The sequence below is a fragment of the Triticum aestivum genome, chromosome 1B, assembly GCF_018294505.1.
Source record: "Triticum aestivum cultivar Chinese Spring chromosome 1B, IWGSC CS RefSeq v2.1, whole genome shotgun sequence".
NCBI lineage: Eukaryota > Viridiplantae > Streptophyta > Magnoliopsida > Poales > Poaceae > Triticum > Triticum aestivum.
In genome coordinates this window covers 407,563,928-407,636,016 of record NC_057795.1, presented here as the reverse complement: position 1 = coordinate 407,636,016, position 72,089 = coordinate 407,563,928, and the positions used below count along the sequence as shown (strand labels likewise).

General features: G+C 45.1%; 2 protein-coding genes, 1 non-coding gene and 1 pseudogene across 3 annotated transcripts; 2 read left to right on the top strand and 2 right to left on the bottom strand.

The window, feature by feature from the left end:
- Window positions 1–20,643: 20,643 nt before the first annotated feature.
- LOC123150716 (U5 spliceosomal RNA) lies at window positions 20,644–20,762 on the bottom strand. The gene has a single exon (XR_006475315.1). It is a non-coding gene; the product is annotated as a U5 spliceosomal RNA (small nuclear RNA).
- An 11,162-nt stretch (window positions 20,763–31,924) lies between these two features.
- On the top strand, window positions 31,925–32,625 carry LOC123127690 (14 kDa proline-rich protein DC2.15-like). Its single transcript, XM_044547480.1, has one exon. It carries the CDS (start codon window positions 31,964–31,966, stop codon window positions 32,405–32,407), a length of 444 nt encoding a protein of 147 aa, XP_044403415.1. The 5' UTR covers window positions 31,925–31,963; the 3' UTR covers window positions 32,408–32,625.
- An 80-nt stretch (window positions 32,626–32,705) lies between these two features.
- LOC123127699 (NADH dehydrogenase [ubiquinone] 1 beta subcomplex subunit 8, mitochondrial) lies at window positions 32,706–38,634 on the bottom strand. The gene is made up of 4 exons (XM_044547492.1): window positions 38,334–38,634; window positions 38,141–38,227; window positions 37,914–38,009; window positions 32,706–33,019 (listed from the first exon to the last, which is right to left on the bottom strand). The coding sequence occupies exons 1-4, from the start codon at window positions 38,469–38,471 to the stop codon at window positions 32,963–32,965; spliced, it is 378 nt and encodes a 125-aa protein (XP_044403427.1). The 5' UTR covers window positions 38,472–38,634; the 3' UTR covers window positions 32,706–32,962.
- A 729-nt stretch (window positions 38,635–39,363) lies between these two features.
- On the top strand, window positions 39,364–50,364 carry LOC123078770 (protein HEAT INTOLERANT 4-like; annotated as a pseudogene).
- The last annotated feature ends 21,725 nt before the right edge of the window (window positions 50,365–72,089 follow it).

Here is a 72,089-nt window from a genome sequence, read left to right as displayed (position 1 = left end):
GGAGCTGCGTCGACGGCGAGCTCGGCGACGGCGGAGGTTCGGCCGTGGTGGGGAGGAGGCTACGGTGGGGGGAACGAGGGGGAGGAGAGGGGGAAACGGTGGCGTAGCTCACCGCGGTTGCAGTGGGCGTCGAAGCGGGCTCGGGGACGCGCTGGAGACGGCGAATCGACGGCGACGGTGGTCGGAGCCCGAGGAGGGGAACGGCGACGTGGCGGCGATGCAGGGCTTCTGGAGGCCCGTGGAGCGGTGGGGAGGAAGAGGGGGTTGTGGCGGAGCTTCTGAGCTAGTCGGGGGAGCGAGGGGCGGCCGGAGACGGCTGCTATGGCGAACGGCGGCGACGGGGGTGTTCGGCCGTGTGAGAGAGAGAGCGAGGGGAGGAGGGAGGAACTGAGGGAGAGTGAGAGAGAGCAGGGGGAGAGGCGTGGCGTCGTCCGGGGCATCGAGCGAGGAGGGGAGGGCAGGCAAGCAGGGAGAGAGGTGGCGTGGCGCGGTGGCGCGCGCGCGCGCCGGCCACACTCCCCTCCCTCTGTCGGGACGAAGACGACAGAGGAGGGAGGTGGGCTGGGCCGGCTGCTGGCTGGGCCAGCCAGCTGGCTGGGCCGCACAGTGGAGGAGCCCAGGTAAGCTCCTCCTGTTATTTATTTCTGTTTTTCTAATTTCTGACATTTGTTTTGATTTAAAAAAAATATTAAATCATTTATTTAACTTATGCCAATTTTTGCAGGGGCTAGATATATTATTTCAGAGCTCCTTTATAAATGGCATAATATTTGGACATATATTAATATATATAATTAATATATTTCCAAAGCAAATATTTATGCATTAATTCCAAATGCCCAAAATAAATACCTATGAGCTCTTAAAAATATTGGTTTGATTATTATCTCTGTCCAATATTTTCAGAGAGCAACATGAGCATTTTCTTGGACCCTTTTGGAGAAATTTTTATTTGGGTCATTTTCAAAAAGATTCTGAGGGTTTCACAAATCCCCATTTCAAATTAAATGGAATTTTAAACATGATGCACACACTCTGATGCATGACTAGCTAGGGTGTGACAACTCACCCCCACTCAAAAGAATCTCGTCCCGAGATTTGGGTTCCTCCGGGAAGAAGGCGGGGTACTCGAGTCGAAGACGATCCTCCCTTTCCCAAGTTGCTTCATCCTCAGAATGGTGCGACCATTGTACTTTGAGGAACTTGATGTTCTGACGTCGGGTGATACGTTCGGCCTGATCGAGGATACGAACGGGGTACTCTCGATATGTAAGATTATCTTGGAGATCAAGCGTTTCGTGGTCCACTTCACGGATAGGATCCGAGAAGCAACGCCTGAGTTGAGAAACGTGGAAGACATCGTGGACTCTGGAGAGATGCGGAGGTAGTTCCAGCTGGTAGGCAACTTCTCCTCGTTTGGCGAGAATGCGAAAAGGTCCAATGTAACGAGGAGCCAATTTGCCTTTGATACCGAAACGATGGGTTCCCTTCAGAGGGGTGACCCGAAGATAAGCCTTCTCGTCAACCTCGAAAGTCATAGCCTTATGCTTTCGGTCATATTGACTCTTTTGACGGGATTGGGCTGTTTTCAACTTTTCACGAACGATACGAACTTGTTCTTCTGCTTCCTGAATCATATCCGGGCCAAAGAATTGTCTTTCCCCGGTCTCTGACCAGTTAAGGGGTGTTCGACACCGTCGTCCATAGAGAACTTCAAAAGGGGCTTTACCCAAGCTAGATTGATAGCTGTTGTTGTAAGCGAATTCGGCAAATGGAAGGCACTTCTCCCAGTCCATTCCAAATGAGATAACAGAGGCTCGAAGCATGTCTTCTAGAATTTGGTTGACGCGTTCCACTTGACCACTCGACTGAGGGTGGAAAGCGGTGCTAAAGGAGAGACGAGTTCCCATAGCATTTTGGAAACTTTCCCAAAATCGAGAGGTGAAAAGACTTCCTCGATCCGAGTTAATTTCCAAAGGAACACCATGGAGGGACACTATTCGGGAGATGTATAAGTCTGCCAGCTGACTAGCGGTTATACTCTCACGAACAGGTAAGAAATGGGCTACTTTGGAAAGACGATCGACCACGACGAAAATAGCATTATTCCCTCTCTTGGTCCTGGGAAAACCGGTAATGAAATCCATACCAATTTTATCCCATTTCCATTCAGGAATAGCTAAGGGTTGAAGGGTGCCAGCAGGCCGTTGGTGCTCTGCTTTTACACGACGACAGACGTCGCAATTAGCAATAAACTGAGCAATTTCTCTCTTCATCCTAGTCCACCAGAACCTCTGGCGTAGGTCCTGATACATCTTAGTACTACCGGGATGAATGGTGAGAGGAGATTCATGAGCTTCCTTAAGGATTAATCGCCTTAGGTTGCGCACTTTGGGAACCACTAGTCGATTCCCGAAGTATACGACTCCTTGATCATTAATGGAGAAACAATTCGCAATTCCTTTCTGAATGTTCCTCTTGATGCGGGAGATTCCCGGATCTACCTTCTGTGCTTTGATAATTTGATCCGTAAGGGTAGGTTTTGCCACCAAGGTGGAAAGAAAACCTTGAGGTACAATGTGAAGGTTAAGCTTCCGAAATTCCTCATGGAGAAGCGGTTGACTTTGTTGTAACATCAGGTTGTTACAATAAGATTTACGACTTAGCGCATCAGCCATGACGTTGGCTTTCCCTGGGGTGTAGGTTATTCCTAAGTCGAAGTCTGTGATCAATTCAACCCAACGTCTCTGCCTGAGATTCAAATCCGGTTGGGTGAAAATGTACTTCAGACTTTGGTGATCAGTGAATATTTCGCAACGATTACCGAGGAGGTAATGTCGCCAGGTCTTAAGTGCATAGACTACGGCTGCAAGCTCTAGATCATGAGTAGGATAATTCTCCTCATGTGGGTGCAATTGCCGTGAAGCGTAAGCAATTACGTGTCGATCTTGCATGAGAATGCAACCTAGTCCTTGTCGCGAGGCGTCGCAGTAGATAACAAAGTCCTTGGAGAAGTCTGGCGGTACCAGCACGGGAGCAGAGGTCAGGCGTCTTTTCAGTTCCTGAAAGCTGTGCTCACATTGTGGAGTCCATTCGAACTTTTTATCTTTCTTGAGGAGTTCGGTTAGAGGTTTAGCAACCTTGGAGAAGTTCTCGACAAAGCGACGACAATAGCTCGCTAAGCCCAGAAAACTCCGAACTTGCTTGACCGATTCAGGTGGAGTCCAATTAAGGACGGCTTGAACTCGCTCAGGGTTAACAGCAATACCTTTACCAGATATTACATGACCCAGATAGGTCACTTCTGACAACCAGAATTCACATTTCGAAAATTTGGCATAAAGGCGATGCTCTCGAAGTTTCTTCAACACTAGCCTTAAATGTTCGGCATGTTCTTCCTCGTTCTTGGAGTAGATGAGTATATCATCGAGATAAACTACGACGAATTTATCCAAATACTCCATGAAGATTGAGTTCATTAACCGAGAAAAGGTGGCTGGAGCGTTGGTTAAACCGAAGGACATGACGGTGTACTCGTATTGGCCATAACGAGTAACAAAGGCCGTTTTAGGAATGTCCCCGTTTCTGATTTTTATTTGATGGTAGCCCAACCTCAAATCCATCTTGGAGAAGACTGAGGATCCAGCGAGCTGATCGTACAGGTCGTTGATCCTGGGAAGTGGATATTTGTTCTTGATTGTGACCAAATTGACAGGTCGGTAATCTACAACCATCCGGTCCGTACCATCCTTCTTCTTGACGAATAGGACGGGGCAAGCCCACGGAGATGAGCTAGGTCGGATGAAACCCTTTTTCAAGGACTCATCGAGTTGTTTCTTAAGCTCGGCTAGTTCTAGGGGTGCCATCTTATACGGTCTTCTAGCAATCGGAACGGTTCCTGGAATGAGATCTATTACGAACTCAACATCCCTGTCAGGTGGAACACCTGGCAATTCCTCTGGGAAGACATCCGGGAAGTCACAGACTACCGGCACGTCCTCAAGGTCTGGCAAAGGGCTGGCGTTAAGAGAATATAATTGTCGCTTGGCTATTCGGGTCAAGACATTGACTATCTTCCCCGAAGGATGGGTGAGTTGAACAGTCCTAGAGAAGCAATCAATTTTGGCTTGATGAGCTGACATCCAGTCCATACCCAAAATGATATTAATATCTGAAGATTTAAGGGCTATCAAAGATGCGAGGAAAACAAGTCTGTCGACTTGGATTTCATTTCCATGGCTTACTCTAGAAGTTTGCCATTTGGACCCGGAGTTTGAATTACCATAGAGGTTGGCATATCACCGAATGCGACGTTATGCAAGCGAGCATAGTTTTCAGATATAAAAGAATGAGAGGCTCCTGTATCGAAAAGAACAGATGCCGGGTGGCAATTAACAAGAAGCGTACCGAGAACGACGTTGGGATCCTCTTGAGCTTCTTCGGCAGAGATACAGTTGACATGGCCACGTGAAGCGGTGACCGGCTTGGCGTGGAACACTTTCCCTGTCGGCTTGCCACGGCCAACAGCTTTAGCAGATTGATTGGGGTTGGTCTGGGGACACTCACGCATATAGTGGCCAGATTCCCCACACTTGAAACAAGTCACGGAACTGGTACGTGGAGGAGCATTGTTGGTTGGACCCCCATAGGGCTTGGTCGGTGCAGACTGTTGAACAGGGCGAGGCGCCTGGAAAGATGGCCTCGGTGTGAACCTGGGTGGCAGGGCGGTGTTGGGCACCCACACGCGGCGCTTCTGAGGACCAGCACCGGATGAGGAACCCATATCACGGCCATGCTTGCGTGTTGCGTCATAGTCAGTCTGACCAGTTTCAGCACTGATGGCTTTGTTGACAAGTTTCTGAAAAGATGTGCACTCATGCAGACGGAGGTCGCGGCGAAGCTCAGGACTAAGGCCCTTACGGAACCTTGCTTGCTTCTTGGCGTCAGTAGACACTTCCTCAGTTGCATATCGGGCGAGATTACCAAACTCCCTGCTATAGGCATCCACAGAAAGTCGGCCTTGGGTGAAACTGCAAAATTCTTCACGTTTACGGTCCATGAGACCCTCCGGAATGTGATGTTCACGGAAAGCCTTGCTGAACTCAGCCCAAGTAGTGACATGGCCCGCTGGGCGCATAGCTCCATAATTCTCCCACCATAGACTGGCGGGGCCTTCAAGATGATATGCAGCAAAGGTGACCTTGTCAGCCTCCGCTACCAGCGCGGAACGCAGTTTGTGAGAGATACTGCGAAGCCAGTCATCAGTGTCGAGAGGCTCGACTGAGTGGTGGAACGTGGGTGGATGTAATTTGATAAAATCACTGAGTGACACCACGTTAGTCCTCTGATGGTGTGCTGTATTCTGTCCAATACGCTCCAACAAACGGTTGGTCTCCCGCTTGTTTCTCTCAGCTTCCATCATAACCTCGGCTAGTGAAGGAGGATGAGGCAGATTTGCATCCCTGACTTCACTGCCTTCGGCCTGCTCTTGAGAAGCAGGGTTAGCGCGCGTGTTGACCATCCTAGGTAAACAAGACAATGATTTAGTCAGGATGATAAAATTCCAACATAGAATACAAAATGTAAGGAATAACTCGGAATGCAAGATGATCATCCGTATGACATGGTAGATACAGAAACTGCTTCTTTTATTCCATCGTCATACACACCATACAGGGTTTAGTACAAGACCAAACAAAGTACTATTACGGTGAAAAGAGGATTACATCTCATCGGAGGCATTCCAAGCTCCTATACATTATTTTTCTACCCCTCCGGAAAGAGTACAAACTAGGTCATATCCCACGAGTCACGCGGGACGATAGAAGACACAGCTAGTGCGAACTAGTGATACTACCACTAACTCAGACCGATCCGTAGTAGTCCTCGTAGAAGTCGCCTCCATAGCCTGGAAGTTCAACATGATCATCCGGAAACAGACGGTCTCGCGGAGCTTGTGGACCATAGGGGCTAGGATGAGGTCTTGGACCAACAGACGGTGGCCTGCGGGGACCGCGAGGTGGGGTGATGCCTCCTACATCACGCCAAACCATCACGTCCGGCAGAGCAGATCTCACAGGATAGAGATCGCGCATATCCGAATATCCAGCTTGCACCGCCGGTGCGAACCGAGTCAAAGTGGCCCAGTGGTCAGCACGGGTATTGAAGAGCTCTAACCTCAAGGCCCGATTTTCACGGTCCTTATCCTCGAGCATCTCAGCAGTGGTGCGAGTCCGTGAATCCTCCTGAGTGGGGTCAGCATAGATAGCCTGGAGATACCCTTGTGCTCCCGGAAGTGATCCTGGCATATACCGGAAATCAGAGTCCCGAAATAGACCAGATCTGACTCGCATAATGGTCATCATAGAGTAGGCGGCGTCCTGCACAGCCATCTCAATAGTAACCCCGAGTCCATAGGAGCAGTGAAGAGGCTCGGTGGATCCAGGATAAGATGGAAATATCCTGACAGTGCAGAGATACTGGCTTTGATTAAAATCTCGGAATTGCTCTTCGACCGTGTACTCGGGATACCAGCGGTATCCAGCCTCAGTCATTACCCTGACCAACTTGGCAGTATGGCCGGGTACATCTAGACATCGAGTCAGGCGAACCACTTGATTGAGGTCGCGAGTGGCCATCTGAAAGCACAATCATAATGCAAAGGCATTAGAATTTCTAACAAAATTTCGGCAGCATAACAGCTGTAAATGCTCAGAAAGGATTTTGAGACATTTGACAAAGGATTTCGTACACACTCAACATCATCATATCAAAGTTCTGAAACCATTCTAACAACATAATGTGGTAGTAGAACTGAACTAGGCTTGTAACCATCAAACTTATAAGGTACTACTGATTAGTAACTCGTGATCCTGATAGAGAGAACAGATCCTAATTCCTTAACCCCGGTGGAAGAATGGACTGACTCAGATCAGAAAGTCATAAGGTATAAGGAGTAAAAAGAGCCTTACGTTCCAACCCACAAACAATTCCCCTACATATAACTAAAGAATTTCTAGACTCAACATCGACCAGTTTGGCTTGGAGAACCTACAGGCAGTCCGGCTCTGATGCCAACGCTGTCAGGACCCCGACTCGATGTCACATCGATCTAGCCGGTAACACCTCATATCACTTTGCGGCCTCACGCACGGTATCCCCACGGGTGTCGTCTTACCTTTTCCCGGGACCGTTTGCGCCTTTTGGCTCGCGTATATGATAGTGTCGCTAGCATCCATATGATAAGGAGCCCGGGCTGACATGACTAGTCGTAAACCCAAAGTGGCACAGACTTACAGGGACAGGCATCCATGACCCAGCTTCGAACGTGTCGGTCATCAGCAAGTGGGTCCGGGCTGTAGCACTGGGCTAGCAGGACTCCGGTAAACCGGGCTGTAGCGGGCTAACAGGACTCCGGTACTCAAAGCGTGACATTTCCCCGAAGGGACAGACACAGGAACGAAGAAGGACACATGCCGGCCAGCCTAAGTGTTCCAGAGCAGTAGCAAGCTACCATGGCTCAGCGGTAACACTAGGAGACATTTCCCGGTAAGAGAGGCTACTAAAGATAAACAACTAGATAGTCAGATCCCACACATACCAAGCATTTCAATCATACACACAATATGCTCGATATGTGCAATACAACGAAACATCACAACATGACTCTACGACACAAGTACTTTATTTAAGGCTCAGGGAGCCATACATAACATACACCAAGGTACGGGTCTCACGACCCAACATACAAGTCATACAGTCATACAAACCAGCAGCGGAAGTAACTTGTCTGAGTACAGACAACTAGTAAAATAAAAGAGGCTTGGAAAGCCTAGCTATACTACGTGGTCCTTCACAAGCTCAGGGTCACCACCTGGGTCTTTAGCCTACTCGTTGATGTCAACGTCTACATAGAACCCATCAGAAGGGGTTGCAGCGTCTTCTGTAAAAATGTAGATTATAGCAACATGAGTACAAAGGTACTCAGCAAGACTTACATCAGATCCTACATACATGCATAGTATCAAGAAGGGTTGGTGGAGTTATTGCAGCAAGCCAGCTTTGACTCTTGGCTAGGCTATCCTACGATACTCCAACTTGAAATGGTTTTGCGCACACGAGTCCACTACTCACCACTTCAATACACTACCGAGGATCCACCTCCGTCTTCCTACGGAAGAGCCATCCTCGGCACTCACACTTATCTTGAGGCTTTTAGTAGTTTCCATTTACTTGTCTATGAACTGTATAGGCAACCAAGTAGTCCTTTACCGCGGACGCGGCTATTCGAATAGATCATGTTAACCCTGCAGGGGTGTACTTCTTCATACACGCTCTCACCACTTACCGTCGTTTACACGACATGTACTCGGCAACCTTCAAGCGGAAGCCCAACGTGGGTGTCGGCCACGACCTACCTAATCACCTAAGCCTCCAGTCCAGGTTTATCGCCTATCCAGGTTCCATCCGCAGGGAGTCCGGCCGAGGTTTCCCATACGGCCCCGAACGATGTGAACAGGGTTCCCGAGATACCTAACGGGTATTCGGTACACCGTGCCACGTACCTACCGCATCACAGCCCACCCCTACGGTCAGCGCTGTCCACGGCCTCCAGTAGGCTACAAACACCAGAAACTACTTGCAACTCCTGGACGGAGAACTAGGGTGAATAAGAAGCCGAGAGGGTCCATTGGTTTCGGGCCCAATGCATGGTAGTAGCTGATTCTTAAATCACACATACAGATCTCAGTGCTTAAGGTCGGCTTCAATGAAACAACCCACCATGTACTCCTACATGGCCTCTCATCGATACCTTTACCAAATCGTGTTCACCACACCACTCTCATTACCGACATAATCATTTCACTCTAGCCCATCACCCAGATGAACCAGACCTGACACGACTCTAAGCATAGCAGGCATAGCAAGGTAGGAACAACACATACATAGGGCTCAATCAACTCCTACACATGCTAGTGGGTTTCATCTAGTTACTGTGGCAATGACAGGTCATGCAGAGGAAATGGGTTCAACTACCGTAGCACACAGCAGTTTGAATCGCGTTGTCTTAATGCAGTAAAAGAGAGCAGGAGCGAGAACATGGGATTGTATCGATATGATCAAATGGTTGGTTGCTTGCCTGATGGTTCGATGCACTGATACGGTTCTTCGTTAGGGTAATCACGGTACTCCTCGGAGGCAGAACCTGTCGCAAAGGACACCGATACACAACCATCACCAAACAATGTGCAACAATATGATGCATGCATGAAACATAGCAATATGAGTGTGTTGGGCTAATGCAACTAAAACCAGAAGGGTTTGAACAAATTTGAATCATAGATTCAAATTTCAAACTCAAACATGGCCTCTTAAAGTGCTTTTCCTTGTTCTGCTTGAAACATCAATTTAACTTGTTTGATCATGCATGAAAATAGTACAGATGGATAGATTGGATTTTTCTGATCATTTTTCATATATAATTTGTCCAATTTGGAGTTACAGAATAAAAGTTATGAATTTTTGAAGTTTAAATAATATTCTGGAATTTCCTGATTTAAATTAAATCCAGAAATTATAATTATTGCGCCAGCATGACGTCAGCATGACGTCAGTGGTCAACTGCGGCTGGCTGAAGTCAAACCTGACGTGTGGGGCCCACACGTCAGTGACAGGGGGGGTTAAACAGGGTTAATTTAATCCTAATTACTAATTAGTGGCGCTGGGGCCCACTAGTCAGTGTCAGGGGGTTAACTAACAGTGGTTAGCGCTAATCCTAATTAGCTACAGGGCTGGGCCCACCTGTCAGGGACTCAGGGGGTGTCCTGCCGTGGTCAAAGTGGGTCAAACCCACCGGCGACGTGACGCCGGCGAGGCCCGAGACGGCGGCGCGATGCGGGATCGCGCTACAGGGCACGGGCGAGGCCGTTCTTGGGCTCGTTGGAAAGCTCTTGCTCCCGCGCGTCGAACGGTGGTGGTGGCCGAGCCTGGGGTGGCCGGAGTCGACGGCGGCGAGCTCGGCTGCGGCCGCCGGGGTTCGGTCGTGCACGGGAACAGGGTTGGAGCTCGAAGGCGAGCGAAGCGAGGCACTAGGGACGCTCTACGGGGTCTTGCGAACTCGTTGGACTCGCCGGGGTGACCAAATGGTCACCGGAGCTGCGTCGACGGCGAGCTCGGCGACGGCGGAGGTTCGGCCGTGGTGGGGAGGAGGCTACGGTGGGGGGAACGAGGGGGAGGAGAGGGGGAAACGGTGGCGTAGCTCACCGCGGTTGCAGTGGGCGTCGAAGCGGGCTCGGGGACGCGCTGGAGACGGCGAATCGACGGCGACGGTGGTCGGAGCCCGAGGAGGGGAACGGCGACGTGGCGGCGATGCAGGGCTTCTGGAGGCCCGTGGAGCGGTGGGGAGGAAGAGGGGGTTGTGGCGGAGCTTCTGAGCTAGTCGGGGGAGCGAGGGGCGGCCGGAGACGGCTGCTATGGCGAACGGCGGCGACGGGGGTGTTCGGCCGTGTGAGAGAGAGAGCGAGGGGAGGAGGGAGGAACTGAGGGAGAGTGAGAGAGAGCAGGGGGAGAGGCGTGGCGTCGTCCGGGGCATCGAGCGAGGAGGGGAGGGCAGGCAAGCAGGGAGAGAGGTGGCGTGGCGCGGTGGCGCGCGCGCGCGCCGGCCACACTCCCCTCCCTCTGTCGGGACGAAGACGACAGAGGAGGGAGGTGGGCTGGGCCGGCTGCTGGCTGGGCCAGCCAGCTGGCTGGGCCGCACAGTGGAGGAGCCCAGGTAAGCTCCTCCTGTTATTTATTTCTGTTTTTCTAATTTCTGACATTTGTTTTGATTTAAAAAAAATATTAAATCATTTATTTAACTTATGCCAATTTTTGCAGGGGCTAGATATATTATTTCAGAGCTCCTTTATAAATGGCATAATATTTGGACATATATTAATATATATAATTAATATATTTCCAAAGCAAATATTTATGCATTAATTCCAAATTCCCAAAATAAATACCTATGAGCTCTTAAAAATATTGGTTTGATTATTATCTCTGTCCAATATTTTCAGAGAGCAACATGAGCATTTTCTTGGACCCTTTTGGAGAAATTTTTATTTGGGTCATTTTCAAAAAGATTCTGAGGGTTTCACAAATCCCCATTTCAAATTAAATGGAATTTTAAACATGATGCACACACTCTGATGCATGACTAGCTAGGGTGTGACAGAACGTGATCGTGAGGACTTAGAGTGCAAGTCAAGAAGCAATCGAGGCGGACAGGAGATAGGAGGGCGCGCCCACCCCCTCTGGGTGCGCCCCCTATCTCCTGGGCCCCTCGAGCGGCCACCGACGTACTTATTCCTCCTATATATACCCATGTACCCTGAAAACATCAAGGGAGCCAATGAAAAACAATTTCCACCACCGTAAACTTCTGTATCCGCGAGATCCCATCTTGGAGCCTTCGCCGGCGCTCCGCCGGAGGGGGAATCGACCATGGAGGGCTTCTACATCAACACCATAACCCTTCCGATGAGTTGTGAGTAGTTTACCACAGACCTTCGGGTCCATAGTTATTAGCTAGATGGCTTCTTCTCTCTTTTTGGATCTCAATACCATGTTCTCCCCCTCTCTTGTGGAGATCTATTCGATGTAACTCTTTTTGCGGTGTGTTTGTCGAGATCAGATGAATTGTGGGTTTATGATCAAGTTTACCTATGAGAAATATTTGAATCTCCTCTGAATTATTTTATGTATGACTGAGTTATCTTTGCAAGTCTCTATGAATTATCAGTTTGGTTTGGCCTACTAGATTGATCTTTCTTGCCATGGGAGAAGTGCTTAGCTTTGGGTTCAATCTTGCGGTGTCCTTACCCAGTGACAGCAGGGGTTGCAAGGCACGTATTGTATTGTTGCCATCGAGGATAAAAAGATGGGATTTATATCATGTTGCATGAGTTTATCCCTCTACATCATGTCATCTTTCTTAATGCGTTACTCTGTTCTTATGAACTTAATACTCTAGATGCATGCTGGATAGCGGTTGATTTGTGGAGTAATAGTAGTAGATGCACGCAGGAGTCGGTCTACTTGTCACGGATGTGATGCCTATATACATGATCATGCCTAGATAATCTCATAATTATCTATCAATTGCTCGACAGTAATTTGTTCACCCACCGTAATACTTATGCTATCTTGAGAGAAGCCACTAGTGAAACCTATGGCCCCGGGGTCTATCTTTTATCATATAAGCTTTCGATCTACTTTTATTTTCATCTTTACTTTTCGCATCTATATTATAAAATACCAAAAATATATTTATCTTATCATACTATCTCTATCAGATCTCACTTTCGCAAGTGGCCGTGAAGGGATTGACAACCCCTTTATTGCGTTGGTTGCGAGTTCTTTGTTTGTTTGTGTAGGTGCGTGTGACTTTTGAGGAGCCTCCTACTGGATTGTTATCTTGGTTCTCAAAAACTAAGGGAAATACTTACGCTACTATTGCTGCATCACCCTTTCCTCTTCAAGGAAAACCAACACAAGCTCAAGACGTAGCATGCTTCACTTATATCTTTTTAGAGCACGGCGGTGGTTTTATTTTGAAGAAAGTAATGAACTCTCATGCTTCATTTATATTATTTTGAGGATCTCTTAGACAACATGGTAATTTGCTTTGGTTATAAAATTGGTCCTAATATGATGGGCATCCAAGTTGGGTATAATAAAAACTATCATATAGAGCACATTGAATGCTATGATCAATTTGATGCTTGATGGTTGTTTTGAGATATGAGGATGGTAATATTAGAGCCATGCTAGTTGGGTAGTTGTGAATTTGAGGAATACTTGTGTAAAAGTTTGTGATTCCCGTAGCATGCACGTATGGTGAACCGTTATGTGATGAAGTTGGAGCATGAATTATTTTTTTATTGTCTTCCTTATGAGTGGCGGTCGGGGACGAGCGATGGTCTTTTCCTACCAATCTATCCCCCTAGGAGCATGCGCGTAGTACTTCGTTTCGATGACTAATAGATTTTTGCAATAAGTATATGAGTTCTTTATGACTAATGTTGAGTCCATGGATTATACGCACTCTCACCCTTCCACCATTGCTATCCTATCTTGTGTCGTGCAATTTTCGCCGGTGCCATACAACCACCATATACCTTCCTAAAAACAGCCACCATATCTACCTATTATGGCATTTCCATAGCCATTCTGAGATATATTGCCATGCAACTTTCCACCGTTCCGTTTATTATGACACGCTCCATCATTATCATATTGCCTTGCATGATCATGTAGTTGACATCGTATTTGTGGCAAATCCACCTTCATAATTCTTTCATACATGTCACTCTTGATTCATTGCACATTTCGGTACACCACCGGAGGCATTCACATAGAGTCATATTTTGTCCTAAGTATCGAGTTGTAATTCTTGAGTTGTAAGTAAATAAAAGTGTGATGATCTTCATTATTAGAGCATTGTCCTAGTGAGGAAAGGATGATGGAGACTATGATTCCCCCACAAGTCGGGATGAGTCTCCGAACTTTATGAAAAATAAAAGAGGCCAAATAAGCCCAAATAAAAAAATGGCCAAAGAAGCCCACCAAAAATGAGAGAAAAAGAGAGAAGGGACAATGTTACTATCCTTTTGCCACACTTGTGCTTCAAAATAGCACCATGATCTTCATGATAGAGAGTCTCCTATGTTGTCACTTTCATATACTAGTGGGAATTTTTCATTATAGAATTTGGCTTGTATATTCCAATGATGGGCTTCCTCAAATTGCCCTAGGTCTTTGTGAGCAAGCAAGTTGGATGCATACCCACTTAGTTTCTTTTGATGAGCTTTCATACACTTATAGCTCTAGTGCATCCGTTGCATGGCAATCCCTACTCACTCACATTGATATCTATTAATGGGCATCTCCATAGCCCGTTATTACGCCTAGTTGATGTGAGACTATCTTCTCCTCCTTTTTGTCTTCTCCACAACCACCATTCTATTGCACCTATAGTGCTATGTCCATGGCTCACGCTCATATATTGCGTGAAGATTGAAAAAGTTTGAGAACATCAAAAGTATGAAACAATTGCTTGGCTTGTCATCGAGGTTGTGCATGATTAAATACTTTGTGTGATGAAGATAGAGCATAGTCAGACTATATGATTTTGTAGGGATAGCTTTCTTTGGCCATGTTATTTTGAGAAGACATGATTACTTTTGTTAGTATGCTTGAAGTATTATTATTTTTATGTCAATATTAAACTTTTGTCTTGAATCATTTGGATCTGAACATTCATGCCACAATAAATAAAATTACATTGAGAAATATGCTAGGTAGCATTCCACATCAAAAAATCTGTTTTTATCATTTACCTACTCGAGGACGAGCAGGAATTAAGCTTGGGGATGCTTGATACGTCTCCAGCATATCTATAATTTTTGATTGTTCCATGCTATTATATTATCTATTTTGGATGTTTATGGGATTTACTATACACTTTTTTATTAGTTTTGGGACTAACCTATTAACCGGAGGCCCAACCCATATTGTTGCTTTTTTTTCCTATTTCAGTGTTTCGCAGAAAAGGAATATCAAACAGAGTCCAAACGGAATGAAACCTTCGGGAGAGTTATTTTTGGAACGAAAACAATCCAGGAGACTTGGAGTAGACGTCAGGGAAGCAATGAGGTGGCCACGAGGGTCTAGGGCGCGCCCCCCACCCTCGTGGGCCCCTCGTGGCTCCCCTGACCGACTTCTTTCGCCTATATATATCCATATACCCCGAAAATATCCAGGCGCACAATAGATCAGGAGTTCTGCCACTGCAAGCCTCTGTAGCCACCAAAAACCAATCAGGACCATGTTCCGGCACCCTGTCCGAGGGGGGATCCCTCACCGGTGGCCATCTTCATCATCCCGGCGCTCTCCATGACAAGGAGGGAGTAGTTCACTTTTGGGGCTGAGGGTATGTACCAGTAGCTATGTGTTTGATCTCTCTCTCTCTCTCTCTCTCTCTCTCTTGTTCTTGATTTGGCACGATCTTGATGTATCGCGAGCTTTGCTATTATAGTTGGATCTTATGATGTTTCTCCTCCTCTACTCTCTTGTAATGGATTGAGTTTTCCCTTTGAAGTTATCTTATCGGATTGAGTCTTTAAGGATTTGAGAACACTTGATGTATTTCTTACATGTGCTTATCTTTGGTGACAATGGGATATCACGTGATCTACTTGATGTATGTTTTGGTGATCAACTTGCGGGTTCAGTGACCTTGTGAACTTATGCATAGGGGTTGGCACACGTTTTCGTCTTGACTCTTCGGTAGAAACTTTGGGGCACTCTTTGAAGTTCTTTGTGTTGGTTGAATAGATGAATCTGAGATTATGTGATGCATATCATATAATCATACCCACGGATACTTGAGGTGACATTGGAGTATCTAGGTGACATTAGGGTTTTGGTTGATTTGTGTCTTAAGGTGTTATTCTAGTACGAACTCTATGATAGATCGAATGGAAAGAATAGCTTCGTGTTATTTTACTACGGACTCTTGAATAGATCGATTAGAAAGGATAACTTTGAGGTGGTTTCGTACTCTACAATAATCTCTTCGTTTGTTCTCCGCTATAGTGACTTTGGAGTGACTCTTTGTTGCATGTTGAGGGATTGTTATATGATCCAATTATGTTATTATTGTTGAGAGAACTTGCACTAGTGAAAGTATGAACCCTAGGCCTTGTTTCCTAGCATTGCAATACCGTTTACGCTCACTTTTACCACTTGTTACCTTGCTGTTTTTATATTTTCAGATTACAAATACTCATATCTACCATCCATATTGCACTTGTACCACCATCTCTTCGCCGAACTAGTGCACCTATACAATTTACCATTGTATTGGGTGTGTTGGGGACACAAGAGACTCTTTGTTATCTGGTTGCGGGGTTGTTTGAGAGAGACCATCTTCATCCTACGCCTCCCACGGGTTGATAAACCTTAGGTCATCCACTTGAGGGAAATTTGCTACTGTCCTACAAACCTCTACACTTGGAGGCCCAACAACGTCTACAAGAATAAGGTTGTGTAGTAGACATCACTCGTTGCTCCACTTCGGGCTATTTTGTCTATCTTGGACCCTCACTTATCTCGTGGTCGTCCAAGCAGCAGCCTATGGTCTCTTGTTCCAGTGCTGAGGCTGAGTATCGCACTATGGCCAACGCCGTCGCCGAGTGTTCATAGCTTCGCCAACTGCTTCAGGAGCTCTCTTGCCATGTTGACCATGCCACGGTGGCCTACTGCGACAACATCTCGACGGTCTAACTCTCCGCTAACCCAGTGCATCATCGACGGACCAAGCATATTGAGTTGGATATTCATTTTGTTCGGGAATAGGTGGCCCTTGGCCATATTCGTGTTTTACACGTCCCTACTTCCCAATAATTTCCTGATATCATGACCAAGGGTTTGCCTACGGTGTCATTTGAGGAGTTCCGGTCCAGTCTTTGCATCAGCCGCGGTGCCGCTTCGACTGCGGGAGGGTGTTGAGTATATGTGTTATGTGAATATTGTGTATTGGGCCCGCCTCCTAGTTCCTTGTATAGTTGAGGTCTATGGCCCACCTTTGTACATCATATATACGTGCATATGCATGAAGAGCAATACATCATGCAATCATAATATCATACATGGACTACATCCTCCTCAACTCAAATGGATACATCGACTACTTCCTCGTGAACGATACCACCATCGAAACCTCCACAAAATCAGTGCCGGTCCAGGTGACCTACGTCATCAACGTCTGCCGCGCCTATCCAGATTCTACGTCTACAACCTGATGTCTACTATGCAACTTTATTCTTGTAGACGCGTGTTGGGCCTCCAAGCGCAGAGTTTTGTAGGACAGTAGCAATTTTCCCTCAAGTGGATGACCTAAGGTTTACCAATCCATGAGAGGTATAGGATGAAGATGGTATCTCTCAAACGACCCTGCAACCAAATACAAGAAATCTCTTGTGTCCCCAACACACCCAATACAATGGCAAATTGTATATGTGCACTAGTTCGGCGAAGAGATGGTGATAAAAGTGTAATATTGATGGTAGAAATATATTTTTATAATCTGAATAAATAAAAACAGCAAGGTAGCAAATAGTAAACGGGCACAAAAACAGTGTTGCAATGCTTAAAATGAGGCCTATGGTCCGTACTTTTGCTAGTGCAACCTCTCAACAATGCTAACATAGTTGGATCATATGATTATCCCTCAAAGTGCAATAAAGAATCACTCTCGAGTTCCTATTAGCGGAGAACAAAAGACAGGAATTGTTTGTAGGTCACGAAACCACCTCAAAGCTATTCTTTCCGTTTGATCTATTCAAGAGTTCGTACTAAAATAACACAAAGCTATTTTTTCCATTTGATCTATCCTAGAGTTCATACTAGAATAACACCAAAGCAAATTCATATTCATAAATACTCAATCCACACAAAGAACTATAAAGAGACCCCAAAGTTTTCGTCAGAGAAAAACGTGCATCAACCCCTATGCATAGATTACCCCAATATCACCGTGGGAATCCGCGAGTTGAATGCCATAACACATACCAAGTGAATCAATAAGATACCTCATTGTCCCCTCAAGTATTCATATTGCAAGACATATATCATGTGTTCTCATATCTGAATATTCAATCAGACAAGACAAAACTTTGAAGCGTAAAGATTCAATTCATCATAACAAGAGTATAGAGGGGAGAAACATCATATGATCTGACTATATTAACAAAGCCCATGATATAGATCATGAGAGAGAGAGATCAAACACATAGCTACTGGTACAAACCCTCAGCCCCGAGGGTGGACTACTCCCTCCTCATCGTTGTGGCCGCAGGGTGCCAGAATGGGGTCTAGATTGGATCTCGTGCATACAGAGACCTTGCGGCAGCGTAACTTCTGATCTAGGGCTACCCCGAAGGGTTTCAGAATATTTGGGAATTTATACTGCAAAGAGGGGGTGCGGGAGGCCACCGAGGTGGGCACAACCCACCTGGGCGCGCCAGGGGGCCCTGGTGCGCCCTGGTAGGTTGTGACCCCCTGGGGCACCCCCCAGGTGCAGCTCGGGCCCATTGGGTTCCTTCTGGTGCATAAAAAATCTCCAAAAAGTTACGCGGTGTTTGGACTCCGTTTGGTATTGATTTCCTGCGATGTAAAAAACAAGCGAAAACAGCACCTGACACTGGGCACTAGGTCAATAGGTTAGTCCCAAAAATGATATAAAGTTGCTATAAAATGATTGTAAAACATCCAAGAATGATAAAATAATAGCATGAATACTTCATAAACTATAGATACATTGGAGACGTATCACAGCCCCACCGTCCACAGTGCCCCCCACAGTGCCGGAGATCGTTTGGTCGTCGGAGAACCTCGCCCTCCTCCGCATCTACCTCGCCGCTTCCAGCCCAGCAGAGTACTTCATCTACAGGGTGGGAGGGCCAAGCTGCAAGGCCAGGGCGTCGCTTGATCTGCTCCCAGGCGTCGGCCCGTATATCTACAGAGGGACGATCGACCAGAACCTCATCGGCCTACTATGGATGGCGACGGCAAGCACTTTGTCCTGGCCTCTTTCGGATGGGAGTCAAAGACGTACATGTACAGGATCCATGTCTTCAGGTAGCATGGCGCCTGGACCCAGCAGCCACTCGTCCCAGGCATTCCCTCTGGACTAACAGAGCGTCAAGCAGATGTGACTCCGGACAAGGTGATCAACTTGGGAGATGGGGTGCTTGGCTATGTCAATCTATGGCATGGCATGCTGCTCTGCAACATGCTGGACGAGCATGTGACGTCGTGCTTTGTTCCATTGCCCACGCTGCTGCCCAACAACCGAGAACACTACCGCGAAATCCTGGCATGGTCCTTCTACGACATCACATGCATAGATGGCATGATGATCACATGTGTCGAGTTGGAACAATTGTTCAAGCTTAGAAGCAACAGCATCCCCGACGTCTCTAGCAAGGACGTGCTCTGTGACTCTGAATTGGCCAAGGATCCGAAGGAGGAGGATGAATACGAGTCCGCTGGTTGGAGGCTCATCACGTGGTACAGGCACATCTCTTGGGACTATTGGCGCAAAGGGAGCATGCTTCATGTTGATGACCTTGGAACTGTCTCTTTGCGTGATCTCGGTGGTGCTGCAGACCTGCCATTGAAGGATCTGAAAACATCCGGTCCCATCCTGTGTGGTGATGATGTTGTTTGCCTCAGGTCAAAGGAGGGTGGTTGGAATGGAACTAAATGGGTTGTCACTGTTGACATGAGGAACAAGGGCAGTGCGAGAGCTGATGCCACTTGATGCAAATAGATCCTTGGATTTCCATCCAACCTACATTCGATGTGCGCTGCACAAATATCTGATGAATGGCAATTCAGGTAACTGTGCAGCTCAATGTTTTTCCTTGTGTCCTTTTTAGGAATATGTCGTTGTATCCATAGGTGTGTTCAAGCACATTTTATTTCAGTCTGTATGGTTCTTGTTTTGTGTAGCCCATGTTAGATTGGTCACATCGTCTATTGTTCATGTTAGATCGGCCAGTCTCATCATCTGTATGGATTTGGGCTATTTTCTTCACTTGTGGCTTGTGAGGGTAAATGATAGTTGAAGACTTGAATCCTCGGAAATGTTTGATTTTTGTTGAAGAACTTGGAATTTCTTGAGGTGTGATTAAGTAAAAGGACATCTTACTTTAGGTACTCACTTTGAATTGGTACGATCAATTCGTTGTTAGATTGTGCTGATTGGGGCCTGAATTCAAACTGGTAATTTGGTTGTGAAATCATCGTGCATTTGAGTATTTCTGTAGTGATTAGTGAGTGATCATGAATCTAATTGTTTTGTGCTCCATGTGCATCAGATGAAGTTGAGGATGGTGCAAGAAATGCTCATTATGCTAGCAGTGCTATTCGTGAGGTATAGTCCCACCATGATGCCCTGTTTCTTTTTTCTATTTTTTTGAACACAGTACTGATGCCATGTTTCTAGTGTTTCTGTTTTGCCCTCTTTGCGTTTTAAGATGACCTATAAGTTGGTTTTGTAGCTGCGCCTGCCAAACTCAAACCATGACAGCAAGAGTCCCCAGCAGAAGCGGCAGAGATTGTTGCAACCAAACCAAATACTGTGGCCAGAGGATCCGCAATAGGTACCGCAACCATAGATTATCCAATCCTCCTCATGTACATCCATGAATCTTGTGATATGGAAAAAGTTTCTGTGCAAGATACTTGATCTTCAAGTCCTCATTTTTTTGGTCAGGCAACACCTAGATTTGAACTGGGGATAAAGGATTTGCAGTCCCATGCCTTACCGTTGGCCATGCCGCCAAATCCGATTCAAAATCGGGCAAAATTTTATGCATATGGTCTTGAAAAGTTATACTGTTCTACACGAACTAGTGATTTTTCCATCATATTATTTCAAAAAAATAGGAGGGCAAACTATTGCAAGAGGAACTGCAGGAATACTAAGCCTCTAGGCCAAGACACAAGAGGGTCTAAGATCTAGATTACTTTTTACAAGGGTACATATCAACATAAATAATATCAAACATTTGGAGACTTGAAGTGTGGGGGTTTTCTCACAAAGAGAAAACACCCTCAAAAATTTAGCGTATGTTGCTTAGTGTGGCGTGCACACAGTATTCTTTAGTAAAAGGCGAAATAATAGTTCGCTTTGTGCTCATCACGCAGCTACGTGGCTCTCAACGGTTACACCACGCCCTCTTATGTAGCCAAGCTCTCTGCTCCCTCCTGCTTAGCCAGGCGATGTGGGACTAAGGGGCTGTTTGGTTTGCGCCCACGTTGGCCTTGCCCATCATGGGCTCGCCAAATAATTGGTGTGGGATTTGGCCACACATGCCCTGCCAAAAAGTTGGCTACGAATTGAACTAAGCCTGATGTGGAGCTGCGAGTGCACCAATTTTTTGACCACCAACCAAATGAGCACCAAAGTTGTGTCAACGATTAAATTTTTGGCATGGCATCTCGGGGCAATGATCCAAGCGGCCCCTAAAACGCCTGCCTCCGCCCGCTGCTTTCCCTTCGGCTGCAGCGCTGCTGCTGCCGCACATGTTCACCAGAAAGCCCAGAGAAACACGTTATGTTGGATCTACAGACCGATGGGATGATCTTGTCTCGAGAAAGCCCACTCGAGATGCAACAACAGCCCAGCCCACGGTGGTCTTGTCTCCTTCGCGACTCCTTTCTGCAACACCGCTCGATAGACAGCGAACTGAGATTCCTCAAAAATAAATGAACCTTTCTTTTTCCTTTGGGAAGCGCTAAAACTCAGTCGACTGAGTTTTAGTGAAGTCTCAGTCGACTGGCCTAGCCATTAGATTTTCTTTTGCTAGTTTACGACGTATGCTGTTTCGTGAAAAACCAACGTCTGACGTTTTGTGTTGGGTTGCTTTCTTTCGGCTTTGTTTTTTTTTGTCAGGGGTGAGGCTTGCTTGCGTGGTGGGCTGCCTAGCTACTGGCTTGAGCCTTTTTCATTGTCAGTCGCTTTTTTTGTTTGTTGGTTGGTCTGCCATTTTTTTCATTTTTCATTTACTCGTTTGTACACGTTTAATTTTCCATTTTTTCTCATCTTCATGTATTTTATGCTTTACCTCATTTATTTATTTAGTTATATGTTGTTTCCTCTTTTATTTTTTATTTTATCATTTTTGATAATTTGTTCTTGTTTTTCTTTATACACACACACACACACACACACATAGGATGGTATTATAACGCAACCTATAATTACACGTGTCACAATCCGTGTGTAACTACAAGGAGTACAATGCGATTGTAACTTGAGGGGGAGGGACGTTTGTCTAGTTGCATGTCCGTCACTAGAGCTGCAATTGCACTTGTTGCAACGTGCACGCAACTGCAAGGGGTACAACGTGACTGCAACTGCAGGGGATGGATGTTGACCAATTGCATGTCCGTCACTAGAGTTGCAATTGCACGTGTCGTAACTCGTCTGCAACCGCAAGGGATACATTATGATTTGGAACTGCAGGGGTGGTGGTGGATGACTAGGTGCATGTTCTCGACAAGAGCTGCAACCGCATGCGTTGCAACCCACCTGCAACTGGAGGGGAGATGTCGACTAGTTGCACGTCCACCACTAGAATTGCAACTGCACGCATCACAACCCGCCTGCAACTGCAAGGGGTAAAACACAATTGCAGCTAGAGGGGAGGATGTCGGTCAGTTGCATGTCCACCACTAGAGTTGCAACGCACATGTCGTAACCTACTTGCAACTGCAATGGGTACAACATGACTACAACTAGAGGGAGAGAGGCCAGTTGCATGTCCACCACAAGAGTTGTAACTACACATATCGCAACCTACCTACAATTGTAAGGGATACAACATGACTGCTGTTGGGTAACATAGCAGAAATTCAAAATTTTCCTACGAGTCACCAAGATCTATCTATGGAGAGACTAGCAACGAGAGAGAGGGGAGTACATCTACATACCCTTGTAGATCGCTAAGCGGAAGCGTTCAAGAGAATGGGATTGAAGGAGTCGTACTCTCGTGATCCAAATCACCAGAGATCCTAGTGCCGAACAGACGGCACCTCCGTGTTCAACACACGTACAGCCCGGTGACGTCTCCCATGCCTTGATCCAGCAAGGAGAGAGGGAGAGGTTGAGGAAGACTCCATCCAGCAGCAGCACAACGGTGTGATGGTGGTGGAGGAGCGTGGCAATCCTGCAGGGCTTCGCCAAGCACCGCGGGAGAGGAGGAGAAAGAGAGGTAGGGCTGCGCCAACAGGAGAAGAACTTCGTGTGTTGGGCTGCCCCTTTGCCTCCACTATATATAGGGGGAGAGGGAGGGCTGTGCCCCCACCTAGGGTTCCCTCCCTAGGGGTGGCGGCAGCCCCAATCCTCATCTGGGGTGGCGACCAAGTGGGGGGGAGAGGGAGGCGCACCACGCATGGGCCTTTAGGGCCCATCTGCCCTAGGGTTTGCCCCCTCTTCTCTCTAGGCGCATGGGCCTTGGTGGGGAGGCGCCCCAGCCCACCTAGGGACTGGTCCCTTCTCACACTTGGCCCATGTATGCCTCCGGGGCCCGTGGCCCCTCCCGGTGGACCCCCGGACCCCTCCGGTGGTCCGGGTACACTACCGGTGATGCCCGGAACACTTCCGGTGGCCAAAACCATACTTCCTATATATCAATCTTTACCTCCGGACCATTCCGGAACTCCTCGTGATGTCCGAGATCTCATCTGGGACTCTGAACAACATTCAGTAACCACGTATATCTATTCCCTATAACCCTAGTGTCATCGAACCTTAAGTGTGTAGACCCTACGGGTTCGGGAACCATGCAGACATGACCGAGACGTTCTCTGGTCAATAACCAACAGCGGGATCTGGATACCCATGTTGGCTCCCACATGTTCCACGATGATCTCATCGGATGAACCACGATGTCAAGGACTCAATCAATCCCGTATACAATTCCATTTGTCTAGCGGTATTGTACTTGCCCGAGATTCGATCGTCGGTATGCCGATACCTTGTTCAATCTTGTTACTGGCAAGTCTCTTTACTCGTTCCGTAACACATCATCCCATGATCAACCCCTTGGTCACATTGTGCACATTATGATGATGTCCTACCGAGTGGGCCCAGAGATACCTCTCCATCAACCGGAGTGACAAATCCCAGTCTCGACTCGTGCCAACCCAACAGACACTTTCAGAGATACCCGTAGTGCACCTTTATAGCCACCCAGTTACGTTGTGACGTTTGGTACATCCAAAGAATTCCCACGGTATCCGGGAGTTGCACAATCTCATGGTCTAAGGAAATGATACTTGACATTAGAAAAGCTCTAGCATATGAACTACATGATCTTTGTGCTAGGATTAGGATTGGGTCTTGTCCATCACATCATTCTCCTAATGATGTGATCCCGTTATCAACGACATCCAATGTCCATGGTCAGGAAACCGTAACCATCTATTGATCAACGAGCTAGTCAACTAGAGGCTTACTAGGGACATGGTGTTGTCTATGTACCCACACATGTATCTGAGTTTCCTATCAATACAATTATAGCATGGATAATAAACGATTATTATGAACAAGGAAATATAATAATAATAACCAATTTATTATTGCCTCTAGGGCATATTTCCAACAGTCTCCCACTTGCACTAGAGTCAATAATCTAGTTCACATCGCCATGTGATTAACATTGACAGGTCACATCGCCATGTGACCAACATCCAAAGAGTTTACTAGTGTCACTAAACTAGTTCACATCACCATGTGATTAAGACTCAATGAGTTCTAGGGTTTGATCATGTTTTGCTTATGAGAGAGGTTTTAGTCAACGGGTCTGCAACATTCAGATCCGTATGTATTTCGCAAATCTCTAGGTCATATTGTAAATGTTGCTTCCACGCTCCACTTGGAGCTATTCCAAATGGTTGCTCCACTATACGTATCCGGTTTGCTACTCAGAGTCATTCGGATAGGTGTTAAAGCTTGCATCGACGTAACCCTTTACGCCGAACTCTTTATCACCTCCATAATCGAGAAACATGTCCTTATTTACTCCAAGGACAATTTTGACCGCTGTCCAATGATCCATTCCTGGATCATTCTTGTACCCCTTGACTGACTCATGGCAAGGCACACTTCCGGTGCGGTACACAGCATGGCATACTATAGAGCCTACGTCTGAAGCGTAGGGGACGACCTTCGTCCTTTCTCTCTCTTCTGCCATGGTCGAGCTTTAACTCTTAACTTCATACCTTACAACTCAGGCAAGAACTCCTTCTTTGACTGATCCATCTTGAACACCTTCAAGATCATGTCAAGGTATGTGCTCATTTGAAAGTACCATTTAGCGGTTTTTGATCTATCCTCATAGATCTTGATGCTCAATGTTCAAGCAGCTTATTCCAGGTTTTCTATTGAAAAACACCTTTCAAATAACCCTATATGCTTTCCAGAAATTCTACATCATTTCTGATCAACAATATGTCAACAACATATACTTATCAGAAACTCTATAGTGCTCCCACTCACTTCTTTGGAAATACAAATTTCTCATAAACTTTGTATAAACCCAAAATCTTTGATCATCTCATCAAAGCATACATTCCAACTCCGAGATGCTTACTCCACTCCTTAGAAGGATCGCTAGAGCTAGCATACCTTTTAGCATCCTTAGGATCGACAAACCTTTCTGATTGTATCACATACAACCTTTCCTTACGAAAACTGGTAAGGAAACTCGTTTTGACATCCATTTGGCAGATTTCATAAATGCAGCTAATGCTAACATGATTCCGACGGACTTAAGCATCGCTACGGATGAGAAAATCTCATTGTAGTCAACTTCCTTGAACTTGTGAAAAACTCTTCACCACAAGTCGAGCTTCACAGACGGTGACATTACCATCCACGTCCGTCTTCTTCTTAAAGATCCATTTATCTCAATGGCTTGCCGATCATCGGGCAACTCCACCAAAGTCCATGCTTTGTTCTGATACATTGACCCTATCTCGGATTTCATGGCTTCTAACCATTTGTCGGAATATGGGCCCACCATTGCTTCTCCATAGCTCGTAGGTTCATTGTTGTATAGCAACATGACCTTTAAGACAGGATTACTGTACCACTCTGAAGTACGCATCCTTGTCACCCTACGAGGTACGGTAGTGACTTGATCCAAAACTTCATGATCACTATCATAAGCTTCTACATCAATTGGTGTAGGCGCCATAGGAACAACTTCCTGTGCCCTGCTACACACTAGTTGAAGTGACGGTTCAATAACCTCATCAAGTCTCCACCATCCTCCCACTCAATTCTTTCAAGAGAAACTTTTCCTCGAGAAAGGACCCGTTTCTAGAAACAATCATTTTGCTTCCGGATCTAAAATAGGAGGTATACCCAACTGTTTTTGGGTGTCCTATGAAGATGTATTTTATCCGCTTTGGGTTCGAGCTTATCAACCTGAAACTTTTTCACATAAGCGTCGCAGCCCCAAACTATTTAAGAAACAACAACTTAGGTTTCTCTAAACCATAGTTCAAACGGTGTCGTCTCAACGGAATTACGTGGTGCCCTATTAAAGTGAGTGCAGTTGTCTCTAATGCCTAACCCATGAACGATAGTGGTAATTCGATAAGAGACATCATGGTATGCACCATATCCAATAGGATGCAACTATTATGTTCGGACACACCATCACACTATGGTGTTCCAGGCGGTATTAATTGTGAAAAAATTTCCACAATGTCTTAATTTCGTGCCAAAGCTCGTAACTCAGATACTCATCTCTATGATCATATCATAGACATTTTATCCTCTTGTCACAATGATCTTCAACTTCACTCTGAAATTACTCTAACCATTCAATAATTCAGACTTGTGTTTCATCAAGCAAATATACTCAACATTTACTCGAATCATCTGTGAAGTAAGAACATAACGATATTCACTGCATGCCTCAGTACTCATTGGACTGCACACATCAAAATGTGTTACTTCCAACAAGTTGCTATCTTGTTCAATCTTACTGAAAACGAGGCTTTTTAGTCATCTTGCCCATGTGGTATGATTTGCATATCTCAAGTGATTCAAAATCAAGTGAGTCCAAACGATCCATCTGCATGGAGTTTCTTCATGCGTATACACCAATAGACACGGTTCGCATGTCTCAAACTTTTCAAAAACGAGTGAGTCCAAAGATCCATCAACATGGAGCTTCTTCATGCGTTTTACACCAATATGACTTACATGGCAGTGCCACAAGTAAGTGGTACTATCATTACTATCTTATATCTTTTGGCATGAAAACGTGTATCACTACGATCGAGATTCAATAAACCATTCTTTTTAGGTGCAAGACCATTGAAGGTATTATTCAAATAAACAGAGTAACCATTATTCTCCTTAAATGAATAACCGCATTGCGATAGACATAATCCAATCATGTCTATGCTCAACGCAAACACCAAATCTCGATGGTAGAGGGAGCGTGCGATGCTTGATCACATAAACCTTGGAAACACTTCCAACACATATCGTCAGCTCACCTTTAGCTAGTCTCCGTTTATTCTGTAGCTTTTATTTCGAGTTACTAACACTTAGCAACCGAACCGGTATCTAATACCCTGGTGCTACTAGGAGTACTAGTAAAGTACACATTAACATAATGTATATCCAATATACTTCCGTCGACCTTGCCTGCCTTCTTATCTACTAAGTATCAAGGGTGGTTCTGCTTTAGTGTCCGTTCCTCTCATTACAGAAGCACTTAGTCTCGGGTTTGGGTTCAACCTTGGGTTTTCACTAGAGCAGCAACTATTTTGCCGTTTCATGAAGTATCCCTTCTTGCCCTTGCCCTTCTTGAAACTAGTGGTTTTACCAACCATCAACAATTGATGCTCCTTCTTGATTTCTACTTTCGCGGTGTCAAACATCGCGAATATCTCAAGGATCATCATATCTATCCCTGATATGTTATAGTTCATCACGAAGCTCTAGCAGCTTGGTGGCAATGACTTTGGAGAAACATCACTATCTCATCTGGAAGATCAACTCCCACTCGATTCAAGTGATGTTGTACTCAGATAATCTGAGCACAAGCTCAACGATTGAGCTTTTCTCCCTTAGTTTGCAGGCTAAGAAAATCGTCGGAGGTCTTATACCTCTTGACGTGGGCACGAGCCTGAAATCCCAATTTCAGCCCTTGAAACATCTCACATGTTCCGTGACGTTTCGAAATCGTCTTTGGTGCCTCATCTCTAAACCGTTTAACTGAACTATCACGTAGTTACCAAAACGTGTATGTCAAATGTTCGCAACATCCACAGACGACGTTCGAGGTTCGGCACACCGAGCGGTGCATTAAGGACATAAGCCTTCTACGAAGCAATGAGGACAATCCTCATTTTACGGACCCAGTCCGCATAATTGCTACTATCAACTTTCAACTAAATTTTCTCTAGGAACATATCTAAAATAGTAGAACTAAAGCGTATGCAACGACATAATTTGCAAAAACCTTTTGACTATGTTCAGGATAATTAAGTTCATCTTATGAACTCCCACTCAGATAGACATCCCTCTAGTCATCTAAGTGATTACATGATCCGAATCGACTAGGTCGTGTCCGATCATCACGTGAGACGGACTAGTCATCATCGGTGAACATCTTCATGTTGATCGTATCTACCATACGACTCATGCTCGACCTTTCGGTCTCTTGTGTTCCGAGGCCATGTCTATACATGCTAGGCTCGTCAAGTCAACCTAAGTGTTTCGCGTGTGTAAATCTGGCTTACACCCGTTGTATGTGAACGTTAGAATCTATCACACCCGATCATCACGTGGTGCTTCGAAACAACGAACTTTCGCAATGGTGCACAGTTAGGGGGAACACTTTCTTGAAATTTTATGAGGGGTCATCTTATTTACTACCATCGTTCTAAGCAAATAAGATGCATAAACATGATAAACATCACATGCAATCAAAAAGTGACATGATATGGCCAATATCATTTTGCTACTTTTGATCTCCATCTTCGGGGCTCCATGATCATCATCGTCACCGGCATGACACCATGATCTCCATCATCGTGTCTCCATGAAGTTGTCTCGCCAACTTATTACTTCTACTACTATGGCTACCGGTTAGCAATAAAGTAAAGTAATTACATGGCATTGTTCAATGACACGCAGGTCATACAATAAATTAAGACAACTCCTATGGCTCCTGCCGATTGTCATACTCATCGACATGCAAGTCGTGATTCCTATTACAAGAACATGATCAATCTCATACATCACATATCATTCATCACATTCTTTTGGCCATATCACATCACATAGCATACCCTGCAAAAACAAGTTAGACGTCCTCTAATTGTTGTTTGCATGTTTTACATGGCTGCTATGGGTTTCTAGCAAGAAAGTTTCTTACCTACGCAAAACTCACAACGTGATATGCCAATTGCTATTTACCCTTCATAAGGACCCTTTTCATCGAATCCGATCCGACTAAAGTGGGAGAGACTGGCACCCGCTAGCCACCTTATGCAACAAGTGCATGTCAGTCGGTGGAACCTGTCTCACGTAAGTGTACGTGTAAGGTCGGTTCGGGCCGCTTCATTCCACAATACCATCGAAACAAGATTGGACTAGTAACGGTAAGCATATTGAACAAAATCAACACCCACAACTAATTTGTGTTCTACTCGTGCATAGAATCTACGCAATAGACCTAGCTCATGATGCCACTATTGGGTAACGTAGCAGAAATTCAAAATTTTCCTACGAGTCACCAAGATCTATCTATGGAGAGACTAGCAATGAGAGAGAGGGGAGTGCATCTACATACCCTTGTAGATCACTAAGCGGAAGCGTTCAAGAGAACGGGGTTGAAGGAGTCGTACTCGTCGTGATCCAAATCACCGGAGATCCTAGTGCCGAACAGACGGCACCTCCGCGTTCAACACACGTACAGCCCGGTGACGTCTCCCATGCCTTGATCCAGCAAGGAGAGAGGGAGAGGTTGAGGAAGACTCCATCCAGCAGCAGCACAATGGTGTGGTGGTGGTGGAGGAGCGTGGCAATCCTGCAGGGCTTCGCCAAGCACCGCGGGAGAGGAGGAGAAAGAGAGGTAGGGCTGCGCCAATAGGAGAAGAACTTCGTGTGTTGGGCTGCCCCTTCGCCTCCACTATATATAGGGGGAGAGGGAGAGCTGCGCCCCCACCTAGGGTTCCCTCCATAGGGGTGGCGGCAGCCCCAATCCCCATCTGGGGTGGCGGCCAAGTGGGGGGGAGAGGGAGGCGCACCAGGCATGGGCCTTTAGGGCCCATCTGCCCTAGGGTTTGCCCCCTCTTCTCTCTAGGCGCATGGGCCTTGGTGGGGAGGCGCCCCAGCCCACCTAGGGGCTGGTCCCTTCTCACACTTGGCCCATGTATGCCTCCGGGGCCCGTGGCCCCTCCCGGTGGACCCTCGGACCCTCCGGTGGTCCCGGTACACTATCGGTGATGCTCGGAACACTTCCGGTGGCCAAAACCATACTTCCTATATATAAATCTTTACCTCCGGACCATTCCGGAACTCCTCGTGACGTCCGGGATCTCACTCGGGACTCCGAACAACATTCGGTAACCACGTATATCTATTCCCTATAACCCTAGCGTCATCGAACCTTAAGTGTGTAGACCCTACGGGTTCGGGAACCATGCAGACATGACCGAGACGTTCTCCGGTCAATAACCAACAGCGAGATCTGGATACCCATGTTGGCTCCCACATGTTTCACGATGATCTCATCGGTTGAACCACGATGTCAAGGACTCAATCAATCCCGTATACAATTCCCTTTGTCTAGCGGTATTGTACTTGCCCGAGATTCGATCGTCGGTATGCCGATACCTTGTTCAATCTCGTTACCGGCAAGTCTCTTTACTCGTTCCGTAACACATCATCCCGTGATCAACCCCTTGGTCACATTGTGCATATTATGATGATGTCCTACCGAGTGGGCCCAGAGATACCTCTCCGTCAACCGGAGTGACAAATCCCAGTCTCGATTCGTGCCAACCCAACAGACACTTTCGGAGATACCCGTAGTGCACCTTTATAGCCACCCAGTTACGTTGTGACGTTTGGTACACCCAAAGAATTCCTACGGTATCCGGGAGTTGCACAATCTCATGGTCTAAGGAAATGATACTTGACATTAAAAAAGCTCTAGCATACGAACTACACGATCTTTGTGCTAGGCTTAGGATTGGGTCTTGTCCATCACATCATTTTCCTAATGATGTGATCCCGTTATCAACGACATCCAATGTCCATGGTCAGGAAACCGTAACCATCTATTGATCAACAAGCTAGTCAACTAGAGGCTTATTAGGGACATGGTGTTGTCTATGTACCCACACATATATCTGAGTTTCCTATCAATACAATTATAGGATGAATAATAAACGATTATTATGAACAAGGAAATATAATAATAATAACCAATTTATTATTGCCTCTAGGGCATATTTCAACAACTGCAACTAGAGGGTGAGGGGGCCAGCTGCATGTCCATCACTAGAGTTGCAACTACATGTGTCGCAACCTACCATCAACAACAAGTGGTACAACATGGATGCAACTGGTGCGAGTATGATTTTTATTTTTATTTGTTATTTTTCATTTTATTAACAATACAAAATATATTTTTAAATGTAAGAAGAAATTATATCAAAAAATGAAGAAAGCAGGGAAATGGACCGGAAGTTGTAAAATTGATTTGCCAAACAATAAAGAAAGAAAAAACGGGCTGATTTTACTAGCCCATGAGCGACGGACTTTGATGAGGGCTTACAGCAAGAAAGAAAAAGCAACTACCGATCCAGCCCAACATGGAGAAGTCGCGAACTAGCGAAAGTAGAGGCAAACATCGTCACGGCCACATGCATGACACGTCAGCTGACTGAGACTTCGCCAAGTCTCAGTCGACTGAGACCTAGACAAACCCTTTTCCTTTCTCTTTTCCTTTTTTTTGGGTGAGACAGCAAACTGAGCCATGCGAAAACATCTCAAAAAAAAAAAACTTTGATCAACAGCTCTATCAAAGTGACCACGCGGCAGGCAGCGCCTGAATCAATGCGTCACAGACAAGAAGAACCACAATGAATTAACAGTCCCTACATGTTGTACCGAAGTTACAGTAACGATTGCACGTTGCTCCAGTAAGTGCCGCCGCGATAAAGCCGATCGGACACCTGACTCAAGTAAATTTGCAACTTTCGAACCGACGGCTCCCCTACAAATACCACCACATGCACGGCAGCTACGGCACGCACCCGTACTCATTCTCTCGTCGATCTCTTTACCCTTTTCCATAGCATAGTCATGGCGGCGACGGGCAAAACCAGCAGCACGGTGGTTGCGCTGTCCACCCTGGCTCTAGCGGCGAGCCTCCTCCTCCTCGCCGTCTCCACAGAGGCGGCCTGCCCCAGCAAAAACAAACCAACGCCAAGCGCATCGACGGCGACGAGCGGGAGCGGCGGAGGTAAGTGCTCGGTGGACGCACTGAAGCTGGGGCTGTGCGCGGACGTGCTCGGCCTAGGCGACGGGCTGACGAACCTGATGGCGGGCTCCTGGTCGACGGCGTCGTCGGGGAAGAAGCCGTGCTGCGAGCTCATCGACGGCCTCGCCGACCTGGACGCCGCCGTCTGTCCTGCGGCAAGAAGCTCCCGGCTGGCTTCCAGTGCCCTAACTGATCAACCGAGTCCGTACGCACGCACGCAGGAATGGCACGTTGTTAATTTGCTTGCTAGTAGTGGTACGTGCTGAGCGCGAATTTTAATTAAGTTTGTCTGTCTACTGGTCCGTTAATGTTAAGTCTACTATCTGGTGTCGTGTGGTGACGTAATGACATGTTCGGTGCTTGCTGCGCTATACCTTCAGTTCCAACTTTGCTAAATGGTTATTCCCTGTGAACGCCGTGCTTTCCGAAACGAATTAGAATGGGATATGGACGTTGCTGACCAAGCAGACATTATACTACATGCAGCTTTACTAGTATCGTAGTTCTGCCATTGTCAGTAAAACAAGTACCCGCAAAGTGCATGCCTGGTATAAAAAAGAATGATTGAGAGGAAAAACTTTGTTTGAAAACATTTGCAAAGAGTACCATCGTCAATTGATCTGAAATCAACAAGATACCCGATATTGTTTATTACATGGATCAATGCAAAGATATGCGCAAACTGGGATCGATTATCTCGATTCAGCAAACTACAAGACCAATGTTTATGACATGACAAACGACAACAAACACCATCCCGATGAAAGGAGGTGTGCTGAGTTCAGTTCCTCGCAACACTTGAAAAGGTGGGGGGAAATATTTTATGATCTATCACCAAGTTCCGCTCTCAAATTGTCGAACGGGTAGACTTTTGGTGTCTGCAAGAGAAAGTATGATGAGTTTAGTTAGCTTGTTCAGCAAAATAAACTAAAAACAGGCATCCTTCTTTACCAATTTACAATAAATCCTCTATTCTTAAATAGCTACAACCTAGTACTCCCTCCGTTCCTAAATATAAGTCTTTGTAGAGATTGCACTATGAACCACATACGGATGTATATAGATGCATTTTGAGTGTAGATTCACCCATTTTGCTCCGTATGTAGTCCATAGCGAAATCTCTACAAAGACTTACATTTAGGAACGGAGGAAGTACTACCTAATTTTCCTCTCCATGCAACAATGCCACATCAGCTAGTCATGCATGTAGTCACAAGTTACTTTTTTCATTAATCTCTTAATGCAAAGCATACCACCTCATGCATGACATTTTTCCAAGGAATTAAGTCATGTAAGACATTTTGTATTCGCTTTTTGCATTAACTTTAGTATTCTACAACTTAGCCATATATTTTTTAACAAGGTTCCCACAGCAACGCGTGGGGCATTGTCTAGTTTAGATAGTTTTCAGGTCTGCAATCACAAACCAGATTAAGTTTTTAAGTCAAGTTGGCATCTGTAGTATCTATCAGATTAAGTTTAAACAGACGATTAGTTTTAGGGCCTTGTTCGTTTCCAGCATTCTGAAAAAGTAGGATTGGGATGATATGCCATATTAAGGAATTTCATCTAGGACAAAAGGCATAAGCTTAACAGATACTCCCTCCGTCCCAAAATATAAGATCATTTTAGCTTTACTGACTATTGTAACCTTCAGGAGAGTACCAAACTTTTGTTTCCACACGTGTATAGCACATAAGATAACAAGCATACATGATAAAATCCTACGTGCTTCGAAGGATATAACAGATTATGCAACATAAGGTATTGGTATTAGTATCCAGCGATGCTAATACCAATACCTTCTGACGTGGGTATAAACTTTGCATATCAAGGAGGCATTACAGCTCAGGGATTGAAAGGATTTGACACAGGCCATGCTTACTAACATGGCTATCCAATTGTTCAAGTCAATAGAGTAACATACAGCATGACAGTGAAGTTCACAGTTATCAGAATAAATCGATCATCTAGACTCAATAATCACCAGTATATATCCAATAACAGATTCCAGGCATCAAATTTTGGGGAAGTACAAGGTTGTGTCGGGACGAAATCATAATAAGGAACTCAACACAAATATCTAAGGCCCGACATACATATAAGGTTTAAGGGTGTACCAAAATACTAAGAGCAACTCTAGCAGACCCCGCAAAAGTCGCAAACCCGCAAAATTCCGGCAAGTATACGGGCTCGGCCCAATTTTCTGGCCAGAACAAAGCCCGTATACTTGCCCGGCCCGTAAATTTTTTTTACCGTAGCCCACACCCCCCTCCCCCCAAGCAGTATATCTATGGGTTCGCGGTGCATTTGCGGGACGAAACCCTATCCCCCCCGCCGCCGCGTCTCTCCGCAATTCCCCACTCCCCTTCCTCACATTTCTCGCCGTCGGTGAGCCCTTTCCGCCTCCAGCCGCCATGTGGGGCCGCATGTGGAGCTCCGGCCGCGGCTCCGGGAGCAGCTCCGGCGGGGGCGGCGACCCCGAGCGCGAGCAGCGTGTCCGCTCAGACGGCGCGAGGAAGCGCGGGCGAAGGAAGTGGACAAACAGGGGCCTCTCGCCGCCGCCGAGCTTCCTCGTCCACGAGATGGACGAATACGACCATCGGCACAGGCATACGCCCTCCTCCGCCGCCTCCGCCGCAAGATCCTCCCACGCCGCGAGATCTTCCTCTTCCGGCGCGAACCTTCTCCCTGTGAAGAGGGAGTGGTCGGAGGAGCCGAAGGAGATCGAGGTCGTCGCCGTCAAGCAAGAGCCCGAGGAGATCGTGCGCCGCGGCGTCGTCGGGCCCGAGGACTTCGTCGCCGATGTCGACGCGGTCGCGGCCGCCATTGCCGAACGCAGCTTGCGCGAGGAGGAGGAGCGTCGGCGCCACCATGAGGAGCTCGAAGACCTCGTGTTTCAGCAGGCGGTCGCGGCGAACCTTGCCGCCAAGGAGAAGGACGACAAGTTGCGGCGCATCCGCAAGGAGCAGAAGGAGAAGTACATCGACCTCGGCAGCTCCGACGAGGAGGATTGAGCTCCTCCACCGCGTCGTCCATGACCGCGAGCTCGCCGCCGTGAGATCCCCACGCCTCTAGTACTAGTAATGAATGTAGTATGTAGTATGAACTAGTGTTTGTAACGAATTAGTGTTTGATCATGTAGTATATGTAGTACGTGATGAACTACTACGGTTGCAATTTCTCCCGCAAAACTTTTTTTTCAAATTATGCAGTTCCATATACGGTTTCTGTTCGGCTGCACACGTTTTCGACCAGCAAACGAGATCTTCGTCGAACTGCAAACGCGTTTTGCGGGTCAGGATTTTGCGAGGTCTGCTAGAGATGCTCTAACTGCTCTCTAGGGAAGTAAATATCTAAACTATTGAATGCACCCAAAAACTCCGCCTATGTCTTCTAGGCATAGCCGGTCCCAAGCCCGGGTAAACAAGGAGGGTTGTGATAGCCTTGGCGAGCCAACGTAAAAACTAGCCAGTCCCATAGGTATGAAACCCATTTGAGCGAGTGTAGTACTAGGATGGGTGACCTCCTGGGAAGTCCTCGTGAAAGGGTTTCATATCTAAGGGTTGTGATAGGCTTGGCGAGCCAACGTAAAAAGTAACCAGTCTTTTGGGTATGAAACCCATTTGGGCGAGAGTAGTACTAGGATGGGTGACCTCCTGGGAAGTCCTCGTGAAAGGGTTTCATATCTAGCCTACCCCAACTTGTTTGGGATAAAAGGCTTTAAAAAAAATTGAATGCACCCAAAACAATTTCTAGGCCCAATAAAACACCTGATGAAGAATCTGAGGCCTACTTAACCCCCTATACCAGGATTGGTGATGACATGGCAAGGTTTGCACCACAAAACGACACTCAAGCACACCGGGCGCTCTTTGTAGCTTCCTTGCATCCAGAATAGGCACAGCTCACTTTGATTAGCCCAAGGACACGATATGCTAACCATTGTTTATAAGGCGGACGCTTAGGCGGCAAGGCGCCCTGGCAGTGTCTTGCAATTATGCCCACTTTGGGCGCTTAAGCGTCAGGGCGGTTGGTGCTCGCCTTAACACCTTATAAACAATGATGCTCACAGCTAGGATGTATTTACAGCTCGCCGTAGTGAATTCGAACATCTAGCTTTGGAGCTAGCTAACCAGCCGCTAGCGGACAGCTACTAGGCGTTGTTGCAGTGCTGCTCTGCCACAGTGATCTGACAGAACAAGCACATGTGCATGACAGTGTTGTTGGCCAGTCAGCCTCTGCACGTGTCAGAGTGCGAGCTCCCAGTGATCAATTTCAGGTGCCTGACAAAGAATGGCGGGGCTGCGGAGGAGATAGCGTCCTGAGCGGCTGCGATCACCGGGCACCTGCAATCCCGCATACTGGGGTTCTTTCTTCCAGAAGGTCAGGAAGGGTATCATATAGGAGCTCCTGGAAATGATGTGGTGAGAAAATATGCGCCACTTCCGTCTGCCGTTCAAGGCCAAGGACACGACCAGCCTGCTTGATGGATCCTATCACTAGGACACCCTGACTGCCACGTCTCCAAGGTAGCTAGTACTTGGATGCCCCGCGATATCTCTAGCAACCACTGGAACCTTAATTCCTACCCCTCCGCCGCGTCACTGCACTCTGTTTCCTTGAAAATTTTCCGCTTAAATCAACCAAATGGAGGAAAGGAGTTGTGGCTGATGATGGCGTGACATGTGACATGCCTACGTGTCAAACCAAGATTATGAAACCCCTGTTTGGGAAACACTGAGTCTAGTTAGGGGGTTAAGTGGATCTCAAATTAATCAGCGAGTTACTGAATGAGCCCAAAAATTGTTTAAGTGGGTACATGAGCACAGCCAATAGTTTGAGATTGTAATGTACTAATGTGGACGTTTTCCTAAAGTGAGATCATCCATGAGAAATTTAAGCCAGCAGTGCCAGTTGAATGAAGGCAGTAAAACAACTTGCTAAGCAATGAGGTGGCAGATATTTACATTTGTTATCCAGAGAGTTAGATGATTAATTGCAGTTCATTTGATAAGAAAAGAATACCCACAACGAATGCCCCCATAGATACATAAGAAATCAAGGAAGCTCTCTATATTTTATTTGTTTCAAGGAACAAGGGAGAACATATTTTGCACAAACTGAGGTCAATTAACTTGGTTCCAATTCAATTAATCAATTTCTAGTTGCAGTCTTTAATTCTCTCAGAATATAAACTTCTAACAAGAAACAATTTAGATCATGCACTAGACAGCTAGAACACAAATCACAACCAATAAACCACAAGGAAAATATGTTGATGATCATACAGTACAAGAATCCTCCCATCTACGAGCCTAGATGCAACAACAACAAAACGCCAAAATGTACTCTATTTGCAGTTAATTCCATTGACAGGGTTTGCACCCTCTTTCAGGTCTAGTTTAGGTAAATTGTGCAAATTTACATCAATTCATAACAATTGCAACTCTAGCCTAAAATTAACAATTGGAACGCTCTCACAATGACCCAACAGTCGTACCATCTTAGCAACAACATTTTTTGTACAGTTGCATAAGGCAAGTCTCCGCTAAATCTTTTACTACCTCTGTTTATAAATATAAGACGTTTTGGCAGTTTAAATTGAACTGCCAAAATGTCTTATATTTAGGAACAGAGGTGTACTTTTTTGCAGGAAAGTCTCCTTTAAATCATAGCCCAAACAGATAAACACTACAAGGATGGTCTCTAAACAAACAATGGGGGTTGTAAAATCACAAGGCAGTAGAAGCAGTGGCACTGGAAACTCACATATGGCATCTTGGAGGCCTTGTCATTCACAACGGCGGCCAGGCCGAGAGCGGCGAAGAAGCTCAGACCTCCACACAGCCACGCCAGAGCCTCGTACTGTCCAACCAAAACACATCAAAATCAAACCGATATAGACGCATTTGATGCGGTGCAACGAACCAAATTGCAGTGGATGCGGTCTTGTGTATTGCAGCAGTAGGGAGGGGGAGGGGGTCGGATCAGCATACCTTGCCGATGTGCGGCGCCAGGCGGTCGACGCAGGGCTCAGGGAAGGGTGTGCCATTGTCCCACACCAGCTCGTCGTTCACAGGCAGCTGCGACGCAAAAATCCCCAATCCGAAATGGAACAGATCAGAGATGGAGATCACACAAACAAATAGAGAGCGGGGGAGGCGTGGGGAGGGGCGTCTCCTAGCTTACGGGCTTGTCGGGGACGATGTGCCTGCCGGCGGGGAGGCCCATGCCGGCGCGGTTGCGGAGGGCGGAGGCCACGGCGCGCGCGGCTGCGCCGTGGCCGCCCATGATGCGGGATCCCATCGCAGTCAGCCTCCCGGCCATCTCCACCGATTTCTCTCTCACACACTCACTCAATCTCAGATCTGCGCCTGCGGGTGTGCTCGTCGTCGTCGGCGGCGGAGACACAAGCAACTCGGCGAGCGTGGGCTTGGTTTGGGTGTAGGGTTGTGGTCCAGACAAACGAGTTGTGTTCGGCTTAATGGGCTGTGTGGGCTTAATGAGAACAAATGAGTTCACCGACCTACGAGCTGAATAGCACAGATGCGCACCTCCCGCTCCTCCCCGCACGTGCTTTGAGCCAGCCCATGTGCAGGGCGGGACACCCCTGTTTTTTCATATGTTTTTCCTTTCGGTATTTGTTTTTACATCTTCAAAATAATTCGGGATTTCAAAAAAGTTCTAAATTTCAAACAAATTGTGAATTCAAGAAATCATGTAATACACGTCAAATCAAACATATTAATTATTTTAGAAAATGTTTGGGAAATCATAAAATATTCGTGGATCCGAAAAATATTCATAATTTGAAAAATGTTCGCATATTCCAAAAATGTTCACAATTTTGAAAAGAATATTCTGGCAATCAGAAAATGTTCATGATTTCAAAAAACATGTTTGAGTATTCAAAAAATGTTTATGAATTTGGAAAAAATGTCTGCAAATTCAAAAGCAATCATGAATTTTTTAAACGTTCACATCATTCAAAAAATGTTTGCGAATTTGAAACTTTGTTCCCATTTTTTTCCCAAATTTGAAAATGTCAAACCAAAAAGTGTTCGTAAATTTACAAAATTGTTCCCAAATTTCAACAAGTGAGGTCCTCCATCTGCGAGGCGACGACGCTCCTGAGGTCTCCGACGATGGATACCCCAGCTCCAGCCCTAGCCGCAGCCGCCGCCCCCGGCAAAGACTGAGGAGACGCGGCGGGGGGAGCATGCGGGCCTGTGTCGTGGGCGGTCGCGGACTGGAGTCGGGGTCGGGAGAAGCCACCGGCGCCGCAGGCGGCCTTGTTTGCATTAGCGGAAGGACCGGAGTAGACCTATATCCGATATCGGAAAGACGGAGGGCCTTCTTGCAAAGCTGCACGCCTGTGGCACGGACGGACGGACACCCAATTCGGGCGACGTGGGCCGGTCCCCCGGCGCCGAAAGCCCCCGATAAGAGATGTCTCGATTATACACACCCTCGGCTCATCCAGACGCCAACCCCAACCGAGAGCCGGGGGCGCACGGCGGCCACTGATTCGAGCAAGCAGGAGGCGGCGGCGAAGGAGGCAGATCCTCTGGGGCGGAGTAGCGCGTCAAGGTGCTGCCCAAGCCCAAGGTCGACATGGAGCACTTCCCCCCGAAGAGGAATCTGGTTGTCACGTCAATCACCTAAACCCTAAACCCTGGAGTATTACAAAAATAAATGGGATTTGGGGCTAGGAATTAGGGGATCTGGGGTTGCAAGTTACCTGTGACTTGCAGGCCTAGAAGGGGCTCATGGAGGCTCGCCGGCCGGCGGTGGAGGCGCCGCCGGAGCCGGGCAGTGGAGGAACCCCAGTGGCCGGCGGAGGCGGCAAGGGCGTCTGGCCCTGAATGGAGCCGAGGGGAGGTGGTGGCGGCAGGGGCTCCGCATTGGGCGTTAGCAGTTCGGGCGCGATGGGGTGTATCGCATGTGAAGATGAAAGCAGGAAGAAGAAATAGAGAAAGGAGATCCAGGTCTGGATGGACTGTTGGATCAGTGTCTAATGGTTATAGGCGTTGGTTAAGAGAAAAACTATTTTTCAATCGACTGACACCGACAGACTTCCTTTGCGTTTCGATAATTGGTATCCCCAAGTAGGGAGCGTTGGTCCTTATCTGATTAGCTCGCGGACAGCTTCACTTTCGATTGGTGCTCGCATCGCTGGGATTTTTGGTAAAAAAAAATGGGGGATGTTGGTTCCGTTCTTTTGCTAGTGATGCTCAAATGCGCATCTCACTGCTTATATGAGTATGTTATTGACACTTGGTTTGACTATTAGTATGTTCTCATGCAAAAAGGAAACTGGAATGCTCTACCCCGTGGTATTAGAGAATTCGTGACTGATGAAATTTTTGTAAGCCCGTGTGCGTTCTGCTGGTCAACCTTTTTCCAAGTCTGGTGCTAGCAATTGCTATGTCAGTCGAGGAGCATGCCAGATTAGCACTAGGTTTATGGTAGTATTGGAAGATGATGAGCCAGCAACATGTTTCTGGCATGCTGACTCAGAACATATTCATTATTGCACAACAGGTGCCATGTTCTATTTGCAGGGTTTTTTTCTTCTTTTTATGACAGCAGTTTCTTCCTATTGGAAGCAACCATTATGACTGTTTTCGGAAGTTGTCATTATGATTATAATTGTGATCTTGTATGATGGCCTTGCTATTTTTGATTAATGTGTGTTTTGACTAATGGTTTGTCACTCTGTTCAGGAGGATCTGTGGTGGTCTGCTTTTCCTGTTGGGACTGAGGTTTTGTTCCCATCCCCTTTTTTCGTATTGTGTATGTTAGTCGTGCGCACTTGGACATATTATATAGCTTAAGCTGTACGCATTTCCTTGCCTTGAAAAACTTATAGAACTTGGCTTGTCATCTGCAGTGGGAAAACATTGATATGATAAAGGAATTCAATTGGAACTTCGAAAATTTAGAGGTATGATAGTCAAACTTAATCTTGTAAGATCTACCCCCTTTTTGAATGTTTAACTTCAGCATACAGTGATATGTGGTTGTTGTTGATATGCAGAAAACACTAGAGGAAGGGGGGAAACTATATGGGAAGACGGTTTACTTGTTTGGAAGCACCGAGCGTAAGTAACTAAGTATACTTGGCACTAAGCTGTTTCTAAAGTTGATTTTGCTACCGTTGATCCTTGATACATGTTTTATAATTTTGATAATATTTCAGTAATCTGTTTCTAAAGTTAATTTTGCTACCGTTGATCCTTGATACATGTTTTATAATGTTGGTAATGTTTCGTAATCTGTAGAAAAGTAGGGTTATCTGGCCATAAATTTACTGATGTTTGTTTTAAGTGCTATTAGTCTGGTTTAGTGAGATTCAACAATTGTATTTGTGTATCACTTTATATATTCTATGTAAAGTGGATTTAGTCTCTGCCATCTTCTTATTTCCATTCTAGTTTTACACCTGTTGAATATTATTCCATACAAGTCAAATTGGCTCCTCTTGGCGTGCAGCACAACAATTGAATGTTAATGGTGAATTGAAGATTGTAGTTGTTCCTGTTGTACTTGCTGTAAGCTCTTATCCACTCTCTTGGCCCAGCATCTATAACACCATTATATTTACATTTTGTATTTCAAAGCAAAACATATTAGTAGGAAAAAAATGTACAGCGGAGAATGGTCTTGCAGTTGTACATATTGAGCTGAACCTTTAGCTCATGTCTACATCAGATAAACAAATCAGCAGTTCTGTTTATACCTTTTGCATTACTTAAAAACATACCATCTTTAGTATGTTATTGTTTACGTTTTTATGTAGAATTATTAATTGCACAAGATGAAAATTTATGTATCAGCTTTTAAGTTTAGGAAGTTGCTACAAGCTTTTGAAAATAAAAGGAGTAAGAAACTTAATTTATTTTGTCAGTTGATGTTACCAAGAGAATTTTCTTGGTAGGAGCATTTATTTCCTTCTATTGCTGTTGTTCTGTTATGATTATGTTTTCTCTCTCTAAGATTTCCTGTTAACTTGTGAAAAATTATTTGGCTGGTGACCTTGTTTTGCTCTTCACTGATGTTTTTTACCCTAACATGCAGTATCAAATATTTTCTCATATTTGTTAATTTGATCAAATACTTGTTTAAGGCCTATGATCTGGATGGTCTATCTTGTTTAGCAGTTGACATGTTCAATTTTGCAGGTTGACTGTCCTTTTCCTCCATCAGATAAGATTGCCATAAATTTTGTTCGAACGGGAAAAGAAGAAATAGTACCAATGGAAGAGATGAAGATGTCATGGGTGCCTTATATTCCTCTTCAGGACCGGTACTGTTGCGTTACTTATATCGAGCAATATTTGTTGCCTTTTCTTTTCATTGTTTATATCCCTACTTTGTAACTTATTTTGCTCACCTTGCTATTGCTTTGCCTACAGGTTTGGCAGGATTGGAAGTTTGAAAACAAAAATCTTCACTCTCTGTTGCACCCAGCGGAGGTGAGTTTTATGAATTTATGCTTTCAGAATTTCATGCTTTAGGTACATATTTATTTCTGTTGCCAGGCATTTTCATTCTCATTGAATGATGTGCTATATTTCCATTACCACTAGTTACGATTATTAAATCTCAGATTTATACATTTACAGGTCTGTGCTGAACCGTATGAATACTGAGAGCGCCAACCAGTTCTACTACTACACGCCCTGTAAGCTGAATTGGATTTATTTTTTTAGGCCTGTATTATGCTTCTCTAGTAATATCTATTCTTTTTACCCTTTTTGCTTTATGATCCTTTGAATACCCCTTACCATTAGAGAGGTTACACTGCTGTACCTATCTTTGGCACGTGTCATGCCAAGATCATGTAAACCAAACCATCCAAAAGTGTGCATGATTCTGCAGAACTGCAGCCACTGTTAGTTGAATGGTTGCAATGCAATTCTTCGTCTTGGAATGGTGCCCTTTTCCCTAATCAAATTGTTAGAAGTGTCAGTTGAAGAAACATGCCTGCGAACACATGCAATGGCTTTTAAACTTGTTTTTTTGTTGACTGGTATTCCGTTTTAAAAAATCATAATGGCATCATATTTAGTAACACCAGTTGAATTATGTCCTGGTTGCTTTCTAGTAGTAATTTGATGGCACATAATATCCTGTCATAAGCGAATCTCTCTTTTATTCTCCTTTTTCTTCTGAGGGGTGTTAGATGTGTATAGTCCCTTTTCGGTATATCCCCGTTGTATAAGGGGTTTTCTGCACTTTGACACACATGTATATGTAATGGCCTTTGGCCCTCAGGAAATGATAGTTGCTCATTATCCAACATGGTATCAGATGTTAGGTTCCCCTCACTCCCGCATGCTGCAACTCCGTGCTAGCTCTCCTCCCGCTCCACCCACTGCCAGATTCGGCTCTCCTCGCCGCGGATCCATCCGTCCCGGCTCTCCTCGCCGCGGATCCGGGCGCCCCGGTCCTCCTTGCTAGCTCCGCTGCCCTACCGGGCCGCCCCTTGCCTCTTCTCTGCTCCGCTTGGCGGCTACGCTCGGGGCACCTGCTGCTGCTCCCGCTACGGAAGCAGCTGCTTCCCTACGCGCAGGGCGCGAGCGCGAGCGGCCGCTGGCTGATTCGAGCCGCTGGTCCGGCTTCCCTCGCCTGCCCGCGGACGGGCCACGCATCTCGGACCCGCTGTACTCTGCCTAGCGAGGTTTGCGTCGCTCCCGACCCCCCCGCTCGTTGACTTCCTCCTCGTGAGCGGTTCGGGCCTCCCCCGTCCAGATTCCGTTCGGGCCTCCTGAGTTCAAAAAAAAAGAAGAAGAAAGAAGAGAGAGAATCAGCATGTCTTCATCTGGCTATGTGGCTGTTCCTCGGTGCTCGGTAATCTTCGATGGCACGAATTATGCTGAGTTTGTGGGATTCATGCGTATCCATATGCGCGGGCTCCTCCTGTGGGGTGTTCTCTCTGTCGAGGTACCCTGTCCGCCCTGCCCTGTTGCTCCGGTGGCTCCTGTTCCACTGGTACCATCGGTACTTGCTCCGGATGCTTCTCAGGATGATCGGGATGCAGCCAAGGCCCTTGATGATGCTGCAGTTGATGCCTATGATCAGCAGGTATCCGCTTATTCTGATGCCCTTTCAATCTACCGGGATGATCTGTCTGCTTACACTCAGTGGTGCAATGATGATGCTCGAGCTGCTGCGGTTCTCACTGCCAGTGTCCTCCCTCAGTTTGCTTCGGAGTTCATGGCCCTTGGCACTGTTGCAGCGATGTGGTCCTACCTTTGTCAGCGCTATCAGCCCTCTGGCGATGCTTTATACCTCTCTGTGGTGCGTCAGGAGCACGCTCTTCAGCAAGGTGATTCCTCTGTTGATGAGTTCTATTCCCAGTGCTCTGCCATCTGGCGTCAGCTGGACTCTCTTCGGACAGTCGTTTGTGGAACTTGCCGTTGCTGTCAGACTACACGGTTCGATTTGGAGTTTCAGCGGGTTCACGAGTTCTTATCTCGTCTCTGCTCTGAGTTTGAGCCCAGGCGTGCTCACTTGCTTGCTCGTGGTCGTGTCCCTATCTCGGAGGTGCTTCTGGGTTGCTTCTGGTTCCGTCAGTATTGGTTGCCCGGGCTCCTGTGTCGTCTGCTCGCCTCACTGCTCCGCCGCTCCTGCCTACTCCTCCAGGGGGGGTGAGTCGTCCTTCTTATGCTGAGAAGGGCACGTCGCGCCGTGACACCGTCTGTGGTTACTGCTCCCGGCAAGGTCACCCAGAGTCTGATTGTCGCCAAAAGAAGCGAGACCAGAGGCGCTCCTCCTCCAGCGGGCCTCCTGTGTCTTCCTCGACTCCGTTACTCACTGACCAGGACATTGTTCGCGTCAAGCGTCTCCTTGCTTCCTCAGGCTCCTCATCGACTGGCTCTGCTGCTGCTGTGACCGCATCCGCCTCCTCACCATCACAGGCATCTACACAGTCAGGTACATCTTCGTGGGTTTTGGATTCTGGAGCCTCTTTTCATATGTCTTCTGATTCTTCCGTGTTGTCTTCTCTCCGACCTCTTGATTCGCCTGTCAATGTTCTTACTGCCGATGGCACATCTCTTCCTGTTGCTAGTTGTGGTATTCTTTCCACTCCATCTTTTTTTGTTCCGAGTGTTTTCCATGTTCCTCGCCTTACCATGAATCTTTTTTCCGCTGCCCAACTTACCGATTCTGGTTGTCGTGTCATTCTTGATACCGACTCTTGCTCCGTTCAGGATCGTCGCACCAAGGTTTTGGTTGGTGCTGGCCCCCGACGCCGTGAGTCAGAGGGCCTTTGGGAGGTTGACTGGCTTTGTGTTCCTTCCGCTGCCACCACTAATGCCAGCTCTCATGCTCTTGCCGCCTCTTCATCTGCGTCCTTCCAGCAGTGGCATCATCGCCTTGGTCACATCTGTGGCTCTCGCTTGTCTTCCTTAGTTCGTCAGGGCCTCTTAGGGTCTGTATCTGGAGATGTCTCCTTACATTGTAATGGCTGCAGACTTGGCAAACAGACTCAGTTACCTTATCCTACTAGTGAGTCTGTATCTCAGCGTCCTTTTGACTTAGTTCATTCTGATGTCTGGGGTCCTGCTCCCTTTGATTCGAAAGGTGGTCATCGCTACTATGTTTTGTTTATTGATGATTTCTCTCGCTACACTTGGCTCTACTTTATGAAATCTCGTAGCGAGGTTCTCCCTATATACAAACGTTTTGCTGCCATGGTTCACACCCAGTTTGCCACGCCCATTCGTACTTTTTGTGCTGACTCCGCTGGAGAGTATATCTCTTAGCTGTTGCGTGGTTTTCTCGCGGAACAGGGTACTCTTGCCCAGTTCTCCTGTCCGGGTGCTCATGCTCAGAATGGTGTTGCCGAGCGAAAGCATCGTCATTTGCTTGAGACGGCTCGTGCGCTGATGATTGCTGCTTCCCTTCCACCCCATTTTTGGGCTGAGGCTGTTTCCGAATCCACCTATCTCATCAACATTCAGCCATCGACTGCTCTGCAGGGTGGCATTCCTATGTAGTGTCTCACCGGTCGCTCTCCTGACTACTCAGCTCTTCGTATGTTTGGATGCGTCTGCTATGTTCTTCTTGCCCCCCGCGAACGCACCAAACTGACTGCTCAGTCGGTCGAGTGTGTTTTCCTTGGCTACAGTGATGAGCACAAGGGCTATCGTTGTTGGGATCCAGTGGGTCGTCGCTTGCGCATCTCGCGTGATGTGACTTTTGATGAGTCTCGCTCTTACTACCCACGTTCTTCTTCCTCGAGCTTCTCTGTGGACGACCTTTCTTTCCTTCTTCTTCCCGATACACCCTGCTATGTGCCTCATGTGTCACCTCCTCCTACGGCACCTCTCCTTCCTTCTCATTCACCTCCGACCCCGTCTTCTCCCTCGTCCACCTCTCCCCCATCCTCTCCAGTCCGTCGCCCTCTCTCACCGTTTCCTCTCCACTATACTCGACGTTCCCGTACTGAGGATATTGCCTCTGACGAGCCTTCCACCTCGGGTGCACCTCCTCCCACACCCCCTCCGGTTCATAACCTCCGTGCTCGGCCTCGCCCTCCGCCTGATCGGTACTCCCCTGATCGGTACGGTCTCTCTGTCTTGCCTAAGCCCACTTCCTATCGCACTGCCATGACTCAGCCTGAATGGCAGCTTGCAATGGCCGAGAAGCTTGCTGCCCTTGAGCGCTCTGGCACATGGGATCTCGTTCCCCTCCCTTCCGGTGTTCGTCCCATCACCTGCAAGTGGGTCTACAAGCTTAAGACTCGCTCCGATGGTTCTCTTGAGCGCTACAAAGCTCGTCTTGTGGCCCGTGGTTTTCAGCAGGAGCAGGGGCGCGATTATGATGAGACTTTCGCTCCTGTGGCTCACATGACCACTGTCCGCACTCTTCTTGTTGTGGCTTCTGTTCGTCAGTGGTCTATCTCTCAACTTGATGTTCAGAACGCTTTTCTCAATGGCGAGTTGCGTGAGGAGGTTTATATGCAGCCACCACAAGGGTACTATGCTCCTGATGGTATGGTCTGTAGACTTCGCCGCTCTCTATATGGTCTCAAACAGGCCCCTCGCGCCTGGTTTGAGCGCTTCGCATCTGTGGTGACCGCGGCTGGTTTCTTGCCCAGTGACCATGATCCCGCGCTGTTTATTCACACGTCTCCTCGTGGTCGGACTCTTCTCCTTCTCTATGTTGATGACATGATCATCACTGGTGACGACACTGATTACATTGCCTTTGTTAAGGCCCGCCTTCACGAGCAGTTCCTTATGACTGATCTTGGTCCTCTTCGCTATTTTCTTGGGATTGAGATCTCCTCCACCTCTGATGGCTTCTACATCTCTCAAGAGAAATACATTCAGGATCTTCTTGCTCGAGCTGCTCTCAGTGATGACCGCACTGTTGTGACTCCTATGGAGCTCAACGTTCAGCTTCGTGCCTCCGATGGTGACCCTCTTCCTAATCCCACTCGCTATTGTTACCTCGTCGGTAGCCTTGTCTATCTTGCTGTTACACGTCCTGACATCTCCTATCCGTTCACATCCTGAGTCAGTTTGTTTCAGCCCCCACCTCTGTCCACTATAGTCACCTCCTCCGTGTTCTACGATATCTTCGTGGCACGATCTCTCAGCGCCTTTTCTTTCCTCGCTCCAGTTCTCTTGAGCTCCAGGCTTACTCTGATGCTACCTGGGCTAGTGATCCCTCTGATCGACGCTCGCTGTCTGCTTACTGTGTCTTTCTTGGTGGCTCTCTGATTGCCTGGAAGACAAAGAAACAGACTGCAGTTTCTCGCTCGAGTATAGAGGCTGAGTTGCGAGCCATGGCTATGTTGACGGCTGAGGTGATCTGGTTGCGATGGTTACTTGAGGATTTTGGTGTGTCTGGCTACTACCTCGACTCCCTTACTGTCAGACAGTACTGGTGCTATCAGTATTGCGCGTGACCCGGTGACGCATGAGCTCACCAAGCACATCGGTGTGGATGCCCACTTTGTGCGTGCTGCTGTGCAGGATCAGACTCTCGCTCTTCACTATGTGCCCTCTGAGTTACAGTTGGCTGACTTCTTCACGAAGGCACAGACTCGAGCGCAGCATACCTTTTTCCTCTCCAAACTCAGTGTTGTTGATCCACGATGAGTTTGAGGGGGGGTGTTAGATGTGTATAGTCCCTTTTCGGTATATCCCCGTTGTATAAGGGGTTTTCTGCACTTTGACACACATGTATATGTAATGGCCTTTGGCCCTCAGGAAATGATAGTTGCTCATTATCCAACAAGGGGTACATTTCTTCTTTTCATTTTTTGCACTTTAGTGCATATTTGCTTGGCCTTTAGTGCTTTTCACACCTTGACGGTTAGCATCTCTAGAGCGTGCAGATTTTCAGGTCATGCTATTTTCAGAAGTACTCAGTAGGCAGCGAGGTGGTGCCTAGTACTTATTACTGTCTAGCAACGCAGAAACCTAGGCAGCAGGTAATGCTATGTGGCAGGGTTGCGCCTAGTGCCTAAGAACTGCCAGGATGGAATTGTCAATCACATTCTAAGACATCATAAGCACGAAAAGATTGCTAAGTACTCAAAATGACCCAACACTCACTGAATCCTGTTTGACACAGTCCACTCTCAGATACGCGCCCATATCCTAGAGCTGTTCTACTAGTTGATAACTCGATTTAAATTTATATGGCATTAGTTGTTTTAATGATATCATTCTCTGTAGGGTAATCTCATCGGCATATGAACCTTGTTTAATATCTTGCAGACATGCCACTAAATCCTCCTGAAGATGAAGATGGCATGGTTGTCCGCGTCATATATCCTCTAGAACCCCTGGTAAGCTTCCTTTAAGCGTATTATTGCTGTGATCTAGTCTGCTTTAGTCTGCGACGTGATCATCAGTCGATGACATCATGTTTTTTGTCCGGTACTGGTGACATGCTGCCATTGCTGTTGCTACATAAGGCAATCTCGTGCTGTGGGGACCTCTCCTCATCTTCCATTGCTGGTATCTGATCATGCGCATTGCTTCCGTTTTGTCTTAAATGCTGTCTCCTGTTTTGTAGTATGTTGGATGCTTGACCTAAGTTGTTCCTGTCACAATTTGATGGTGCAAAACCCAAGTGGATGGGTGGGTTGTTTGAGGTTTCCTTCTGTTGATAATAAAACAACAATATAATCTTCTTAGCCTGCTTTCCACTTTGCAGTTATTGTATTTCTATTTCAAATACTATTCACAGAAGTGCACTCGTGCATCCTAATTAAGTCTCCAGGTCTGGTTTCAAGTAGCTGTAAATTGTTCATACATTAATGTTTACCTTGTGCTGCTTGTTGCAGATAGTTTGTGATTTTGACTTGGAATGGGATGATTACAAGGTTTGTAAGGAATTTCAGTTGTTCTACTCTGATGTACAATGCTACCTATGAAAGGACATCCATGTTGAATCATATCATGTTGCAATGCAGGTTTTAGCTCATAAGCTAGTCGAAGATGAGGGGTTGCCAGAGGATGAGAGGGAAAAAATTGAGGTCACTAAACTCTTCTTGATCAATTATACACTCTAAAGTTAGCATTATTTTACAGCAGTAACCCCCTTCCTAATTTTGCTGCCACGTTTCTTTGACAGGAATTTCTAAAGGAGAAGGTTAAACAAGGGAAAATAGAACTGGAACAGGTCCATTTAACTGAAATATTTAATTATTTTCCAAGAGATTTGACGCTTTACAGTATCCAATATTCCCCAAAACTTGTGCAGGCTGAAGAAGCCAGGAAGAAAGCTATTGAAGATATGGACCCTAAGCAAAGAGAGGCATTTGAAAACATGAAACTTTACAAATTCTATCCTGTGAAAACCCCGGATACACCTGATGTTAACAATATGAAGGTATGAAGTTGTTCTCGAGTGCCCATTACTTGAATGTATCTGAACCTGCAACACTAGATTTAACTTGGTATTTACTATTGTCTGCAGTCGAGGCACATCAACAGATATTATGGCCGCGCACATTATCTGATGTAATGGTGTTCCTGATCTCACATGTTTGCTAAACTGTGATTGATTAATCTATCCAACTTGAAGAGTTCTTGTTATGGAAGCTGGGTAGATCGGTTTGGTGACATAAGAGTGTAGTCTCGTGTAGTCGTGTTGGTCCATTAGATACAATGTTGCGTCTGAACTCAGTTGTAATGGAGCTACTGTCACTTGTATGGACAACCCTGAGCATCTTCTGTGTTTAATACCCTGAGCATGGATTATTGTGTAGTACGTCAGGGATTGGATTCAAAAAGACCAGGATAGGATGCTCTTCAATTCCATCTCCGAGACTAACCTAAAGTGTTAGGAAACATGCCAACTTTTGCACACTGCACACAGCCCACAACTGAACATATCATCACCATTGACTTGGATCCCAAAGTTCCTAACCCACCACAGCCCGCCCACAGGGCAAGTGCGCGTGCGCCCGAAGCCATCCCTTTTCTACAAGTGACTGAAAACTCCACCGCAGGCGGACGAGTGACTGAGAAGGCAGCGGGCGCACACCCCCCACCCTTCTGGGCCGGCCCATGTATGGCCAGCACGCCGCCAGATTTTTTCGTCTTTTTCTTTTTTAATAATTCAGGATACCAATAGCTTCTAAATTTTACTAAAAGTTGCTAATCTTGAAAAAAACAATCATGATCTTGAAAAAAAATTATTATTTCAAAAAGATGCTCGTGAATTCAAAAAATGTTCATGAATTTGCAAAAAAAAAGTTCACCAATTTAAAAAAATGTTCACGAATTTAAAAAATGGTCATGATTTCAAAAAATGTTCATGCATTTGCGAAATGTTCACGAATTTGCAAAAAATGTTCACGAAATAAAAAAATGTTCATGATTTCAAAAAAAAAGTTCATGCATTCGCTAAATGTTCACGAATTTGCAAAAAATGTTCACGATTACAAAAAAAGTTATCTTGAATTTAAGATAATGTTCATGGTTTGGAAAAAAGTTCGTGAATTCAAAAAATGTTCACGAATTTGTTAAAAAATGGTCATGATTCCAAAGGAATGAACAATTTTTGAATTTGATGAACATATTTTGAACATCGATGAATAAATTTGGCATTTGATAATTTTTTCTTAATTTGAAGAACAAAATTTGTGTTAGAGAAAAAAAATGGAAAAAATTATGAACAAAATTTGCATTCGATGAACATTTTTTTTTAAAAATGATGAGCAAATTTGTAATTCAGTGAAGAAATTTTGAATGTGATGAACATTTTTTGAATCTGGTGAACAAAAAATTCAATGAAAAAAATGAAAAGGATGAACATTTTTTAGTTTGATGAACAACTTTTGAATTTTTATGAACATTTTTTAAATCTGATGAACATTTTTTGGCTTGTTGAACATTTTTTTGCATGGTTGAACACTTTTTGAATTTGATGAACAAAAAAAGTTGTTAACGAATTCAAAATAAAAAAAATGCCAAAACTAGTCAAAAAGTGAAGAAGAAGAAATTAGAAAAAAGGGAAAGAAAAAAAGGGAAAAGAAAAACGAAATAAAAAATTGGAAAGAACAGAAAAATGAAAAAAAAACAGTATAGAAAAATAAAAAATGGCAAAACCAGAGGAACGGAAGCGAACTGGGCCGGCCCGATAATGAAAGAAAAGACGCAGGGGGTTATGTGCTACAGTGCTACGCGACGACCTACGTGCCATATAGGAACCGCGCTCCCTACTCCTCACTCGGTTCCTCCTCCACGACCTCGAGGGACGAGGCTGACAGGCCGCCCACTGGCGGCTCGTGCCTTGTTCTTCCGACTGAACTTTTCGACACTAAAAATTCTGCTCAAGTAGAGTAGAACCTGCGACCAGCTATCTGAGGAAGTACGCGCTGACCGCTACATCGAAGAGGATTCCATGCCAACCACGGTTCCTCTAACTTTATCTATAATAGACTGGCTTTTGGTGCTTAAATGGGTTGCATCCAGTGCCCATTCAGTACATCTTAACTTTAAAAAATTGTTAAAAGTCTGCAAATCATAATCGTTATAATAAAACTTAGATTCAAATATTTGTGTGTTCTTAATAATTACCTCATGATATACAAATATCTGTGTGTTACCTCATGATATAAAAATATTCGTGTGCATGTATTTAGAAAAAATCAGGCACCATGTCATCCTGTGGGTTATAAATATTTGTGGTACATAAATAATAACCTCATGGTACACAAATATTTGTGTGGACACACAATAAATATATAGAGGTATGTAATAAAATAACTTACTAAAAAAATATAAACTTCCTGGTTAATCACACGGTTGCTCTTGGCCGCCACCGCCGCCTGTCGGCGGCCAGGTACTGGTGAGCCCTGACGAGCTCCTCCCTGAATCGGGCTAGGTCCAGTCGGACGTTCTGCTGGTCCAGGTACACCTTCTTGGTCACGTCCCATCCGCGTTGCGCGATGGCGACGGGTCCGTCAACACGGGGTCGCCGGTGGGGTACTCGCGGAGAGCGAGCTCTCCTCCAGGAGGATCATGTAGCCGATGTACCGAAGGCCTAGCTGTGTCACGGGCTCGTCGTAGTAGGCGCCGGCGACCCAGTCCGTGCCGATTGGCACCACCTGGATGAAAACCTTCCCCGGGCGCATGAAGAGGAAGCGCATCACGGCAGCCGTCCACCCCCACCATGGCGTCGCTGGCGTTGAGCTCCTGACATACATTTCACAACTCGGTGGTGTACTATTCCTCTATAACATGTACCGGAACTCATGGGCCTTGTAAATTGCCCAGGAGCCCCAAAATTGTGGGCAATAGCTCATGAAAACGGCCAGAAAACTTGAAAACGACGATTTTTTTGGTACGCCTCTCAAACGTGTACCGGGACTCACGGGCCTTGTAAAGCGTTCAAGAACCCCAAAACAGCGGGCAATAGCTCATGAAAACGGCTAGGTAACGCGAAAACGACGAGTTTTTAGTGAGTCATCTCGAATGTGTATCGGCACTCACGGGCGTTGTAAATCGCCGCGGAAGCCCAAAACTGTGGGCAATGGCTCATGAAAACGTCCATAAAACATGAAAACGACAAGTTTTTGGTACATCTCTCAAACATGTATGGGGACTCATGGGCCTTGTAAATTATTCAAGAACCCCAAAACAGCGGGCAATAGCTCATGACAAGTATAGGGACTCATGAGCCTTGTAAATCGTCCCAAAACACAAAAAACTAGGCAATAACTTTTAAAACGGCCAGAAAACATGAAAGCGACGAGTTTTTAGGGATTTCTCTCTAACGTTTACCGGCACTCACGGGCATGGTAAATCGCCCTGAGAATTCAAAACTATGGACAATGGCTCATGAAAACATCCAGAAAACATGAAAATGATGAGTTTTTCGTACACCACTCAAACATGTACTGGGACTCACTGGCCACGTAAATCGTCCCAGAACCCAAAAACGGTGGGTAGTAGCTTACGATAACAGCCAGAAAATGTGAAAATGTCGAGTTTTTAGCGATTCCTCTCGAACGTGTACCGACACTCACGGGCCATGTAAATCGCCTAGGAACCCCAAAACTATGAGCAACGGCTCATGAAAACGGTGAGAAAACGTGAAAACGACGAGTTTTTAGCTATTCCTCTCTAATGCGTACCGTCCCTCAAGGGCCTTGTAAATCACTCCAGAACCCCAAAACTATGGGCAATAGCTCATGAAAACAGCTAGAAAGGATGAAAACGACAAGTTTTTGGTCCGCCTTTCAAATGTGTACTGGGATTCATGGACCTTGTAAAACATCCGGGAACCCCAAAACAGTGAGCAATAGCTCAGGAAATCTGCCAGAAAAAGATGAGTTTTGAGCAAGTCCTCTAGAACGTGTTTGGTACGCCTCTCGAATATGCATAGGGACTCATGGGCCTTGTAAATCATCCCAGAACCCGAAAACAGTGGCCAATAACTTATGAAAACGGCCAGAAAATGTGAAAACGACGAGTTTTTAGCCATACCTCTCTAACGTGTCTCGGCACTCACATGCATTGTAAATCCCCTCAGAACCCTAAAACTGTAGGCAATGGCTAATGAAAACGACCGGAAAACTTGAAAATGATGAGTTTTGCTACACCTCTCAAACATATTCTGGGACTCACAGGCCTTCTTCACGAACCCCCAAAAGGCAGGCAATAGCTCATGAAAACGGCCAGAAAACGTGAAAACGACTAGTTTTGAGAGAGTCCTCTCGAACATGTTTGGTACACCGCTTGAACGTGTATAGGGACTCATGAGCCATGTAAATTCACAGAACCCAAAAACAGTGGGCAATAGCTTATGATAACGGCCAGAAAATGTGAAAACAACGAGTTTTTAGCAATTCCTCTCTAACATGTACCGACACTCATGGGCCTTGTAAATCGCCCTGGAACCCAAAACTATGGGCAATAGCTCGTGAAAATGGCCAGAAAACATGAAAATGGCCAGATGAGTCCCGGTACACATTTGAAAATGCCAAAAAATGATGAGTCTTGAGTGAGTCCTCTCGAACGTGTTTGGTACGCCTCTCGAACATGTAGAGGGACTTGTGGGCCTTGTAAACCGTCCCAGAACCCGAAAACAGTGGGCAATAGCCTATGAAACGAAGAGTTTTCAGCGATTCCTCTCTAACATGTACCTACTCTCACAGGCCATGTGAATCGCCTCGGAACCCCAAAACTGCTCATGAAAACGACCAAAAAAATATGAAAACAATGATTTTTTGGTACGCCTCTCAAACATTTACGCGTACTCACAAGCCTTGTAAATCGTTCAAGAACCCCAAAATAGCGGGCAATAGCTCATTAAAATGGCCAGAAAATGGGAAAGCGGCGAGTTTTGAGCGAGTCATCTGGAACGTGTAGAGGGACACACGGGTCTTGTAAATCATCCTAGAACCTGAAAACAGTGGGCAATAGCTTTTGAAAGCGTCCAGAAAACATGAAAACGATGAGTTTTAAGCGATTCCTCCGAAATGTGTTCTGGGACTCATGGGCCTCATAAATCGTTCAAGAACTCCAAACCAGCAGGCAATAGCTCATGAAAACAGCCAGAAAATGCAAAAACTATGAGTTTTGAGCGGGTCATCTAGAACGTGTTTGGTATGCCTCTCAAACATGTGGAGGGACTCACAAGCCTTGTAAATCATCCCAGAACCCGAAAGCAGTGGGCCATAGCTTATGAAAACAGTTAGAAAATGTGGAAACAATGAGTATTTAGTGATTCCTTTCTAACGTGGGCATTGTAAAATCGCACCGGAACCCCAAAACTATGGGCAAAGGCTCATGAAAATGGCCAGAAAACATGAAAACGATGAGTTTTTTGTACACGTCTCAAACATGTACCGGGACTCATGGGCCTTGTAAATCATCCTAGAACCCGAAAACAGTGAGTAATAGATTACGATAACGGCCAGAAAATGTGAAAACGATGAGTTTTTAATGATTCCTCTCTAACGTGCACCGACACTCACGGGCCCTGCAAATTGCCCAGGAACCCCAAAACTATGGCCAATGGCTCATGAAAACGGCCAGAAAACGTGACAACAATGAGTTTTCAGTGATTCCTCTCTAATGTGTATCGACACTCACAAGCCTTGTAAATCGCCCCAGAACCCCAAAACTATGGACAATAGCTCATTAAAACAGCGAGAAAACATGAAAACAACGAGGTTTTGGTACACCTTTCAAATGTGTAACAGGAATCATGGGCCATGTAAAACGTTCAGGAACCACAAAATAGTGGGCAATAGCTCACCAAATCAGCCAGAAAAAGACGAGTTTTGAGCGAGTCCTCTCAAACGTATTTGGTACGCCTCTCGAATGTGTATATGGAATCAGGAGCCATCTAAATCATACCAGAACCCGAAAACAGTGGGCAATAGCTTACGATAACTGTCAGAAAATGTGAAACCATGAGATTTTAGTGATTCCTCTCTAATGTGTACCGACACACACATGCCTTGTAAATCACCCCGGGACCCGAAAACTATGGGCAATAGCTGATGAAAACGGCCAGAAAACTTGAAAACGAAGATTATTTGGTATGCCTTTCAAATGTGTTCCAGGATTCATGGGCCTTGTTGAAAGATCGTGGATTTCGCCTAGAGGGGGGGGTGCATAGGCGCTTTAAAATAATTACGGTTTAGGCTTGAACAAATGCGGAATAAACCTAGCGGTTAATTTGTCAAGCACAAAACCTACAACAACTAGGCTCACCTATGTGCACCAACAACTTATGCTAAGCAAGATAAACAACTAAGTGATAGCAAGATATATGACAAAAAACAATATGGCTATCACAAAGTAAAGTGCATAAGTAAAGGGCTCGGGTAAGAGATAACCGAGGCACGCAGAGACGACGATGTATCCCGAAGATCACACCCTTGCGGATGCTAATCTCCGTTTGGAGCGGTGTGGAGGCACAATGCTCCCCAAGAAGCCACTACGGCCACCGTAATCTCCTCACGCCCTCGCACAATGCAAGATGCCGTGATTCCACTAAGGGACCCTTGAGGGCGGTCACCGAACTCGTACAAATGGCAACCCTTGGGGGCGGTCACTGAACCCATACACTTTGGCAACCCTTGGGGGCGGTCACCAGTACCCGTAAAATTGCTCGGGGCGATCTCCACAACTTAATTGGAGGCCCCGATGCTTGCCCAGAGCTTTACACCACAACGATTGAGCTCCGAACAACACCAACCGTCTAGGGCGCCAAGGCACCTAAGAGGAACAAGCTCTAGGGTGCCCAAACACCCAAGAGTAATAAGCTTCTCAAACTTCACTTCCACGTATCACCGTGGAGAACTCAAGCTGATGCACCAAATGCAATGGCAAGAGCACACGGAGTGCCCAAGTCCTTCTCTCCCAAATCCCACCAAAGCAACTAATGCTAGGGAGGAAAATGAGAGGAAGAACGAAGAAGAACACGAAGAACTCCAAGATCTAGATCCAAGGGGTTCCCCTCACTTAGAGGAGAAAGTGATTGGTGGAAATGTGGATCTAGATCTCCTTTGTCTTTTCCCTCAAGAACTAGCAAGAATCATTAGAGGGATTGAGAGTTAGCAAGCTCGAAGAAGGTCAACAATGGGGGAAGAACACGAGCTAAAGAGATAAAGTTCATTGGGGAAGAAGATCCCCTTTTATAGGTGGGGAAAAATCCAACCGTTATGCTCACAGCCCACACAGAGCAGTACTACCGCTCGACTTTACGGTACTACCGCAAGGGGTAGCGGTACTACCTCAAAGGGTAGCGGTACTACTGCTTGCGAGCGGTACTAAAAAATACATATGTGCCTACCACGGCTGGACTTGTGACGAGTTTTTGGTCCGGAGCGGTACTACCACTGTAGTAGCCGTGGTAGTACCGCTCTGGAGCGGTAGTAAAATATTACATCCGCTCCTGTCCGCGGTAGTACTGCTACAGCCTTTTCAGAACACCAAAACTGCCACAACTTCTGCAAACGGACTCCAAGTTCAAAGAAACCAAGTTTGTTGGAAAGCTAGCGACAAGGGCTAACACAATTTTGAGAGAACTAACAAAAAAGGAAATTAGAAAAGGCCCATGATAAAATGGTGAGAACCCTTCCTTGAATAAGACCGGTAAAACCTCCAACACCGAAAACGCAAAAGAAGAAGCATATGGAATCCGTTTTGGATGAACTAGAGCTTGTCACGAAGATAACCACAAGCTCTAAAACCTCAAGAGAAAATACAAATAAGAATCAAGAAATATGATGTAAGGATGCAATGGTTTGAGCTCTCAACGAATGATATGATCAAGCTACTCACTTGAGAAGCCCCCTTGATAGTACGGCTATCGATCCTATAACCCGGTCTCCAAACTACCACCATGAGACTGGAAAAATAGAAAACCTGTCAAGGGCAAACCTTTGCCTTGCGCATGATCCACTTGAGATAGATGATGGCGATCTTGTCCTCCTCAAGATGGACCATCTTTCTTGATTGCGTTGGTTTGATGAAGACTAGATGATTGCTCCCCCATACTCCACTATGGGCGAGCCACTCTTCGGCACATCTTCACAAGTCCATTGACACCACAATGGATGGCAATCTTCAAGAACTTGATCTCTTCGTCATGCTCCACTTGAATTTGCAGACGGCAATCTTGATGACGATCACCACTTGATGCCATCCTCTCCATGGGTTGAGTGATATCTTCCTCTTGACCCAAGCTCGTGAACACGTACCTAACCCCACATAGAACTCTCACATAGACCATGGGTTAGTACACAAAGCACAATGGACAATGCTTACCATACCATGGGATCACTTGATCCCTCTTGGTACATCTTCTACGGTTTGCGAGTTGATGAACTTGATTCACTCTTGACTTAGTCTTGATCAACCTTGAATCTTTCCAACTCTCTTCATTTGGATGATGTCTTGAAGGTAAACATGAATGATCACACAGTCTTCTTATTCTTCAAGACATGCTTGCAATAAGCTCAACACTCACATGACCAATCTTTGGATAATTCCTTCATAACACCTTGGTCAACTCATAAACTCCTTGAAACCAACACATGGACTTCAAGAACAGCCTATGGACAAATCCTTCAAATATAACTCAAGGCAACCATTAGTCCATAGAGATTGTCATCAATTACCAAAACCAAACATGGGTGCACCACATGTTCTTTCAATCTCCCCCATTTTGGTAATTCATGACAATCACTTTCAAGAGAGTTTATATAAGGAATTATGCATCACCATGCAATGCAACAATCAATAGTGCATGCGAATGAGATGCAAATGCTAAGGAACAAAATCAAAGCAAGAGGGGATAACTCTCTAAACTTCTCCACAAAACTCTCTGAAACTTCTCCCCCATTGGCATCGATTGCCAAAATGGGCGAAAATCTAAGAAGGCCAATATAAATTGTGGTCCTCCATAAATTGTGTATTTCTCAACAAGAGAGTGGAATGCAATACACATACCCAAAGGTAAATACTTGGAGGAACACAAACTATATTGAGGCACAAAGATTGCTAAAGAATGATATGCCACAAAGACATAACAAAGAGAGACACAAGCAATCAAGCAGTCAAAATATACCAAGTGAAGCAATCCATCAAAGGATATCAACTGAACCAACTAGACCAAGGATCCTATGAGCCACAAGAGTAAATGATATTATGATATGAGCAGAGGAGTGTTCTAAAGAAACTAGAGAAGCTCCCCATGATTTGTGCACAAATAAGAATATTTGTATTGGATACAAAGTGCACAAAATAGGATCATAGCTCCCCCAAAATCAATTGAAACTCACAACCAGTGCAAGTGAGCATATAGGAAACAAAGCCTAGCACCTGCAATAAGAACATGGTTGAGCAACATGTAAAAGAGGAAACTTAAGAATAGGCTCAACCAAAATGATGTGTGTGAGTCATGACAAAGCACTTGAGAAGGCTAATATAAGGATGAGCATAAAGCATCAACATAGTCTTGGGTAAATGAGATACACGGTGCATGACATGTCGTCCCCACACACATCCAACAAGCAAATGGGTTCACAAGCTCACTAAAATGTGAGTTAACAACAAGGCTTGCGACAACCCATGGTGAAGATAGAAGATGAAAGCCTTATCAAGACAAGGGATACCAATTAAGATGGCAAAAGCCTCGTAAAGACAAGCATGAGGAAAATAATCTTCACCACACAAGAGTGCATCAAGATGCAACAAGATATGACCCGCACTCAAGGCAAAAGCTTTCACGGAGCCACCAAAGAAATATAATAAGAAAGACAAGGTGGACGTGAAAGAAAGGATATCATCCAGAGATGTAATTTCTCTCAAGTGTATAATGTTCTAGGTAGATGAAATCATGATGATATATATTTGCAAAGAAGGATGTACACCCGAAATAGTTACAACAAGAAGGAACAAGATATCCAAAAGGAAGTCATAAATATACCAATAAGATATTTTCTTGAAAGCATAGCTCATGGCTAGATATTATCTTATAGTATATAAATGAGCTTCAACCAAACGAACTTCAAAGACATCACAACTATCAACAAGAGATCATTGTTGAGATGCTTTGAGAAGGGAAACAAGTATCACAAGAACTAATCAAGAAATTCATGCCATGATGCAACCTACACAAGGTTGATGTAAGAGGTGTATGCATGAGTAGATACTTGTTACCGAGATAGCATTGGAAGGATGTAGTAGATACCAATTAAAGGTAGATAGTAGATCATTGATCATCCTAGCTTGACTCCAATAAGCACATGGTGACACCACCTTCCTTGTGACTGAGCCGAGCATCCAATGCATCTCCAATTGTTCCTAGAACAACAACACAAACAAAATGGTACCCAAACTCATTGGGACCAAAGAGTTAGAGAACCAACAATACATAGGACAAACTCCACATAAATATGTGCATATAGATATGAAAATGAATTTCATGCACAACTCATCCAATTGGAGACTTGCTGAAGTTTCCCCTATATATTGTGTCAAATAAAGAAAGCATGCCAAAGAAACTACATGAAGTAAATATGCATGCTCAAGACTTTCAAGAACCGATACCAATTGACAAAGAAATACTAAGAGAAGAAAAGATACCAGATGAATAAATCATTACTTGGAGAATATCCACAACAGATACATCGAGGAATGAGATATCCATTGATACACACTAAATTAAAGATGTCAAACTCCCAAAGAGAGGATGGTTCCAAATAAACCAAGCTCTCAACAAAGTTTCATGATGGCACAAAGTACCAAAAAGAAAGTGGCTTGCCTTCCACCAACACACACTTGATAAGGATCACAAGATGAGAATTTTATAGAAAATGGGATAGCTCCCCCAAGATTAGTGCATTGTAGAGAATTTGCATTTGAATACAAAATGCACAAGGTGGGATCACCACTTTCACTACTAGAAAACACTAGACAAGATCAAGAAATTAATAAGATCCAAAAGTGATATGGAAGACAAAGGGAGTTGATACAAACCTTGGAAAGAGATAAGGAAAATAAAAGCAAAAGCCAATGTAAAGATGATCAATAAATTCTACCACACATAAGTGAGTACCAATTGTCAAAAGACAAGAAGTATATGGAAATAATTCCCGGTGGTAGATAGCAAGGATATCCAACATCATCTTCACACCACATACAAGCAAATTGCAACTTGTAGAGCTAACATGCCACCTAGGAACAAGATAAGTTACAATATCAACTCTAGGTGACAATATCTCAAATGTACACATTTTCTGGGCTAGTAATATGCACATAGCATATTACTCCCCCATAATGTGATACCAATTAAAGATAAACAAGAGGCAAAACAAAAAACTAACAAGAGATGATTAATGGACAATTTAGAATTCGAATTTCTCATGAGAAGACATACCACATAGCGACTAGATAATCTTGTAACATCAATACTATGTGGTATTCCTCATGTACACACATTTATAGGATTGTGAAGTGCACAAATCACATCACTCCCCCAAAATGGGATGTTCCATTAATCTCCCACAAGATCCAACTAAGACACAAACAAGATGCACAAAGGCTCAATGTACGACACACAAGTACATGATGTGCAAACCAACACACACATACTTGATTACTCAAGATAAGCAAATTAGAAGCACAACATATACACCACATGCAAGGAACAAAACGAAAACATGCAAAGGGGCAAGTAACTTTCAATGTAAACAATTTAAGTACAAGTTACCGGAAGGAGGTACATTGGATATAGTATAGAAACTTGATAACCCAATTAACTTGGCTTGAGACACTAAGAATGATGAAGTCCCCTTAATTCTTCATAATGTAGCCAAGTCACCAATGCACTCCAACAACACCTATTGATCAAGTTTGAGCTAGTTGGTCCCCAACCAAGTTGGGTACTAAGAGATTAGTCACAATAGGCTTGGCTACCCAAATGTTTCTTTTCTTGACACCACTTTGAGTACTAACAACTTTGTCAAACACATTGCCAACCTTATCCTTCCCAAGAGAATAGATATCATCAATAATAATTGGGTTGGATAATTTATTACTAGTGCATGAAGAAGCGAGGTGACCTTTCTGAAGGAAATATGCCCTAGAGGCAATAATAAAGTTATTATTTGTTTCCTTATATCATGATAAATGTTTATTATTCATGCTAGAATTGTATTAAAGAAACATAATACATGTGTGAATACATAGACAAACAGAGTGTCACTAGTATGCCTCTACTTGACTAGCTCGTTAATCGAAGATGGTTATGTTTCCTAACCATAGACATGAGTTGTCATTTGATTAACGGGATCACATCATTAGGAGAATGATTTGATTGACATGACCCATTCCGTTAGCCTAGCACTTGATCGTTTAGTATGTTGCTATTGCTTTCTTCATGACTTATACATGTTCCTGTAACTATGAGATTATGCAACTCCCATTTACCAGAGGAACACTTTGGGTGCTACCAAACGTCACAACGTAACTGGGTGATTATAAAGGAGTACTACAGGTGTCTCCAAAGGTACATGTTGGGTTGGCGTATTTCGAGATTAGGTTTTGTCACTCCAATTGTCGGAGAGGTATCTCTGGGCCCTCTCGGTAATGCACATCACTATAAGCCTTGCAAGCAATGTAGCTAATGAGTTAGTTACGGAATGATACATTACATAACGAGTAAAGAGACTTGCCGGTAACGAGATTAAACTAGGTATTGAGATACCGACGATCGAATCTCGGGCAAGTAACATACCGATGACAAAGGGAACAACGTATGTTGTTATGCGGTCTGACCGATAAAGATCTTCGTAGAATATGTGGGAGCCAATATGAGCATCCAGGTTCCGCTATTGGTTATTGACCGAAAACGTGTTTCGGTCATGTCTACATTGTTCTCGAACCCGTAGGGTCCGCACGCTTAAGGTTTCGATGACAGTTATATTATGAGTTTACATGTTTTGATGTACCGAAGGAGTTCGGAGTCCCGGATGAGATCGGGGACATGACGAGGAGTCTCGAAATGGTCGAGACGTAAAGATTCATATATTGGATGATATGGTTAGGCCAAGGGGTCAAGCCCATGAGACTTTAGGTCGGTGCAAAAGGAGTTTTGCGGAGGCCAGGGGGCCAAACGCCGGAGACCCTGGCGTCTGGCCCTGGGCCAGACGCCGAGGCCCATGGCGTCTGGGCCAAATGCCAAGGATTGTGGCGTTTGGTCCTGGAGTCCGAGTGGGACTCTTGCCTTTCGGGCAAAACCGACTTTGAGGAGGCTTTTGCTCCAAGTTTCGACCCCAGGGCTCAACATATAAATAGAGGGGCAGGGCTAGCACCAAAGACACAACAATTGATCCCTTGGATCTCTTAGCTGTGTGCGGTGCCCCCCTCCACCATAGTCCACCTCGATAATATCGTAGAGGTGCTTAGGCGAAGCCCTGCGACGGTAGAACATCAAGATCGTCACCATGCCGTCGTGCTGACGGAACTCTCCCTCGACACTCGGCTGGATCGGAGTTCGAGGGACGTCATCGAGCTGAATGTGTGCTAGAACTCGGAGGTGTCGTAGTTTCGGTGCTTGATCGGTCGGGCCGTGAAGACGTACGACTACATCAACCGCGTTGTGCTAACGCTTCCGCTTACGGTCTACAAGGGTATGTAGATTACACTCTCCCCTCTCATTGCTATGCATCACCATGATCTTGCGTGTGCATAGGAATTTTTTTTGAAATTACTACGTTCCCCAACAGTGGCATCCGAGCCTAGGTTTTATGCGTTGATGTTATATGCACGAGTAGAACACAAGTGAGTTGTGGGCGATATAAGTCATACTGCTTACCAGCATGTCATACTTTGGTTCGGCGGTATTGTTGGATGAAGCGGCCTGGACCGACATTACGCGTACGCTTACGCGAGACTGGTTCTACCGACGTGCTTTGCACACAGGTGTCTGGCGGGTGTCAGTTTCTCCAACTTTAGTTGAACCGAGTGTGGCTACGCCCGGTCCTTGCGAAGGTTAAAACAACACTAACTTGATGAACTATCGTTGTGGTTTTGATGCCTAGGTAAGAACGGTTCTTGCTCAGCCTGTAGCAGCCACTAAAACTTGCAACAACAAAGTAGAGGACGTCTAACTTGTTTTTGCAGGGCATGTTGTGATGTGATATGGTCAACACGTGATGAGATATAAGTTGTTGTATGAGATGATCATGTTTTGTTGAAGTTATCGGCAACTGGCAGAAGCCTTATGGTTGTCTCTTTATTGCATAAGATGCAAGCGCTAAATAATTGCTTTACTTTATCGCTATGCGATAGCAATAGTTGCAAGAGCAATAGTTGGCGAGACGACCATGTGACGACACATTGATATAGATCAAGATGATGGAGATCATGGTGTCATGCCGGTGACGATGGAAATCATGACGATGCTTTGGAAATGGAGATCAAAGGCACAAGATGATGATGGCCATATCATGTCACATATTTTGATTGCATGTGATGTTTATCTTTTATGCATCTTATCTTGCTTTGATTGACGGTAGCATTTTAAGATGATCTCTCACTAATTATCAAGAAGTGTTCTCCCTGAGTATGCACCGTTGCCAAAGTTCATCATGCCCAGACACCACGTGATGATCGGGTGTGATAAGCTCTACGTCCATCTACAATGGGTGCAAGCCAGTTTTGCACACGCGGAATACTCGGGTTAAACTTGACGAGCCTAGCATATGCAGATATGGCCTCGGAACATGGAGACCGAAAGGTCGAGCATGAATCATATAGTAGATATGATCAACATAGTGATGTTCACCATTGAAAACTACTCCATCTCACGTGATGATCGGTTATGGTTTAGTTGATTTGGATCACGTGATCACTTAGATGACTTGAGAGATGTCTGTCTAAGTGGGAGTTCTTAAGTAATATGATTAATTGAACTTAAATTTATCATGAACTTAGTCCTGGTAGTATTTTGCAAATTATGTTGTAGATCAATAGCTTGCGTTGTTGCTTTCATATGTTTATTTTGATATGTTCCTAGAGAAAATTGTGTTGAAAGATGTTAGTAGCAATGATGCGGATTGGATCCGTGATCTGAGGTTTATCCTCATTACTGCACAGAAGAATTATGTTCTTGATGCACCGCTAGGTGACAGACCTACTGCATGAGCAGATGCAGACGTTGTGAACGTTTGGCTAGCTCAATATGATGACTACTTGATAGTTTAGTGCACCATGCTTAACGGCTTAGAATCGGGACTTCAAAGACGTTTTGAACGTCATGGACCATATGAGATGTTCCAGGAGTTGAAGTTAATATTTCAAGCAAATACCCGAGTTGAGAGATATGAAGTCTCCAACAAGTTCTATAGCTAAAAGATGGAGGAGAATCGCTCAACTAGTGAGCATGTGCTCAGATTGTCTGGGTACTACAATCGCTTGAATCAAGTGGGAGTTAATCTTCCAGATAAGATAGTGATTGACAGAATTCTCTAGTCACCATCACCAAGTTAGTAGAACTTCGTGATGAACTATAGTATGCAAGGGATGACAAAAACGATTCCCAAGCTCTTCATGATGCTGAAATCGATGAAGGTAGAAATCAAGAAAAGCATCAAGTGTTGATGGTTGACAAGACCACTAGTTTCAAGAAAAGGGCAAAGGGAAGAAGTGGAACTTCAAGAAGAACGGCAAGCAAGTTGCTGCTCAAGTGAAGAAGCCCAAGTCTGGTCCTAAGCCTGAGACTAAGTGCTTCTACTGCAAAGGGACTAGTCACTGGAAGTGGAACTGCCCCAAGTATTTGGCGGATAAGAAGGATGGCAAAAGTGAACAAAGGTATATTGGATATACATGTTATTGATGTGTACTTTACTAGTGTTTATAGCAACCCCTCGGCATTTTGATACTGGTTCAGTTGCTAAGAGTAGTAACTCGAAACGGGAGTTGCAGAATAAACAGAAAATAGTAAAAAGGCGAGGTGACGATGTGTGTTGGAAGTAGTTCCAAGATTGATATGATCATCATCGCACACTCCCTATACTTTCGGGATTAGTGTTGAAACTAAATAAGTGTTATTTGGTGTTTGCGTTGAGCATGAATATGATTTGATCATGTTTATTGCAATACGGTTATTCATTTAAGTAAGAGAATAAATTGTTGTTCTGTTTACATGAATAAAACCTTATATGGTTACACACCCAATGAAAATGGTTCGTTGGATCTCGATCGTAGTGATACACATATTCATAATATTGAAACCAAAAGATGCAAAGTTAATAATGATAGTGCAACTTATTTGTGGCACTGCAGTTTAGGTCATATTGGTAAAAAGCGCATGAAGAAACTCCATGCTGATGGGATTTTGGAATCACTTGATTATGAATCACTTGATGCTTGCGAACCATGCCTTATGGGCAAGATGACTAAAGACTCTGTTCTACGGAACAATAGAGCGAGCAACTGACTTATTGGAAATAATACATACTGATGTATGCGATCCGATGAGTGTTGAGGCTCACGGCAAGTATCATTATTTTCTGAACTTCACAGATGATTTGAGCAGATATGGGTATATCTACTTAATGAAACATAAGTCTGAAACGTTTGAAAAGTTCAAAGAATTTCAGAGTGAAGTTGAAAATCATCGTAACAAGAAAATAAAATTTCTACGATCTGATCGTGGAGGAGAATATTTGAGTTACGAGTTTGGTCTACATTTGAAACAATGCGGAATAGTTTCGCAACTCACGCCACCCGGAACACCACAGCGTAATGGTGTGTCCAAACGTCATAACCGTACTTTATTGGATATTGTACAATCTATGATGTTTCTTACCGATTTACCACTATCGTTTTGGGGTCATGCATTAAAGACAGCTGCATTCACGTTAAAAGGGGCACCACCTAAGTCCGTTGAGACGACACAATATGAACTGTGGTTTGGCAAGAAACCAAAGTTGTCGTTTCTTAAAGTTTGGGGTTGCGATGCTTATGTGGAAAAGTTTCATCCTGATAAGCTCAAACCCAAATCGGAGAAATGTGTCTTCATAGGATACCCAAAGGAGAAAGTTGGGTACACCTTCTATCACAGATCCGAAGGCAAGACATTCGTTGCTAAGAATGGATCATTTCTAGAGAAGGAGTTTCTCTCGAAAGAAGTGAGTGGGAGGAAAGTAGAACTTGATAAGGTAATTGTACCTTCTCCCTTGTTGGAAAGTAGTTCATCACAGAAATCTGTTCCTGTGACTACTACACCAAATAGTGAGGAAGCTAATGATGATGATCATGTAACTTCAGATCAAGTTACTACCAAATCTCGTAGGTAAACCAGAGTAAGATCCGCACCAGAGTGGTATGGTAGTCCTGTTCTGGAAGTCATGCTACTAGATCATGATGAACCTACGAACTATGAAGAAGCAATGGTGAGCCCAGATTCCGCAAAATGGCTTGAGGCCATGAAATCTGAGATGGGATCCATGTATGAGAACAAAGTATGGACTTTGGTTGACTTGCTCGATGATCAGCAAGCCATGTTAAATAAATGGATCTTCAAGAGGAAGACAGATGCTGATAGTAGTGTTACTATCTACAAAGCTAGACTTGTCGAAAAAGGTTTTTGACAAAGTTCAAGATGTTGAATACAATGAGATTTTCTCACTCGTATCGATGCTTAAAAGTCTGTCCGAATCATGTTAGCAATTGCCACATTTTATGAAATCTGGCAAATGGATGTCAAAATTGCATTCCTTAATGGTTTTCTTAAAGAAGAGTTGTATATGATGCAACCAGAAGATTTTGTCAATCCTAAAGGTGCTAACAAAATGTGCAAGCTCCAGCGATCCATCAATGGACTGGTGCAAGCATCTCAGAGTTGGAATATACGCTTTGATGTGTTGATCAAAGCATATGGTTTTATACAGACTTTTGGAAAGGCCTATATTTACAAGAAAGTGAGTGGGAGCACTACAGCCTTTCTGATAAGTATATGTGAATGACATATTGTTGATCGGAAATAATGTAGAATTATTCTGCAAAGCATAAAGGAGTGTTTGAAAGGAGTTTTTCAAAGAAATACCTCGGTGAAGCTGCTTACATATTGAGCATCAAGATCTATAGAGATAGATCAAGGCGCTTGATAAGTTTTTCAATGAATACATACCTTGACAAGATTTTGAAGTAGTTCAAAATGGAACAGTCAAAGAAAGAGTTCTTGCCTGTGTTACAAGGTGTGAGATTGAGTAAGACTCAAAACCTGACCACGGCAGAAGATAGAAAGAGAATGAAAGTCATTCCCTATGCTTCAGCCATAGGTTCTATAAAGTATGTCATGCTGTGTACCAGATCTATTGCATACCCTACCACTAAGCTAGGCAAGGGAGTGCAATAGTGATCTAGGAGTAGATCAATGGACAGCGGTCAAAATTATCCTTAGTGGAATAAGGATATGTTTCTCGATTATGGAAGTGAAAAAAGGTTCGTCGTAAAGGGTTACGTCGATGCAAGTTTTAACACTAATCTAGATGACTCTGAGTCTCAATCTGGATACATATTGAAAGTGGGAGCAATTAGCTAGAGTAGCTCCGTGCAGAGCATTGTAGACATAGAAATTTGCAAAATACTTATGGCTCTGAATGTGACAGACCCGTTGACTAAAATTATCTCACAAGCAAAACATGATCACACCTTAGTACTCTTTGGGTGTTAATCACATAGCGATGTGAACTAGATTACTGACTCTAGTAAACCCTTTGGGTGTTGGTCACATGTCGATGTGAACTATGGGTGTTAACCACATATAGATGTGAACTATTGATGCTAAATCACATGGCGATGTGAACTAGATTATTGACTCTAGTGCAAGTGGGAGACTGAAGGAAATATGCCCTAGAGGCAATAATAAAGTTATTATTTATTTCCTTATATCATGATAAATGTTTATTATTCATGCTAGAATTGTATTAACCGGAAACATAATACATGTGTGAATACATAGACAAACAGAGTGTCACTAGTATGCCTCTACTTGACTAGCTCATTAATCGAAGATGGTTATGTTTCCTAACCATAGACATGAGTTGTCATTTGATTAACGGGATCACATCATTAGGAGAATGATTTGATTGACATGACCCATTCCGTTAGCCTAGCACTTGATCGTTTAGTATGTTGCTATTGCTTTCTTCATGACTTATACATGTTCCTGTAACTATGAGATTATGCAACTCCCATTTACCGGAGGAACACTTTGGGTGCTACCAAACGTCACAACGTAACTGGGTGATTATAAAGGAGTACCACAGGTGTCTCCAAAGGTACATGTTGGGTTGGCGTATTTCGAGATTAGGTTTTGTCACTCCAATTGTCGGAGAGGTATCTCTGGGCCCTCTTGGTAATGCACATCACTATAAGCCTTGCAAGCAATGTAGCTAATGAGTTAGTTACGGAATGATGCATTACATAACGAGTAAATAGACTTGCCGGTAACGAGATTAAACTAGGTATTGAGATACCGACGATCGAATCTCGGGCAAGTAACATACCGATGACAAAGGGAACAACGTATGTTGTTATGCGGTCTGACCGATAAAGATCTTCGTAGAATATGTGGGAGCCAATATGAGCATCCAGGTTCCGCTATTGGTGATTGACCGGAAACGTGTTTCGGTCATGTCTACATTGTTCTCAAACCCGTAGGGTCCGCACGCTTAAGGTTTCGATGACAGTTATATTATGAGTTTACATGTTTTGATGTACCGAAGGAGTTCGGAGTCCCGGATAAGATCGGGGACATGACGAGGAGTCTCGAAATGGTCGAGACGTAAAGATTCATATATTGGATGATATGGTTAGGCCAAGGGGTCAAGCCCATGAGGCTTTAGGTCGGTGCAAAAGGAGTTTTGCGGAGGCCAGGGGGCCAAACGCCGGAGACCCTGGCATCTGGCCCTGGGCCAGACGCCGAGGCCCATGGCGTCTGGGCCAGATGCCAAGGATTGTGGCGTTTGGTCCTGGAGTCCGAGTGGGACTCTTGCCTTTCGGGCAAAACCGACTTTGAGGAGGCTTTTGCTCCAAGTTTTGACCCCGGGGCTAGCACCAAAGACACAACAATTGATCCCTTGGATCTCTTAGCCGTGTGCGGTGCCCCCCTCCACCATAGTCCACCTCGATAATATCGTAGCGGTGCTTAGGCGAAGCCCTGCGACGGTAGAACATCAAGATCGTCACCACGCCGTCGTGTTGACGGAACTCTCCCTCGACACTCGGCTGGATCGGAGTTCGAGGGACGTCATCGAGCTGAACGTGTGCTAGAACTCGGAGGTGCTGTAGTTTCGGTGCTTGATCGGTCGGGCCGTGAAGACGTACGACTACATCAACCGCGTTGTGCTAATGCTTCCGCTTACGGTCTACAAGGTTATGTAGATTACACTCTCCCCTCTTGTTGCTATGCATCACCATGATCTTGCATGTGCGTAGGATTTTTTTTGAAATTACTACGTTCGCCAACACTTTCTCATAACATAGGTAGCAATGTCTACTCTTCACTTTCTTCTCACTTGATTTCTCAACTTGAGAAGCATTAGCTTGAGTTTTCTTGGGAACAGGCCTTTTCTTCAACTTGAGGTTGAGCATGAGAATGAACTTGTGGACGCTTCCCTTGTTGCTTGTCATTAATGGGCTTCTTCTTCAATGGACAAGATCTAACATGATGCCCTTCAATTTTGCACTTGAAGCAAATAATCTTGGCCAAATTCTTGACTTGTTCTTGGCCCTTCTTCTTGTTTCTCTTGGACTTCTTCTTCTTATTGGAGTTGAATCCAAGTCCACCTTTGTCATTGGGGGATTTTTGCACACTCAAGATATTGTTGAGTGTGGATTTCCCTTCATGACACTTTTCCAAGTCTTTCTTCAAAGAAGTGACTTGAGCCTTGAACTCTTTAATTTACTCTACATGGTTAGTATCAACACAAGTACTAGAGGAAGTATAAGCTTCATCGTTATAGCAACAAGGCAAGGAGAGTAATTCATCACAAGAAGTACCAATGTTATGAGTAGACGAATTACAAGGACTAGCACATGGCAAGATAGCATTTTGACTTGAAGTAGTGCTAGTATCCACATGTGACTTACTAGAGGTTACCTTAGACATAGCCTCATGAGCTATCTTTAGCACAATATGGGATACTAGAAGATCATCATGAGAGCTTGTGAGATTTACATGATTTTCTTCCAACTTCTCATATTTTCTAGATAGCAACTCAAGTTGAGCCCGTAGCTCAACATTCTCCTTCAAAATGGATGCTTCACTAGAAATAGAGTTAGTAGCACAAGCATCATCAATAATAGCAAGAGGAGAAGGCAACCTGGCAAGCTCTTTAGAATATGAAGCTTTAACTTGTGCACGAGACTCGGTGAGTTTGATGAGCTCACTCTTAATGACCCTTGAGCCATTTTCAAGGTGCCCAAAGTCCTCAAGGAGTTTAGCATGCGCAACTTCAAGCTTCTCATAGATGGGGGGTGAATAGGAGCTTTAAAATAATTACGGTTTAGGCTTGAACAAATGCGGAATAAACCTAGCGGTTAATTTGTCAAGCACAAAACCTACAACAACTGGGCTCACCTATGTGCACCAACAACTTATGCTAAGCAAGATAAACAACTAAGTGATAGCAAGATATATGACAAGAAAAAATATGGCTATCACAAAGTAAAGTGCATAAGTAAAGGGCTCGGGTAAGAGATAACTGAGGCACGCAGAGACGACGATGTATCCCGAAGTTCACACCCTTACGGATGCTAATCTCCATTTGAAGCGGTGTGGAGGCACAATGCTTCCCAAGAATCCACTAGGGCCACCGTAATCTCCTCACGACCTCACACAATGCAAGATGTCGTGATTCCACTAAGGGACCCTTGAGGGCGGTCACCGAACCCGTACAAATGGCAACCCTTGGGGGCGGTCACC

Bases quoted from the DNA above. Each gene is read 5' to 3' on its own strand.
- LOC123127699 (XM_044547492.1), bottom strand. From the start codon at position 38,471: ATGGCCGGGAGGCTGACTGCGATGGGATCCCGCATCATGGGCGGCCAC. The intron at 38,228-38,333 runs GTAAGCTAGGAG...TTTGCGTCGCAG, and splicing joins ACATCGTCCCCGACAAGCCC to CTGCCTGTGAACGACGAGCT. The intron at 33,020-37,913 runs GTGAGTTTCCAG...TTTCTCTTGCAG, and splicing joins AGGCCTCCAAGATGCCATAT to ACACCAAAAGTCTACCCGTT.
- LOC123127690 (XM_044547480.1), top strand. From the start codon at position 31,964: ATGGCGGCGACGGGCAAAACCAGCAGCACGGTGGTTGCGCTGTCCACC.